Below are 60,948 nucleotides of genomic sequence, written 5' to 3'. Positions count from 1 at the left end.
AGTTTTATGTAAGGATTAAAAAGTAATGGGGATAGGGAACAAACACCCTTGTTGGACTCCCTTTTTTTATACAGCTTCTTTCTTATGTTCAATTATTATTGTTGCTGTTTGGTTCCTGTAAATGTTAGCAATTGTTCTTCTATCTCTGCATTTGAACCCTTTTTTTTTTTTTACTATATATAGATATTTATGTACAGAGGAAGAAAAAAATAAATAAAAAATGGACTACAAAAAGTTTAACCTAAATAAATTTATATATTATTAATTGAAACTATCACTACCAATATTAGTCCCAATGTTTATTTCGCAAAATTGTACAATTTAATACAAAACAAACATGATTTTCAAGTACATATGATATATTAAAAGAAAATTAAATTTGTAATTTTTCTCTAAATTGAACAATATCTTCCATGACAGAGTGATGGCTTCTCACAGCCTTCTATCCATACGATCCTAGTCAGGAACAGCATTTTTTCACACTCTCCAAAATCTTTATCTAGTTTTCCCATAAATTTCATGCTTACATTCATTAATCATGTAAAAAATTTGCTTCAAATAAAATGTTTTGGGTTTTGTTTCGATGATGCCATAAGCATTTGGATAGATAGATAAATAGAAATTTAAGATCTTTTTCGGTCCACCCGGCTTTCTGTTTCAACCTTTTATAGTAATCTACATCAATCAACCTACAACCCTTAGCATCACTAATAAAAATTTTTATCTGATAGATGTAAAATAATTTTAAGTCCATTTTTATACAAACATTAAGTAATTATTAATCCTGTCTATTGGAAACAAATCAACTGGTTCATCTTTAGAATCAATTTAACATGCTTACTGCAACATGATGCACAAAAAAAAACTAGTCAATGGAAATTATATTCCGCTATGATCGACAAAGTTCAATACATGTTGAAACAAGTCCCTTACCAGTGATTAATAAAATTATAGCCAACACCACACATAGACGTAAACAACATTGAAACAAGATAAGAAAGCAATCTTGTGCAACTTTGCATTTGTATCATAGTGACATTAACATTGTAATATATTATAAATAATAAATTATGGTTATTACAAAAAAATAAATTATAAATTGATCGTAATTTAATATAATTGATAATTTGTAACCAACGAATTATTTCAATTGATTAACTGTGACAAAATATTAACTGCATTTTCCAATTAAATCAAAACAGAAATAACATTTTTTTTTTATTTTCAAAATTTCAAATTTTGAAGTCGCATAACTTTGGCTAGCTAGTCTACATAGATTTCTATTTTATTTTCATTATGAATTTTAACTTTTAATTTAATTTTTTTATTAATGACTTCATATTTTGTATATATGCAATTTTTAATGTTAATCTACAATTTAAAATTTTGAATACAAAAAAAAATTAGTTTTTTTCCTGTTTTGATTTAAATGGAAAATTATCTTTTAACAATTTTAATTTTAATGTGCAATTTGCAACGTATGATTTTAATTTTAATGTGTAATTTGCAAAGAAAGATTTGAAAAATTATAGAGCAACTGATGATGCCAGGTACTCGCGATAGTGCTCTTGCTTGGATTATGGAATAAGGTACGGGTCATCCTATGTTATTTTATTAACTTTTTACTTCGGTTGATCAGATTAATATAATTTGTATAGTGCACAAAAATATGATTCCCTAAAGGATCGACTTTAGGATGGACTGCATATAAAAGGATCAACTACATATATATACAGGATGGCAGACAAAATGTTCCAACATTTGGTTTTGTTAAGAAATAATTATTTGAATCGCTATACCGAAAAGTAAAATACACGTTTACTACATACCTGAAGATTATGTTCTGCTTATCACATGTTCAATATAACCACAATCACATCTAGCAACTTCTCCAACACGAACTCCTATGTTGTTAATAATTCAACAACACATATCCTCGGTTATCACATTGCACACCTCAATGAACAGCACTCGCTGTTCCATCACTGTACGAGGATGTTTAGAGAAAATATTTCCTTTAAAAATCCCCAAAGAAAATAATCACATGGATTCAAATAATGACTGTTTGGGGGCCAGTTCTGTCACATGCAAAACAATTAGGAAATTAGTTTGAAATGACATTTGCGTTAAAATTTTCATGCAGAAAGTCTAAAACAATATTAGCTGTACACAATCTGGCTTTATCCTGCATGAACCACTCATTTTCTAACTGAAACCTTTTTGCAAGAAGCTAAGAAACAAAATTATTACGCAGCATGTTTAGAAAACGTTCACTGTTCACCGTCTGTTAAAAAAAAAAATGACCCAATTACCCCATGACTTGAGACAACAACCCAAACAGTAATTCTTGAAGCGTGATACACCTTTTCATGAAGTGCATGTGGATTTTCAGAAGCCTAAAGACGCACATTTTGTTTATTAACGACCCCATCTAACTGAAAATGTGCCTCATCTGAAAACCAAACATTGTAAAACAATATGTCTTGATTCACAGCCTGTTCAGAGAATGCCATTCTTTGATGTTTGTTTTCAACCGTTAATTTAGGCGACACTGTTATTTTGTATGGATAAAAATCAGTTTTTAAAATTTGCTGCACAGATTGCCTAGAAATCCCAAGTTGTGCTGCTGCTTTTCTTGCTGATTTGCCCAGGCACCTCAGCAACACTGCTCTGACAGCTTCAACATTCTGTAGAGAACGAACTTCGGCAGATCGTTCCCACTTACTCTCAAATACTGAACCATCACTATTAAATTTTTCATAAAGTCTACGTATTGTTTTAAATGAGGGTAAATACAGAGCTTGAAAATATGCAGAAAACAGTCTTTGTGTAAGCACTACACTTTTCATTTCATTAAAAAACAACAATCTTTACACGTTGCTCAACAGTCAGCAATCTTGGAATGATACACAAACAGCACACTCAGAAAGAGAAGAAGCTAATATTCATGAACTGTTCTCACCTCTGCAAACATAAAACACATTAAAAATTATGTGTATGTGTACATATACATATACTCCCTGTACACATATATATATATATATGTGTGTGTGTGTGATATAAACACAATATAAAGTTTGTTTATGTTATTGCCTGGTTACAACGGCTAGATGTCAATGTGTTAAATGTATGTTGTTTTAATTTGTGTTATGATGTTTAGTTTCAATTATAAAGTGCTAAGATTACAATGGCAACAAATTGTTGGTAAATTAACAGTTCATTTACTTGTGATACGTTCACTATTATTAAGATCTAGTGCAATATTATTACATTTTTCTAAATCTTGTTACCCTTATTTCAAAACTTTAGTGATCGACACAAAACAAAAAAAGAACATCGTCATCGGTTGTTATTATAAAGGTAATGGTCCACTGTAACAGTAAAGTCTCATAGACTGAATAGTACTCAACAATGAAATTTTGTACAGATGAAATGAATATGAATTACAGACTGGAAAACGTTTTTTTTTATGAGAAGTCTATACCAAATTGCCTTCTAAGAAACTTTTGGAAAAATCTGAGGAAATTCAAAGTGATTAGTTGTCTTTGGCCAACCTACACCAACAGTGGATTTTTAGGGAAATTGAAGTGAGCACAAAGAATGCTTTATGTATACATACAAAGCCCAAATCACTCCATAAAGAATTTCTAACTAACAATAGGTTAGGTTAGGTTATGTTAAGCTCTTTTTTTTGGCTTGTTGCTGAACTACTGTTTTCAGAGTACAAAGAAAATTAGATTTATGAATGTACTCTTCATGGCGTAAGAATAGTGCTGCTTTCATTACTATAATAAGAAAGTAAAAAAATAATTATAATGTATGGCAGACTGTGAAAGAATTGCAGTAAAAAAATAATAGATATATTTTTAGGTTTACTCACTGTTTGAAATACACCACTGACTGCTCTAAAGCTTTACATTTATTTTTAGCTTTAAAAAATTCATCATTCAAAAATTTATTAAAAAACAAATCAACAAATTTAAATGGACTGTGATATAATTACAAAATTTGAAGATTTAATAAAGCGCAGACAGTACAAATCAAATGTGTTTATTAATCAGAATATGATATTAATGAGTTTTAGCTTGAAATAGTCCAACAACAATCAAATGGTTCTTTGTTTATGTTACAAGAATGTTAGGCTAAAATCAGTGAAATTTACTTAAATAATAATATAGACTTAAGTAGGCACCTTTCACTGCTTATTGTAATCTTTTAAACCTATTTTAGTTAAGTAATAATTCAGGTGGATATGATAAAATTTTATATGATTGATAGCTGTTTATTTATAAAAAATGTAATAATATTAAAAAACATTTATGTGGCGATAAAATGTTATTTTATTACCAATTGTTTGTTCATAGTCTTATTAATATTAAGCTTAGCATTCATATATAAGATATTACACTAAAAGCTTCCATAAAATTTAAGCGATTAAAACTTATATTGTTGGTTCTGTAAAAGTATATCAATGTCCGACTCAAATTTCTACAAAGTAAAAACCTAGAAAATTATGTGCAACCATCAGTTTCACTATCATTATCATTCTGAAGTAAGTCCCAACTTTTCCAAGTAATGTCCCAACTAAATTCATAAGTACACCAAAATAAGTGATGGGAAAATATATTTATAACTAATTAGAGAATTGGATAACATGCAAAGGTTTAAAATTTATACGAGAATTGGATTCCACTTTTTTTTATAGAATAACAAATATAACAGAATTTAATAAATGCAGCAGTAGGCAGGCAAGTAGTGAGCATTCCAGTCTCATATCAAGATACCTCGGGTTTGAGTCTCTGAGTTAAATAAAATTGTATCACTATTCCTGGGGCCCAGGTCATAGTGATACACATCCAGTGTATCACTATGGATGTGCCGGCCTCTGTGGTGCAAGTAGTAGCGTCTCGGCCTTTTACCTGGAGGTTCCAGGTTCGAATCCCGGTCAAGCATGTATTTTCATATGCTACAAATCATGCATCTCATCCTCTGAAGCAATATTTAACTGCAGACCCAGAGAGGTTAAAAAAAAGAAAAGATCATAGACTGGAGGAAGGATAGATAACTGGACATAGATAATTAGTCCACAATTCAACAGGTTGACTCAAAATCTTTTAAAACTATCATTAAGCTAGTTAAATAGTGTAGTTATTGGAATGATAATTTTTAACTTGCTTCAGATATAATTCTATCCCAATAAAGGTACAGAATTTTTTCAGCAGAAACTTCAGTCAAATTGTTAAAATACTTTTATGTTAGATACAAAGAATGAATTGATTGATACAGGCAATATGAAATAAAATGCAGAAGTATAAATTATTCAGTGCCAGGCTTACTAAGTAAAGTGGAAAGTGATGACTAAAGGTCATATAATCTATGTCAGTATGAAAGCCCATAGAAATAAAAGTGATTCCAAGCATCAGTCTAACTTTTTACATATAAACACAAATTGCATACTATATAATTACAATAAAAAAAAGTAAAACTGAGTGAAACTTCTAGCATTTCAGAAGGTGCACATAATCAGTCAAAATTCATAGGACAAACAACAAAAAACAAATTAATGTACATCAGTAAAGAAAAAATTAATTATGTGCTCAATCTCTACTCAGTAAGGGGAACTGTTAAAATACTGAAGTAAAAGCTACATCTGATGTCACAGAAAAATTTTTTAAATTTTCTTAAAGGGTAACAATTAAAATAATTGAATTTTGTATCCTGAATAATTAATAAAACTGTAAACAACTTTTTAAAAAGAAACAAGATACTATTCATTTATTATTCTCCAACAAACCAAGAATAATACAAATAAATTTTATTCTGAACTCAAGACTGAAAGCAATGCATGAATCACGGTTTCATATAAAAAACATAAAATATTTTTAATTGATTGATTCGCAAGACATTCCAGATGTTTTTCTGGATATCTACAAATATTCAAGAATATAAATATACACAAATATTTATGTAGATAATACAATTTTCTTGATTCAGGACTCATAAGCAGTTTCATTCCATGTTTTTTTATTAATGTTTACTTGTAGCTCGTTTCATCTCCGGATCTACCAAACCAAGATGCTGCATCTTGGTTTGGTAGATCGACGACTAAACCCATAGAAAACTGGTTTCTAAACTAGAACCCAGGAATAAAATAGTGTTCATAAAAAAATATGCTCTATTAAATACTTAATAATTTAATCTTTTTTAATTACTCTGACTCAGTTTACGCTTCTTTGAATCAACTAATTTCCAATTATCAGTCGTATTTTTTTCAAATAATAGTTACTTTTGATTAGCTTAAAACGATAGTTTGATTAGATTGAATAAGCTTCCTAGTCACAGTCTTTAGCAAAAATATTCTACACTAAAAATCTTTTATAATTTTCCCACTGCATTAATTATTACATTAAAATATACATAATTAAATATGTAAATAAATATTAGCCCTTCATGGGTGGCATTGTTTTATGGATGTAGACAGAAAAGCTTTTTTCAAAAAAAAAAAAGTTCATGCAAACACTATTTAAAGTAATTTAAATTATGCATTCATGCATAAACACAGCATATACATTGTGTTTTTGCTGAATTCTGCCACCAATCTGGTTAAGGAACAAATGTTTAATTATCTAAGAAAAAGCTTGCGCGAAAACAGTACAAGTCTCACTGAGCACACTAGAATTAACAAACTATAGATGATTTTGATTATATTTTACATAGAGTTCTTTTCATGTTAAAGACACTAAATAATAACCGTAACAGTAGTAACGTTGATGATAATATAAAAACAGCAATTCTGAACAAATAGTGCACCTAGACAGGGAATAGTATAGTATGGTTTTATAATAATAATAATATAACTACTTTTATTAATTTCCTTCTGAACTGTCTAAAAAATTTTGTTTGAATTCAAACAAAGCAAGCCAAAAATGAAGTTTTGGAAAGAATAGTATGTAAACAAATAACTTAAAAATGAGCGAAAAACACAAAAAAATAATGTATGCGTCTTGTTACATATGCACATTCTTTGAACTCATCTGATAACTTAAGTAAAATGGTTCCCATAAACCATAAAACATCTTTTAAATTACTGTACTGAAACAAATGTGCACACGCGGGCGCGCGTGTGCGCTCACCCAAAAAATAAATCTTATACCTGTAGTTTCTACCCCAACTTAAGCAGTTATATTTTCTTTTTTAACCAGCAATGTTTTTTTTTTACAATATGTAAAACGTAATCAGTACACTTTCTTCTAACTCTACTATGAATCTTATGATAGCTTTTATTTTCTTTCCCTACTCTTTTTTAAACAGAAACAAAAGTAAAACTTACCATATATGATGCGACTGAATAATGCACTTGTCAAAAATTTTGATAATTCCTTTTCAATTCTATCATATTCTATAAAACAATATCATTTCTATTTCATGAATTAGGAATTAAAAAACTGCTATGGTACACAGATGCCTTGAAGTTTGAAGTCTGCTGTGAAAGTGCAAACTTTCATAGTAATCTCATTAGCAAAACCTGAAAATAATAAAATTTATAAATTTTTCAAATTTTATTCATTTTAAGTGAACCAAATATGTTCGTAAATACTAATAATCTATCTTAAAAATCTAACTCATAACATAGTATTTACTACTAGCATACCACATATTGAAAATTGAATTATTATAAGAATTCAACTGATTTTTAAAACATCAATACATTAAGTTAAAAACAACAATAATACATTAATTAAAAAATGCATCAAAAACTTAAGTCAAACAAGTTATATCTTATTTCAATTTTTTAAGTTTTTCTCTAACTGTTAATGGTTTATTCATTTTCTCATACTTGATGACACTGTTTTACTACAAAATCAAATCGTCGTAATTTTTTAACAAGTTTTATGAAATAAATAATGATCTTTTATGAATAAAAGCCACTCTGTAGCAAAGTGGTAGCATCTCAGTCTTTCATCTGGAAATCCGGGTTCAAATCCTGGTCAGGCACAGCATTTTTCATATGCTAAAAATTTCCATTTTCACATTTCCATGTAAAAGCTTCTTCATAAGCTTCTGAGGTAAATTATCATCAGTCAAAAATATGTGGCTCTAAAATTTTTTCAAATTATTTATAAACAGTTACTATAAAATGCAATGTAAAAGGTTGTAAATTAATGTACTTAATATCTACAATTTATATATTATCGATTCAATTTCTATCAAAATTTTATACTTAAAACTGTACATTAAATAATAGATTATACTAGTAGCAGAATAACAAAGTAACCACTATAAAAGTTATCCAAAGATGAAAGAAAATAAGATAAAGATTTTATAACGTACATTAACCTACATCATTAGAATGCATTCTGGAAAAAATTATCACGCAAAATATCTGTTTTTATATTTGTATATTTATTTACTAGCATAACTACAGACATCAAACCCGGCTATCCTATGATGACTGGAGATAATTAAGCATCCAAGGAAGGTTACATACAAGTATGCACGTGTTAAAGACAGGTTCCAATCTGCAGTGTAGTTACTCTAGTCACTTTATCAGTGTCATTTGCTTTTTAGCAGTGTTAGTGAAAAAATACAGTGATGTCATGTGGTCAAAAACTGATTATCGGGCAATTTTCCGCAATGATTTTGTGCAGAAGTGTTGATCAGTGTTTAGAGGGAAGATTTCTGTGCTTGGAGAGGATTTTCCTCATTGTACAATATTTAGGTGGTACAGAGAGTTGAAAGAGGAAATTTTGGCCTTACGTACAGTCCAAAGTCAAGTCGATTATCTTCATCTATAACAGAGGTAAACATTGCAGCAGTACTAAAAATGCTTGAAAGAGAGAGAGAGACGGTGAGAGAGAGAGACCTACTACCAAACAGAGGTGTTCTTGGGCATTAATGCTATTCTGCAAGATCACCTTCACATTAGAAAGCTTTGTACCCTTTGGGTGCCGCATAACTTTACCACGATCAGACACCGCGAAATGCTGAAAAATATTGAAAATGGAAATTCTCCTTATGTGAATAGTATTGTGGCATATAAAGAAACTTGGCTGTACAAAAATACACCCAAGTTTCATCGTCTGAGCCTTGGTCAGGAGATAATAATAATAATAATAATAATAATAATAATAATAATAATAATAATAATAATAATAATAATAATAATAATAATAATAATGTCCAGACTAAGGCTCACAATAAAGTGTGGGTGTTTGAAGATGAGAAGACCCCCATAACTGTTTGAAAATCCAGATTAGTGAAGAAGAGAATGGTGGCCGTATTTTTTATTGAGAGAAGAGTTTTAGAGAGAGTTTCCCTGGAAACTCAGAAGACAGTTACAAGAAAGTGGTATACTGAGGAATGCCTGCCTGAAGTTGTCAAAGCCCTCAAGAAACTGCACCCAAACTCAAGGATGGACACATGGTTTCTTCACCAAGAAAACATTCCAGTCCACTGCTCCAAAGTTTGCTTTAGGCAGCACTGGAATAAAACTGTTAGAGCATCCTCTCTACAGTCCTGAACTCACTCCATGTAACTTCACACTGTTCCCCCAGATGAAGAACAAACTGAAAGGGAGGGATTTTACGAGCAACGATTATCTCCTAAGGATTTGGAATGATGAGTGTGCCCAGATCTCCAGTGAAACATGATAGGGTTTCTTTAAAAGACTGGTTTTGAAGGATGAAGAAGTATATAACAAGTGGTGGAAATTATTTTGAAAAAGAATAAAGTCGTATTGCAAAACTTTCCTAGAGTCCTTTGTACTTTGTACAGGAGCATTAGCTCCTGTACAAATTTTCACTTTTTTGACGTTTGGAAAACCTTTAATTCCTTGCTTTTACAGATATCAAGATTAAACAAAACCCACATTAATTTGCAAAAAATATATAATGTCTTATGTTCATAACATACTTCGGTCTACAGAAAAGGAAATAGTTCAAAAAACCAACTGAAAATTTAATACATCTCAATTTCGTAACCAAATATTTTTGGAAATGACACACCTTCAAGTTTATTTTTGGTTGGTAGAGCTTTATATGAGAATACTTCTTGAGAAATTGTGAGAGCTGATAGTCATGTCCTTTCTTTTCTAGAAACCTCTAAATATTGTAATCTGCATAAAATCAGCTACATTTAAACGGAAATAACTCATAAGGGTAAAATCACAAAAATAAGACAGTTTCACAAAACCAACTTTACATTGATAACAATAATATGTCATCAAAATTTGATCACTGAGGCTTAGCTAAAACAAGAACAAACTGATAAGAATGAAACCATTTTTACATTACACTGCTAAACTTTTATTATTTAACTGTACCAAACAGATAAAAGATCAAAAAATTATTCTTTAAATTGTATTTTGTTTAAAAAATAAATATAAAAACTAACTATGATGTTAATCAAAATTGTATTATTTTCTTAAAAACTGTATAAAATCAACTTTGTAAATTAACATAATATTTTCAAGATTTTTTTTCATTTTTTTAATATAAAAAATTCCTTACCATGTATTAAAAGGTTTAATAACAAAAATAAAATAAAAATTTTTACATCAGCAATGTCTGAAATAGTATAGTTCAAATCAAATAAACAAATTTCAACATATATTAATTATCTTACCAATAGGCTTGATAAAAATAAATTAAAACATAATTAAAAAAATATTTTGCATAGATATGAACAAATTATTGTTCTGAACAATTGTGAAACTTTATGTAGCTTCCCATGTTGGTACTTCCGTTCCTTGCCTCAAAGATCAGTAACTCTGATATTCTCAAAGTGAATAATTATGCTATACAGTAGTTTTAGTGCAGTAACAGTGTTTTCTTTAAAATGGAGTATTTTTTGGGGTTATTCACAAGTAAACTTTGTCATAAACTTGAATATCAGTCTTATTTCAAGGAAGTGTTTGAAGTAAGTAATTAGGTGAATGGGAACAATTATTTTTAGAACTAAAAGAAATTGAAACAATTTGTTAACATCATAAAAATAAAATATCTCACAAAATACAGTAATTTTCAAAACGATGAAAGAGAACTGTAGTAACCGATTACAGATTTTTAAAAAAACTATTAAAATGGTTTAAGAGAATTTTTTTTATCGTAAACCTAAAAATATTCCTGTTAATTTGATCCTGGGTAAATCGTGTGCCCTATACGTAATAAAAATAGTTTTTATTGAGGAAGGGACATGTGAAATTGATTACTAGGAACTAAACAAATAGCCCAAAAAAGAGAATTTAACTATTACAGATACTCTTTCTTGGTCTTTGTATTAATATCCATTTTCTGAAATAGTAAAATCATTTTACTAAATAGTAAAAATTATATTTTCAAAAATAGTGAAATAGTAAAATCACTCATTGTTTGAAATAGTAAAACATCATTCGGCCTTAAAAAAGGAAACAAAAATTGCTACTGTAATAAAAAGAATCATTCTTTAATAAAAATGTAGATCTAGATAAAATTAGAATGAAACCTTTCATAAACATTTTCAATTATATATGAAAATTCTAAAAATAAGTGTGCAACAGCTAGCTGAAAAGTTTGACATTAGTCTTTTACCTAGTTCTTGGTCTAAACAAAAATTTGTGAAGCATTTAATGAAACCCCTTAGGTTGAGTAAAAATTAACTTTAGATTAAGATTAAGTAGGGCTTAATGCAAATATAATTTCCAGACCTTTCTAGGTCTGGAAGCCAAAATTAAAGGTATTAAAATGAAACACTTGTAAATGACAGATTGAATTTCATCAGGATGACAAAACAGTACATTACAACTGCATAAAAAAAGATTGTGTATCAGTGGATGGAACAGTACAAGCAAAAAGAATGATTACAAGATTTGATAAAAAATAATACACAGGGATTTTTAATTTCCTGGGCTGTGTAGGTCCAATTGTTACAATCTTTTTTTGTTGTGTTTATACACTTGTCCCTAATGTATATTTACACTGGTAGCCATATTGGATGCTTAATTTATTGTTGGCTATCAAAAAGAAAATACAAATTTTGGTTAGTTAGTGATTTTTAATTTGTGGAAAAATGGAACAAAGAATATGCATTAAATTTTGCTTTAAGAATGGAATAAAGTGCAACGCCGCATTGAAAATGTTGAATGTCGCTTTTGGCGATTCTTCTATGAATAAAATAAACATTTAAAAGTGGTAGAAATGTTTCCATGCGGGCCGTGAAGATGTTGAAGTTAACGAGTGTTATGAACGTCCCAGCATATCAAAAACCAATGACAATATCAAAAAAGTGAAGAAAATAATTATGGTCAATTGCCGAAACACTATCAGAGGTTGCTGATGATGTTGGCATATCATTTGGCTCATGCCAACCCATTTTTTCAGATGTTTTGTCCATTTAACATGTGGCAGCAAAATTTGTTCCAAAATTGTTGAATTTTGACCAAAAGCAGTGCCGAATGAATATCATTCAAGAGTTGCTGAATGAAGTGAACAACAATCCAGAACTGCTGAATGGGTAATAACTGGTGATGAAACATGAATATAATTTCGAAAGTAAGGTCCATTCGTCTCAATGGAAGATTCCTGAAAAGCAAAGACCGAAAAAAGTTTGTCAAGTTCAATCAAATGTAAAAGGTTCTGATCACTGTGTTCTTCGATTTCAACAGCTTAGTGTAAAGTGAGTTCTTGCCATCAGCTTATTTGGTCAATAAGGAATACTAACGGGAGATTCTATTTTTGCATAAAGCAATCCGAAGAAAACACCTAGATTTGTGATGAAACAATTAATGGCAATTGCAACATGGTAGTGCACCTACTGATACTTCACTGCTTGTTCGTGAATTTTTGGCCAAAAATAACATTGTTATGATGCTTCAGCCTCCATGTTTGCCAGAGATGAACCCCTATGACTCCTTCCCCACGAGGGAGAGGTTCTTCCTCTTCCCCAAGCTGAAAAGAACCATGAAAGAACAATGTTTTGCAAACATTGAAGAGATATAAGACAGAATCGCTAGAGTTAAACGCCATACTAAAAATTGCATTTCAGACATGCTTCGAAGATTAGAAAAAGTACTGACATAAATGTCTTATATCTGAAGAGGAGTACTTTGAAGATCAGAAAATCAATATTGATGAATACATACAGATTTTTTGAGAAAAACTAAAATTTCATGTATTTTTTGATCAAATGTTGTTTGTTCACTTTAAATGAACTATATAATTTTAAACAAAAATATTCATCATAAAATCGGTAAGTATGGTTTATTTTCTTTATAATCTGAAGTGAGGTGATCTTCCAGATTCATATGGAACAGGGTATAAGTAAATACCTTCAAAATGTGAAAATAATGATTGACAGATCAAAACTCAATGCTAATTATAAGGACTTACTGGATTTACTTCATTGCGACTTGGAAAATAAAAATTTATACTTGGTGAATGTCAGCCCTGTGCAAGAAAATATTTCCTTTACACAATGAAACTGATGATGCCAATTCATATATATTCATATACTCAATATAGTGATGATAATAAGTGGTGAACTTTTTCAGGGTTTGGTTGTAAAAAAGCAATCTAATTCAGTAAGCTCAATCAAAACATCTAAAAGAAAATTTAATAAAAGATGAACCAATCATTAGAAAGGGCAACTTTTTTGAAAATTTTGTTTGTGGCCCGAATTCAAACTTTCCATTGGTCATACCCAGAAGCCCAACTAACATCATTATATACAAGAAGACAACCTCACCACACCTGTTGCAGGCCAAGTCTTTGTATTATAAGAAATGATTTAGATCACGTACTGCTACAGCATGTACTTTTCAAAAATAGCAAGTTGAAATCTGGAAATGGTAGTCTCCTCATATAAAGAAGATAAATTTATTTCGGTGATGGTGCAAGAAACCTGTACAATAAAAAAGCATTGTCAATGTTTGGACAAATTTCAATGACTTCCATAATGAAGCTGAAAGGCATTTTTTTGCTTCTTCCTTTGGAAAAAATGCCTGCAATGGAATTGATGGTACAACACAGAGGGTTGTGACTGACAAGATAGCAAACAGCAAAATTCTAACAGTATAAGACATGTACAATTGTTGTGATAATTCTCAGATAACTCTTTTTATGTCTCAACAGAAGAAATATAAGCAAACAGTTTGAAAGTGGAAAAAATATTTGATACTTGTACAAAAATTACAATAAACAAATAACAAAAATTAAGTATTATCACAGATTTGCATCTCCAACTGAAATTAGGTGTAATATCTATTCAAATTCTGCATGGTTGTGATTACAGCACTTATTTATTTATTCCCAATAATTTTGATAAATTTTTGTTTTAAAAGAATGAAATCATAACCTATATTATAATCATAAATCGTATATTAGTAATTGATTTCGGGGGATAAAAATTATGAAAATAATGACTTTCTTATACAGTTCTTTCGTCTACATGGTCCAAGAACTTCATTCCAAATATCAAAAGATGACAGATTATAAACACCAATAAATGTTATAAGAAAATTAATGATGTAATTTACTGCTGATACTACAAGGAGCAAATATTCATGTGTTAGACACAATTAATAATGTTAATGCTTTTTGTAAAAAATTGGAATTGTGAAACAGAAATTTAAAGCAAAAAACCTAGAAATGTTTGCAAATGTGGATCAATGTTAAAACTTAGAAAACTGAAGAATAATATGTGAGACTCGTTTTTGTAATCATTGAAAATCATTTAGTCATACTGGCAAAGAATTTAAAAAGTAATTTCTTGCTGACAACTTGGTAGCAAGTTACCATTTCAAAATACTCCTGAAGAGCTCTCAACTGCCAAAGAAAAAAATCTTCATAGACTTCACAGCATGTGGCGAAATCAAAAGAGAATTTAGTAATAAAATCGCTCTTTGAATTTTGGGCATGGGTGGATGATTAGTTTTCTGCACTGAAAACAAGAGCATTTCATACACTATTACAATTTTCAACATCCTACCTTTGCGAAACCAGATTTTCTATAGCGACTGCTTTGAAGACAAAATATAGATCTCGGCTAAATATAGAAAAAGATCTCAAGAGTGTCTGTTTCTAATATTAGACCTTCCTTCGAAAAACTTTACTCTGCAAGACAGGCCCGAGGAAGTCACTAATTAATATACTTGTTTTTAATTTAGTATTGATAAGTTAATTTTTAAATATGTTGTGCAGTACTCATACAATCTTATTTATAAGTATATTATTTATACCAGTGTAAACGAGTATTTTATTACTTATTATGTCAGAATCTATTTTGTTTTGCTTTCCTTTCAGTAAATTAATATATTTATGTTTGATACATTCATGCCCCCCATTTATGTTATCACAGAACCCCCGCCCACCCCTAAGGAGGCGCACCTCACAGATTGAGAAAAACTTTGATAACACTAAATTACTGTGTACGCATCTTTTGTTTTCTATTACTTCCCCACCAATTTTAAATATTTGCCATTGATAAGGGATCATTTTCATTTATTGCACGTTTTGATGTGTAAATCAGTGTAAATGTGTACATTTGAAGTTACTGCTGTTTGCATCTGTAAATTTATCTGTAAACATTGTAAAATAAAATTAAAGAAAAAATTCCTTAGTTGCATTTTTCCATTCCATAGGAATACTGCCTTCAACCGTTTAGAGCCACCCAAACAGAGCATGAAATGACTTTATAATATGGTAACAAAGACAACTGGAGATGCAATCACCATTCTTGCTGTTCAGAGAAACCACTTCATATGGAAATTTATTTAACAGGTAACAGGCTTCTTTGTAGTACTATTATTGGCCTTTTCATTTATTTATGAGAAATTAAATTTACAGTTGTATAATTCTGTAACAAGAGTTTTTGTCTGGCTGATGACTGGTCAATTTACATGTCCCAAGTAAATGCTAGAACATTATTGAAGTGTGAAAATGTTATTTTTTCATAGACAGTCCAAAGACTGAAACCAAAAACGATGAAGCATTGTTTATCCGGGCAAATAATAAAAAAAAAAAATTATTCAATGGGTATTCAATTTGCAGCCTGCTAATCTTTGTTATACATTGTAGATAAACTGCTCCTCACAACAATTTTTTCCAATATATGGAAAGATTATAGTGATTTAAAACACGACTCAAAATATTCGCACTAACACGTACAGTAAATTAGTATTCATCAAAAGCAAAACTGAAGCTCATACAAAAAGTATAGAGAAATTTGTCAAAAAAGGCCAAATCTTGGGACAAAAAAATATGTTGTGAAAATTCATGTAGGGGGAAAAGGTTTAAGCTAGAAACTGACCATTTTGATCAGATTCTACGTGATATTTTTACTGGCCTTCTAACAAACAGCCTGAATAAATTGTTTTGGTGTAGGCATCATAAACTTTCATTCAACTGGCAAAATAAAAATATAACCATGTAAAATAGACAACCCTATTTTGGTAACACTTCGTTTCTTACAATTTCACATATTCAATATGTTAATTATGCAAGGCATGAAAAGTATCAAGAAATTTGTCAGAAAAGGCCAAATCTACGGGCAAAAAAATATGTTGGGAAAATTCATGTAGGGGGAAAAGGTTTAAGCTAGAAACTGACCATTTTGATCAGATTCTAGGTGATATTTTTACTGGCCTTCTAACACCCTGAATAAATTGTTTAGTGTACGCGTTATAAACTTTCATTCAACTGCCAAAATAAAAATATAACCACGTAAAATACACTACCCTACTTTGGTAACACTTCGTTTCTTACAATTTCATGTATTCAATATGTTAATTATGCAAGGCATGAAACCAACAAAAAATATTATTCAACGCAAACGTTAATCATCTTCATTACCTTAACTCATCGTACAGAAAAACCAGTTGAAATTTAATTATACTGAAATTGGTCACACATTTCAACACCCTTTACGTTTAATTGGAAATTCAAATACGTAAAACATTACGTAATTTCAGTAGGTCACAGACTCCCTAATACCCCATTACGAAGAATATTTGTACACTTACCATGAAAGATGTTTTTGGAATAAATACATTAAGTAAAATTAAACATTCTCTCACTAAACGTTTCCAACAGGCGATTTACAAACGGGCTGCAAATTAATAATTATTTAAGCTTTTCATATCTAAGTAATGGTAATCACCTGATTTCTCTTTCTTTTAAAATGACAGAAACCAATATAAAAAAAAAAATAGTGAAAATATTAATAACCACACTTAAATTTACGACTTACGGTCACAGACAACTTTTTCCAAATAAACCGGACATCATTCTAAAAATTATAAGTAACCAAATTCTTGGCTCGTTCAGCAGTTGGTTACATACGTGCCCTACGTGCTATTTTTCTTGTAATGTAGAAACCGCCTAAGAAGGTTGCCAACTGAAAAAAATTTTTTTTTAAATCAATATAACATGATACATATTTTTAGCGAGATGCCAGATCTAAGCAGAATAATAACTATTCAAAATTTTATTTACCAAAACTACGGTATAATGTACTTAGTAATATAATATAAACTATAGTGAATAGAATATTTTGAAAAGTAATGATTATAATTTGCATTTGTATTTGTAGTCGAGGACTGATATGAACTACGCTAGTAACTGTAAAAATTCTCTAAACTAATTTAATTTTATTTAAAATATATTAGTTTCTTAAAAAGATTAATTTAAATTTAGCGAAGCAAATAAGAACTAAGTGCAATTTAGAATAATGTAATAGCCAATAGTAATTGGCAAAAGATAACGTTACTAGTAACTCAAATTTAATCTCATAAGTTTTGTTTAAGAAGTATATATCCAATTTACTTCAAAACTTATCTCAGATTATAGAAAACTAAATTCTTATAATTGTATTTCTGATTATATATATATGCCCTTATTTAGTCCAACAGGCAGTTGCAGCAACAATCAACAATCACATCATTTACAAATTAGAAGTTTTTAATATAGAGCAGCCACAAATTCCCTTTCCATATAAAGAAATAAACATGAATTGTTTGTCATTAGTTTATATTTTTACATATAAGATTTACTTTAAATTACACCTTCATATGCCCCTCCCTCCATTATCCACAAACAGTTTTAAAAGCTGCCAATTCCATTTAGACAGTTTCTTCTATTTTGAAGGATCAAAGTCATAAAAACAGTCTCTGACAGCAGTTTTCAGCTCATCAACATTCCTTAGTTAGAAGTGAGAGATTTTACTTTGATTATGCTCTAAAGAGAGTTGTCACCGATTGTTAAGTTTGGACCTCTATGTGGCATTGAATTTCGAAGCCCCTACCAATCCACTCCATATTTTTTGTCCCAAGATTTGGCCTTTCTTGACAAATTTCTCAATACTTTTTGTATGAGCTCCAGTTTTGCTTTTGATGAATACTAATTTATTAACTGTTAGTGCGAATAATTTTTTTTTTTTTTTGAGGGTGAAAAACACCTAGGCGTTACCATCGCCTGGAATTTTATTTATAAAAGGGTAAAATAAAGGTGGATTATTAATAAAAATAAATAAAGGTGGTAGTGTGTAGTGCTAATATTTTGGGTCATGTTTTAAATCACTATAATCTTTCCATATATTGGAAAAAATTGTTGTGAGTTTATCTACAATGTATAACAAAGATTAGCAGGCTGCAAATGACTGAATACCCATTGGATAAATCTTTTTTTTGTATATTTTGCTGGGATAAACAATGCTTCATCATTTTTGGTTTCAGTCTTTGGACTGTCTGTGAAAAAATAACATTTTCACACTTCAATAATGCACTAGCATTATTGCACATGTAAATTGACCAGTCATCAGCCAGACAAAAACTCTTGTCACAGAATTATACAACTGTAAATTCAATTTCTCATAAATTGTTATTTTAAATGATACTTAACGACTGAGCATAATAGGCTGGAGCTTCAGCTTGCTGTAACATCTCAGCTATTTCCATCCTAATCAATCAAAGCAGATGAATAAAATAATTTTCAAGGATGAAATGCTTTAAACACTTCCTTCAAAAAAGTATGGTCCTGTCATCAAAAGTATGCATTTCATTTCTGCCCCTATCATTGCCCCCCTCTTTGGGGGGAGAGGGGATCTGTGATTTGCTCATAAAAGTGGGACTTTTATGAGGGGAAAAAATACATAAAAATACACATTTTGAGATCTTTTATTCAAGTAAGTAACTCAAGTGTGCCACTTATCTAAAAAAAAGAGAAGAAAACTGGTTTCCATGATTGAACACTGGGAAAACACTTTAGAAAAGCTTTGTAAAATGTTTCCATCAAACCATGTCCCAGACAGAAAGCTCATTGACATGAGTAGGTTTAAAAGATTTAAATTCAAGATCTTTTTTCATTATTTTCTGAAGTGCTGATCAGGGAATACGTAGTTCTGTAGACCTATACCTGGTTGACTTAGGAGGAAAACATAAACAGGATTCTTCAACAACATTATAGCTGTTCAATCTACTGGAAGCTTATCCAGACTGTTTCAAATTGAGGTCTGACTGTAGAAAAGACTTTTTTCTTATCTCAGGGTGTTTTTATTGATAAAGTTTCCTTACCAAAACGCTAAATGAATCTTATATTATCATAGTTTTTATTTGCATTTATACACTCATACACCCAAACACTAACAAGTCTTTCTTCAATTGAATAAATGCTTGTGACTCCCATTTTAATTTAATTCTGCACACATCTACATTCTCTCTGAACATATGAAAATTGTTAGATCCATGTCATAATAAAATATCTAACTATTTTCAGTATATTTTATTAACTGAGAGAAGAATATTTTAAACTTCTAATAATGACAACATACAACAGTAGAGCATCCACCTGAATAAATCATATGTAAATTACTATGTGATAGTTGACAGTTTTTAATGGCATTTAATATGAATATTTACACAAATATCTATAACAAAAATAAAATCAATTTCTAGCAAACCTAGCACTAAGTTGACTAAATTAAAGCAGCTAATTAACCTTTACAATCACCTGCTGACATACAGTATTACTAAGATTTATGTTACACAGTGTCCATAAAATAACTCTTGTTTCAAGTATTATTTAAACAGGATTATATTTAAAGTATTACTTATATATGAGTATATATTCTGAAAAGGTAAATTTTGAATTTTTTGTGTTAATACACTTCTATATATGCACCATTCGTTGCTCTGCACATGTCCAAACGGTAATCCAGCTCTTCCCACGTACTTGCCAGTATGTCAGGTGTAATGGATACGACTACTGCAACAATCCTCTCCTGTAGGTGATTTAGATATAGATTTTCTCTGAATAAAAAATGTTTTTCACAATCCCCCACAAAAAGAAATCCAGTGGGATCTTGTCTAGGCTCCTTGGTGGCCATGCAATCGACCCTCCTCTTCCAAATCACCTGTTTTGAAACCTGTTTAATACACCATGAACGTGGTTGCTGTGTGCAGTGGAGCACAATCTAGCTGAAAGAAAAAAATCCCTTTTCTACTTCAATATCGCCAATCTATGGAAAGACATAAAATTTGATCATATCACGATAAATATCCCCATTAAATGTGCTTTCTACAAAAATGAACAGTCCCACAATAGACATTCATCACTCTGCACCAAACATTAACTTTGGGAGAGTCCGGCTGATGTTTAATAATTTCATGTGGTGGCTATGATCCCCAAATCCTTTAATTGTGTTGACTGACCTTTTCTTTTTCCTGTTTAGCCTCCGGTAACTACCGTTTAGATAATTCTTCAGAGGATGAATGAGGATGATATGTATGAGTGTAAATGAAGTGTAGTCTTGTACATTCTCAGTTCGACCATTCCTGAGATGTGTGGTTAATTGAAACCCAACCACCAAAGAACACCAGTATCCACGATCTAGTATTCAAATCCATGTAAAAATATCTGGCTTTACTAGGACTTGAACGCTGTAACTCTCGACTTCCAAATCAGCTGATTTGGGAAGACGCGTTAACCACTAGACCAACCCGGTGGGTATGTGTTGACTGACCTACTAATGTGGAATGTCACCTCATCTGAAAACATGACATTTTTCAGGTAGTGCTCATTTTCATAAATGTTGTTCAGCACTAAAGCTGCAAACTTCAATATTTTCACTTTTTCAATGGATTTGATTTCATGTAAAACTTGTATTTTTTATGTATGTAGTCTAAGCCTTTTATGCATCCCCCTCCTGGACTTTGTACACTATAGATTAAGGTATTCCAACCTCTACACTATAGATTAAAGTATTCCAACCTCTACACTATAGATTTAGGTATTTCAAACACTAGAGATGGATCTCGGAGTACTGGTTCTCACAAAATGGTTGCAATGATGCTCCAGGATCTGAGAAGCTGGGAGAGTGTGGTCTGATTTTTCAAGAGAATTTCCAGGGCCAAGAAAAGCAACCTAGATAGTCCTGAGCCAGGTGAAAACTAGGTAGTGGCCTTCTCTTCTAGGTAGTGGCTAGGATAGGAGGATTCGGCCTGAAGTAGTGTGTAAACAAGTTCTGGGCCAAGTTCTGGTAGAAGGGGGATTGGTTTTAGCCAGTAGTCTGCTACTAAGATAAGATCACCAGTGGGAGCCCAGCACTCCGTGCATAAATACATTTCCACCTCCGACTCCAAAAAAAAAATTATTTTTTTTAAATAAGTGATATAAAGAAAAAAATTTTTTATCGTTTAAACATTATAATAGAACTAGTGTTTATAATTTATAAAGTAGTATTCATCTGATTAAATTTCAAAAAATATTTAAAGAAGCCTCAACCTAATGAAATTCATAGATAAATCGTATCCAAGACAACCTATTTTACACTAATAAATAAATTTTGTTTAAAATTTAGAAGTTAAGACAATAAATATATGAAAATAGAAAATAAATTCAGTATAATAAATTAAAATGACAATCTGTTAACTAATATTTTTAATTCCTTCTGATGTCACACATCATGAAAATGCTGCTGCTGGAATTTTGACTGTCTACCTAAAGCAATAGGAAAGTACCAACAGACCAGATAGTATTGGTACATTACTCAAAAATATTAAACTTATATAAAATTGTTTAACAAATTATCTTAAACATAAGTATTCTGTGAAAAATTGTTATTATAAAGCCACACACATATATAAAAAAGCCTTCAGATGTATAAATGGAAGAAAGTATGTTACACAAAAAAAAAATTAAAATAATAGTAATTATGAGGCACTACTTTAGAATTTTTTTTTTTTTTAATTTACATTAATCTCCCCCAGAAAGCTTCCAAGAATAAAAAAGCTAAAAATAAAATTTATTAAAAATTAAGAAACAATTTTTAATAGACTTCTAGGTTACAGAGCTTTACCATGCTTTCATATGTATATATAAAATTTTAAATAACCAGATAAATTAAATTAGACTTTCTAACAGTTTCATATTTAATTATTTATCTCTTACTTATATTATTAAAAAAAAATTAGAGAAATGTTATTGTATAGTTAAAACAATGTAATGAATGATTTTCAAAATTTAGAAGAAAAAATGTTAAAATTTAAAAAATGAAAGAATCAAAAATTGTAGTGTGTATATTGTCTTCAGTCTGTGAAGTGATAAAAAATGCAACCTCTTAAGCTGGAAAAGAAATGGAGGTAGCTAAATCAAAATCAAAGTGAGAGATGGTAGTTTATTCTACAGTAAGGATGAATTCTATGGTAGGAAACCATGCATTAATATAAAAAGCTGCTACACTATGAACAAAAACATTAAACTTTTAATAATATAAACACTGCAGAAATTTATTTTGCATAAAGTGTATGGTGTCAGGGTAAATGAATCTATATTCTACTTTTTAAGACTCAACTGTAGCAAGACCAAGTCTCAAGCATAATGTTACCTTGGTAAGCCATTAATTATTTCTAATGTAAAACCATTGATTTTTTGGACGAACCAAATCTCTTCAACATAATATTTTTAATTTTTTTTTCATAATGCTATAGGCCACTTTTGCAGTCATTTTTAATACTGGTATTGCTAATCTTCATTCTTATTTCAGCTGATGTCAACATTGCTGATAGTTTTCTTGAATTGGGAAGAAATGTACTTAGGATATGAATGAAAATTAATTTGTGTCAGTTCATTTAGTAGTACATCATTGCTGAATGTTTGTATTTTTATGTTTCATAATTTTGATTTGATTAAGATCTAATTTTTTTTTTGTGTGTTTATAAAATATCAAAGTTGTCGTAAATGAAGGTAAATTAGTGATTTGTATCTACGTATATAAATTGGTTCACAAACACAGTTTAGAACATTATGAAATAAATGAACACATTAAGATGCAAATCAAATGACACAATTTGTCAACTACATTCTAAACGCAATTCTTAGTAATTCCAGAAAAAATACCAGAAATAATAACAGCTGCTGCTAGAATGAAAAACAGCAACATCAGTTACTGAAGATGGTTCAAAAGCATTAAGATGAAAGTTTTTACATCACGCTAAAAAAAAGCAGTTTTACATCATTTTCATTATTAACTATCATGTACAAAAATATTATTTATGATAAAACCAATTTACTTCAATTAGCAAATCTACAAGTAAAGATTTCTATTGTAATTTACAAGTGCAGAGACTTTAGAAAAATCTTTTTCTTCTTCTTTTTTTAAATTGATGCTATATGTTAAGAAGACTTCTTGATTTGAGTCATTTCCTTTTAATTACACCTATTTTTGCTCAAAAATAGACTCTGAAAGGACGAGATATTTGTTTGTTTTATATAAAAATAAAAAAAATTTAAAATATATGTAAATTTTACCACTAAAATTAGGTTTAATATATGTGTCTGGTGTCTTTTGCTTTTTGAATGGTTAAACTTTAGACAAGCCATTATTTATTTATCACTATCTAAATGGCAATGAGCCAATTTGTTCTTATTGACCTTTATTTTCTTTTTTTTAATTTCATTTCATCCAACTGTAGATAAAACCTTTTTTAGCATCTTTTTCCTTCCTTTCCTGCCAGTACTTCTTAAATCTCTCATTGATATTTTTCCTGAATTCTTCTGTTACAAATGTTTATTTTATTTTTTGGAGCTTCTTCTTTAAGATCCTCCTTTCTGAAATTTCTTTTAATTTTTTCTTGATTAATTCCTGATTTTTAATTGGCTAAGTGCAGAATTTCTCTTTTTAGTTTATTTAAGTCTTTCTTAACTTTAAAAAATGTATGATTTTAGTCTATTTTTCTAGATAAAAGAGCAGAATTTTCTTGCAAACTATTATCATTTATCCATAAATCAAATGTTGATTAGTATAAACAACCAACTGGGAAAAATAATAACAGTTATTATTATTACATCAATAATAAATATGTTATTGAAATAGTGTTTATATGTATATTTATTACATCATTTATTTATTAATGAAATTGATGGCACAAATTGTATTTACTAATTATAATTTTTTTTATCATGTAGGTTTATTTTTAGAAAAAGGGGGGTATAAAAAATAAATAGAACTGATTAATGAAGGATATCATGAGAATTCTACAAAGGGGGTCTCTTGATAACATAATAACATTACAATTACTTATCAGTTTTATTTGGCTGTTTTACGTAGATTATGATGTAGTTGTATTGCAATTTGTGTGTCATATTTTTGCAATATTACCATTACTGATCGTGGTGGGGGCTATTATATAAGTATATATAAAATAAACACCTCACATACATTTATTTCATCATTAATCTATTGTTTAGTGTTGTAATTTTTGTTCACTATTCCATCAGTTTCAATTTATTATCTGTTTCAGTGCATATAAAACAGTTTATTTACATAATTATTTCAATCTGAAATCATGTCATTTGAGGTAGGATTTATTGTTATTATTGTAAAAAAAAAATCTAGAATAGTTTGCTGACAGTTATTTATTGATATTTACTATTTAATACTTTTTAATAGTCAGTTTATTAATATTTTACTTGTTTAAATTTATTATTTTCTGAATTTCTTTTTTTAATCTAAATAGTTATTCAAAAATGCTTTTAATATTGTAATTGTTTTGTTTTTTCATTAATTGTAGTCTTTTTCATTGATTGTAGCAAACAATTCATAAATATCTTTTTACATATCATCAAAGAAATATTTGAATAATTCTTTTGCTTTGAAATTCTGTTTTGCTAGTAGTTTATTTGAATTTTCCTGCTTCTTGATTATCATAAAATAATTGTGTTTATCATTGACTGATATACTGGTGAGACATATTGTTACATACCCTTCTATTTCAATGCTACCTGTTTAATTTTAATCTATTTTTTAATTCGCTAAATGTTTGAGTATATCCATTTTGAATTGGATATTTTCTTGACCCTCAACATAAGACATTAGCTGGACCAAAGGGAGATTTATTTGGAGAAAGGTTCAGAGCTGATGGGCAGCTGGCTTTCAGTTTCTGCATGGGCTTTAGTTAATTTAAAAAGTAGCAAACCTTGATACATTAAGAAAACTGTTTTGGAGATATGATTTCATAACTGCATGCTTAAAATATTACCTTGAAAATATTACAATTATTTCCTTGAAAATATTACAATTATAAAATCAATTGTTAAGAAATGTGTATTCTGTTTAGTCTTTAGTAGACAAAGAAGCAGATGCTTCTGCAGCATTCACTGGACTTAACCTTGGTTGTACATTCTCTAAAAGCAGTTGAATAAAAAAACTTAGAAATATTTTGCTCTTTTATAACTAGAAAAAATATATACATATTCTAATAATACTTTTATTTTCAATATTTTTAATCTCTAACTCTTTTATAATTACCTTCATTGTCATATAACTTGACCATGAAAGGATCTGTGTATGTCCTTGTGATGTTATAATGATTTTGTTTAATTTTTAGAAAATTAAGTTTTACTTTCTTCATCATTATATACTAATGCATCATATTGTCAGAATCTGACATCATCATAATACTCAAAGTATTTATATGAGAGAATTCAAGAATGTTTTAAAACTTACAGTAACAAAATAATGTTTCAAAATTTCATAAAACATTAGCTCATAGTTAGTTTATCTTTCACTTTTTACATTTTAATCTTTCTCTTTTAATCAAAATCCAGGTTTCTTGCATTTGTACTTTTCATACAGTTTTTTTGTAGAGGATACATTTTTTATAGACTGATTCATTCATTAAATAAAAAAAAAAAAAAAAACCAAATATAAAAAGCCATAATGAAAATTAAAAATAAAAAAATAATTTTTCAGTTCTTTAAACTTAACATTTTTGAAGTTGGAGTATAAAGTAATGTTACTTATCCTTAATTTTGTGGTTATTTCAATCATCTAAATATTAAGAATAACTGAAAGAGTATCACAAAAAATTTTGGTTATCACATTTCAATAGAAATATCCATTTTGACCATTCCTGAATCCAATTTGACTAGTTTTGGCATGACATCTGTACATACATATGTATCTTGCATAACTCAAAAACGATTACCCATAGGATGTTGAAATTTTGAATTTAGGACTATTATAAAGTCTAGTTGTCCACCTCCCCTTTTGATTGCAATTGACTGAACCAAGAGTGTCCAAAATACAAAAAAATTAAGTTTTTTCTTAACTGCAGTAATAAGCCATCATTTAGAGCTTTTCAATAATATATCATAAGTGTTACTTATTTTCATTGGTTTCAGAGTTATAGCCAAATAAAATTTTAATTAATGAGATATTTGGATCTTACAAGGGGAAGCCACATCGGTTTAAATCAGACTTCATCTCCTTTTTTTTAACTTTCTTTTTAAATTTAAATATATTGATTTATTAACAATTATTAACCTCTCAAAGTAAAATTTTTTTATGATAAATAATAACTTAATAATAACAAAAAAAAAAGAAAAAATATCAGAAGTTTTTAATGAAATAAAATTTTTTGCACTTTCCATTTGTAATATAATACACGGAAGTCATGTGTTTTCCACATCAGATTTTTTACTTTTTTCCATTTTTTTTTTTTAAATTCAACTCTATAATTACTTTTTCATATCTATTACATCTTTTATATCCCAGAAATCAGTGGGGAATTGTCTAGTCAGTGAAAATAATGTGAAATCAGTGACCTCACTGATTTTCAATTTTATAGAAATTTTAAATCCGTGAATCATAATGGTTGCACACTGTTAATAGTAAATGTCCTTTAAAGGTTAGAAATCTCTTTTATTTTGTATCTAATAAGTGAATATTAATATTTGTATTAAATAATTAATCGTCTTTGTTTTTATGTTCTTATTTTACTTGAATAAACAAATAACTTGCTCCCGTTCATGACAGAGTGACAATGTCTCACTTTACATTCAGAATATTCTGGATTCAAATCCTGGTCAGGCATGGTTCATTTCATACATTAAAATTTCCATATAGATTTTCACATACTGACTGCTATCAAGAAAGAAATTCATCTGGCTATAAAAATTCCATCAAAACCTAAAAGATTGAGAAATATAATTGTAAAAAGGCAAAAAAAAAAATTAATAAGTAAAATAATAAACAGCATGTTATTTCAATAAGTAAATAATAATTTACATTTACATCAAATGAATTGTGAATATAATGAAACATAATTCAAAACTGATCTTTCCTTTTTTCAAATAATTGTAAATATTTTTTATCTACTGGTAACTTTCCTCTGATTAACCTGATACTTTTTTACTGTTATCTATATTTAAAATTAGTGATTAATTTGAATAATTTTTTAATATAATAAAAATACCAATTATAAAAATAATTATTAAACTGTTTTTAATCTGCAGATAACCTTTGCATTATTACAATTATTTTATTTAACAGACATACTCGTGTTAAGTTTTCCTTGTATCACAAACAAAATGTCAAAGATTATTAAAGGTCAGTAAGATAACATTCACTGCTGGAGGTCTACAAGTCAATTTTTATATATATTATTTTTTTAATTTTATTAAACATTATTTCTTTGATTTGAATTTTATGGGCATTAAAGCAAATACTGAATTATTCCTTAATTATTTTTCTCTTTATTTCTGACACTATTTCTCACCTTGCTTACCAGTCTCTATTGCATTTTTACCAGTTTTTCTGGATGAATTCTTATAGAACTAAACGTCACCTGCATTTCATTGGACTTGGCATGTAGATGTGTAACTGATGGTCTGTTTCAGGGAAGAAGGCAATGGGAAATCACTTTTCGTTTTATTTTCCCTATTAAGCCTAGCATAGGATGCTTGTTGCGGTTCAAATGTGATCTAAGACTCATTTCAGGCTGTGTAAAACCACTATGGTTGTCACTTTCTTCATTTTTTTATATTCATGACCATAGGGTCATGCAGTTGCACATATTTTAATGAGGAAAATGGTGAATGAAATTATAGGTGAAAAATTGGCAGATCCTTGGTAGGAATTGACACCTAGACTAAATGACAAAGAAGCCAGCATGCTAACTACCACACTATTCAGTGAGCTTAACATATATTAATCATTCTTATGATTACATAAAAATACAGTTACTTCCCCCTATTACAGTTGGGGAGTAATTGACTCAGCTTATTGGAGAATTAAGATATAAATTAACATGAATGACATGACATTAATTGTTTCTAATCTTTCAAAACATAGTCCCTCTATGGGCTTATCACCTCTTTTCCCCATTTTTTTATTATCCAGAAAACTTTTCCTCTGAATAAGTAATAAAGGAAATGTAACAGTTGTCACATTTGTTCAATAATTATGTTATGAGGATGAGGCAGTTCTTTCCTATGGTTTAGTGGGATTGACAATTCTACCGGTAGAACTGTCTAAGAACTCTTATCTGTTGTACAGAGGAAGCTCCACATGAACTCAAATCAATGACTAACTCAAATTAGAACTAAGGCACTACCTAGTTCTTGCCAAACATATTTATTAAACTTGTCATACTTGAATAATAGGTATTCAGTATAACATCTATTACTAGTATAGTTTTTTTGTAGTAAACATTTTTTTAATCCAGTAATATTTTTAAAGTTTAGTGGGATACCAAAATCAAACTTACTAGGATTATTAACCCTGTGGACACGTTTTTGAATCTTATGATGATTGTCATTAAATAACTGCTAACTATGATTTTTATCATTCATCTAACAACTGTTTTTGTATTTCTTTATTTTCTAAAATAATATTTGTATAAAGAACAAAAAATTGAAGTTTTTTAATTTTTATAAAAGACTATTTCAAAGATTGCATTTATTTCAATGTGATATAATTTTGAGATCAATTGAATTTCATGATTTTGAGTGTGGTAAAAAATCAACACAAGAATCATTAAAACATAAATGTAATAAATTGAAAGCTAATTTTTATCTAGCTCAAGTACTTGGTGAGGAAAATGGTGCTGTAATAGGGATAACAATGAACTAACATTGTTGACCGTCAAAAATAATAGTACATTATTCATTTATGATCATACATTTGAAAGAGAATGCACCATATAATTTATACTCATACAAACAATATATAAACTACAAAAACACAGAATACATGAACACAAGTTAAACAAGGTAAATAAAATAATTGCATTACAGATTAAGAACAGTACACATAAGACCACAAATAGTTCCATTATACATAAAGCAATCATTTCAGCTGCCAAGAACTCACTCACTTCATAAAAAAGGTATGCAGAAATCAGGTTTTTAAAAACATCATCAAGATACTCTAAAAACGTCTCCAGGCAGTTTGTTAAAATACACAGTGCTTTTAACAAACCATGAGATCATGGTATTTTCCCAATTTTTCTTTTTTATAAAAAAATAATATTATGCATGGATAGATGCTTTAGTTGGGTTATAAGTTTTACAATGCAAATTGAGGGCTATGTGTAGAACAAATTTTAATTTTTCATGAAATTTGTTTTTTGTGTTCACAGAAGACAATTAAAAAGCTGGCTATATAAATTTTTAAGACAATAAAATTAGTTACAAGCTGTCATTTTTTTTTACAATGATAAGATGCCTAAAGTTTAATTTATATAATAAAATATTTGTTATAAATGTGAACATTGGGGGTATAAATGTTATCGTTTATTTTAAGTTCAAAGGGTATTATGCTTTGCTGGGGGCATTTACGTCTTGATAACAGTTTTGTTTAGTATTTATGTGGCTTTAACCCATGACAGAAGAGAGTGATTTTGTACTTTGTACCTCTATCAGTAATTATATTTAAATTACACGTGATCTACAGAATACTAATAATTATTTTATTTGTACAATGAATATACTGTGATAATTTAGAATGCAATAAATTGTTAAGCTATTGAAAAAAAAAACTATTATTCAACAATCTTTAAGTAATTCTTTTTAGCAAATATCTTTTTAAAGTCTTGACAAACATATTTGCCATGACTTTAATTATTATTATTTGTCCTAGTTCTAATATTTTTCTTAAAAGAAATCTCATCACTAGGTGTGCTTTTCCCCCTGCCATGAAGTCATGGTATATTCCATTTTTCTATTTATATAAAAAATAATATTGAACGAAAAAAATTGTTTCTCTCAAAAATTAATTCATAGCTATCTTCATTTTCAGATGCCAACTTATAGTTTGACAATTTCTCACTCAGTATTCTTTAAATTTTATGTATTTTCTTCTTATTCTGTGAATTAAATATAAACTGAAAGGGATATACATTTCATTTCAAGATGTAGAACAGGGCTGCAGAGAATTATCCTCAGTCCCCTACACTTCTTATTATTATTATTATTATTAATGGTCTGCCTCAAATTCTTGACCATCTATTGTTATCCTCTTGTACTTGTATTTATATCCAAAGATAATTATTTAAACATACTTGAATATTCTATGTTAGTAGTTAAAAAAATAATTCTTAGGATGGATTGAAACAATTAACTTAAAATAACATAATATAACTTTAAATATTGATAAAAACAGTTGCATTGTCCTTTTCAGGCAGATGTAACAATACAAATCATGTGAACAGAATTCCCATTAATGATAACAATATCATTTCTGTTCCCCATAGTTGAAAGAGTTTGTATGTTGTTTGGCAACAAATTCTTAATTCTTACGATGATGAAAACGATTTCATTTGCAAGCAAATCAGGTTGTACTGTTTTTGTTTGAAATTTCTTAATAAAATATGAAGCTTTTCATCATTATTAGGTATTTATTATCCCAATGTAAATTCCCATATGATATATATCTCTTGGGGCTCCCCTCAGAAATTCAGAATGAGTTCTTAAGATACAAATATCGGCTACTTTACTTTATATTACTTTGATGCCGAAAACATGAATTATTTAGATTGATATTTAGTAAGTAAAAAATGTTAACTTATTCGTCTGTTTGTATTTATGAATGTGTAACCTTTGTGAAAAAAGTCACTTATTCTTAAAAAAATAATACTGTACTGTCCACCTCTATCAAACTATTCACCAGAATTGTATTCATGTAACAAAACACAAGAGTTCAGATTATGACGAAGGGCCTTATTATGCTTCCGTTGCCATTTTTAATAAGTTATCAAAGCATCAAAAATTCCTCTCACTAATTTATTTCAAGCAAAATTAGATCTTCTTTTATAGATACATTTTCTGCTGAATTTTAACATATTATTAATTAAAAGATTAAAAAACTTCATTTTTTTCCTCTGTTTAATGTATAAATAAATACATTCTCATTTACAGACCTTCTGAGTTGATATTTATTTTGTAATTATATATTTAGTATCTTCACATATTTACCTTACTACTATATTATATAATTATATTTTTAATTATTAATATGAACCTTAACAACTTCTTTTTTTTTACTTTATAATATTAATTTTGTATTTTGTGATGATGATGTAAAATAATTCTTCATTTGATCCTTCCAGGCAAATGTTGTAGCAGTTATTTTGTTTAGCTGTGAAGTACATCTATCCATTCTTGACTTGATATGTGTATAATATATGAATATTATTATTTATTAAAAACACATCATCTTATGGTCTTGGCAAAATCAGAACACAAAGTTACACCTCAATCTTAAAATCTGCAAGAATTTTCTTTACCTATTCTCTGGGTAAATAGAAAAAAAATAATTTAAAAAATTATAAATGCAATATATGATTTAGTTAATTTGTCTTAACCAACAGACAACGTCAAAAATAATAACACCAAATATTTTTTAGTTGTGTTTTCAGATTTTTCAATATTTAATAAATTACACAATTAAATTAATAGTACTTTGTTTATTCTGGAAAAAACAGCTTAACAAAGAGTTACAAACTGTTATTATATGACTATTTTTAAAATATAATGTTTCATAGAATCTAGGAATGACAAATATCCTGAAGATGTTACAACTTCATGAATACCCCTTTAAAAATTTGATGTATTCATTACGCTTACATAAAAAAACATGATCACAAAACATTTGAACAATATTAAAATTTCAGATGCTAGAGTTGACAGAAATGACATACTAAATTAGGATAAGGTTGTCAGGCGTCGGGATTGTCACCGGTTTTAAGCCTCGTGTCTCCGACCAACTTTCGGGACGCCAAAAGGCCCAGTTTCACAATTTTGCTATTAAGCATTTTTGTCCTTTGTGCAGATGTGAACAAATTCAAATAGGCTTGAGTGTATACGTGAGACTGACAGTAGCCGAAAGCGGTAGCGCAGCACAGGCAACACTGGTTTTTACCACCCCTTTCAATCTTCACACGTTTGTCGTGGTCTGGGATGTTTTTTTGTGTCAAAATATATCAATATTTTGTTTCAGAAGAAAACTATAACAGTAACTGAAAGCCAAAGAGTCATCTGTGAGCTTTCTTCGATGCAACGTATACAACTAACTGCTACAATTTACTACCCGTGACAATGTAAACAGTTTTATTTAATAATACGTTAGTGAGTTTTGCTAATATTATATTGGCATTTTTAATATTCTAATGGTCGTTAATGTTTAAAATATATAAAATATTTATTATTTTTTAGTTTTGTCGTAAAAATGCCATAAGAAAGTGAGAATTTATTGAAAACTAAGACAGATCCGTTCATTAAAAAAGGCAGAACTGAATACGAAGCCTTTTGTAAACACTGTAATACGTATTTAAGTATTAACCACGGAGGAATTGCCAATATTAATGATCAAGATCTCGGGGAGAGGAAAAAACTAAGTGGTCTAATATTTTTTATTGTTTCGTGGTAAAGGGGTCCCGGTTTGATTTGGAAGAAATCTGGCAACCCTATACTAAATGAATGATAGCAATGCAATCACATGATTATATAAATGATAAAAAGTTAAATGATGGAAATATAAAACAAAAGAAAATAAATAAATTTGTATTTGATTATGATAAAATTATTTTTAAAAATCTAAATTTAATTCATATGGTATATGGATAAAGTCTCCCAATTTGAAAAACAGTACCAAAGTTGTCTCGTCCGGTTAAAGGATTTAATAATAAAAAAAATAATATATAATTATATTCTATAACTATAAACTTTTAACGCGATAAACCGAACCAGATATTATAAATAAAACTTTTTTATTAAAACTATTTCGAGACTTTTCACTTGCCCATTCTTTGCGATTCTTTCGAAATAAATTATTTAAAGTTATATTTATATATAAAAATTGGTTAGGTTTGTAGTTTCAAAAGCTTACGGTTTCAAATAATTTTCATTGCTAGTAATCAATTGCAAAAGTAGTAATATTTTTCTTTATCGTGGGTTCAAATAAAATATATACATATAAATGTACCGTATTTCTCATAAAAGAAAACGTGCGTCAAACGGTAACGTTACATCTCGAAGTGTGAAACACCTTACGGAATAATTATTAATATATTAAACTATAAATATTGTATTGATAAATTCTCTAACAAAATAGTCATCGACTTCTACAATACTGGTCACCACAGATTAAATTTGATCGCAGGTAATGTTATCAAAATTATGTTGGCAATTATTACTTGGGACTGCAGTGTTCATCATATGACTTGCATCAGTTAATTTTAGGTACGTTTGCCGGTGTAGTGAGAGAATTTGGAAATGTTTTTTCTTTTTAGATTAATTTTTGTGTTATTCCATAACTCGCTTTTTTTTTATCTTAGGTGACGATGCACTTCGATATTGGATTTTATTCTTAGTGATCGCAATTGCTTTTAATAATAATTATGAACTTAGTTGTTATTTACCTGATAATCTATTTACGCGGTTAAAGTATTGTATTTAATACGCATTAATTTAGGGGGCAAGGCCGGTACAGATTTATTTACAATTAATAAAATTGTATTTAAAATTTACAAGTTCAGTATGTGACCTTCGTTGATAAATGTAGTAGAAGACGCAGTTGTTGATAATGTACGTTTTAGTTTAATGTAATTATATTTTACTGACTACTGTGTTATGAGTTAAATTTGTAGGTCTCTTATAAATAACCTTTACCATTTATGTTTCGTTCGCCTGCTGAAACTGATTACTATTTTGATTTTATTATCCCAGCTAATTGTCTGTTTATGATTTCCTCCCTAACATCTTTATTACATCTCGAATTAATTATTTTGACTTTACGTAATTCTTGTGAAGTAAAACTTATCTTTAAATGTATTTTTCAATGCTTGAATTTATTGTTTCCATTGATATTAGTAAAATAATGTCATTTTGTTTTATTTCAAACATCTTTGACCGTCTTCATCCAATATATTATTCAGATTATTCTGATACAGAATAATTGATATTAGATATTAACTTTTGATTTTCCGTTATACATCTTTATACCTAACACCAATTAAAAAATGTTACTAGATGGTATTGAAAATACTAAAATATTTGAATATTTGGATACAAACAATTTGGTGAGTAAAAAAGAAAAATTAAATAGAAATTATTGATTTTGTTAATATTTTATTTCATTGGGGGTAATCAATATTTCATGTTACAATTATTTCTAAGGAAAGTATATTCCTTAAGTGAAGAATATCAGTACCATTGAAGGAATGCAATTCATCTCATTTTTCTTGAGTATCTCTCACATTATTGTATAAATACATTATTTTATTGTTATAATGAAAATGTTTTAATGTTGTTTATACTCTTTGGTTGGAGATGTGTTTGCAAGAATTGAACTTAGGTTTTTTGTTTAATATATGAGGTTAAGTTGTGAATTTTTGCTTTTGTTATGTATTGTGGATCTGTCTTTTCTTAGGTTGTAAAAAAATACTAAGATTTTCTTATACATTTGTTCCTCTCTTGAACTTTTTTATGTATGATTTAAAAGGTGACCATGGCAGAATTTCCTAAATATTGCTTGCAAGTAGCTATTGTGTATGATCTCCCATGTACCATAGTGTGTGAAAACACTACAGAGCATGCAGCTTACTTTATTAGAGTTATAGCTCACATTAGTTGATGCCATATATAAAAACAAACGTTTTTTACTTAGGCCAGTTTACTTAAGAATTGGGTGAAAAAATATTCTATTCTGTGTTATTTTTCTATAAATGATTGCGTGCACTCGTATTCATGATTGGTTTTAATTCATATTAACATTAGTGTGCAATGGTAGGAACACAGAATTTCATTACTCAGTTGGGGTTTTATTCTTAAATAATGTATCTCCATTAAATTTATATTTATACGTCATAAAATATTTGAGATATATTTTAAGAATTCCTCTACCAAATAAAATGGTACAGTTTTTGTGTGCACTATATAATAACTTTTGTAATGTTATCTTGTTTATTTCAGTCACCAGTTGTAAAATCATTTATTGCCGGTTCATTTTCTGGAACAGTTTCCGCAGTACTTTTTCAACCACTGGATTTGCTGAAAACTCGTATTCAAAGTGGACAAACAAATACACTTTATGGGTATGTAATGATTTAGCCAAACTTTTATTCAACTTAATTATATTTTTGTAATTACAACACGAAATAAAATATAATAAAAAATGATGTATTGTATTGATTTTGTATTAAATGATTTTGTTGTATTGAAATCTCATGAAATACAAGCCAATTTTTTTTAAATTCAGTTATAAAATTGATACTGAAACAAGAAAAGAATTTGATTATTTAATTGTGTGAATTAATGTATAATTTCAATTTTCAAATCTATACTACTTTGAAAATAAACAAAATCAATTTTTTTTTACTTAAGTAATACTAAACTTATTTTAAATTCCATATAGAAGTACTGAAATGGTGCATTTTGTAATTAGCAGATGGTGAGGAGGGAATAACATGCATAAATGTCTCAAAAATCCTACCGTCATGCACTACCTATGTCTCCAATTATGTTTCTTTCTACCAGTCTTTACATCATCTATTTCAACTCATCTCCCTGGCCCACCTAACTTTACCGTTGTGTTACTAACAACATGTTCACACACTTCTCTCAAAAATGTAGACTAATTACAGTTTGAGCTGATACATTATTTATTTTGCCCATCAGAAGTTGCTTCTTCAGATAACTGCTTCTGATAATGAAATCATTACTCAGAAAGCAACTGATCTATAAATATTTCTCCATGCAGATTATTGTTTTTAAACCAAGTACTCCTATTCTGGGAAAAAAATATCATAGAAATAAGATTCTTTTTACTGTATTTAACTGTCTGGATACTTCCATAATTATGAAATACACATATGGCTTTGACTAGGTCATCTCCTTCCTGCAATTTTCATGAATAATTAATCTAATAATCCTGTGATCATAAAGAAACTGTGTTTTAGTTGATTATTGGAATTGAAATCTTTCTTATGAAATTAGCAAGTGAAAACTCAACCAATTCATAAACCAGACGATTGAATAAACAGTCACAATAAACAGCCAAATACAAAACAAATGAAAAAATGGATTGAATTCATAGTACACTGTCAACAATAATCCTTTTCCCTGATAAAAAGACTTAAATAACAACAAGCATTATCGCATTAGATAACTAACCAAATATTAGATAACAAAACCTATACCATAACCCCATAAAACAAGACAGAAATAAACTCGTGTCATAAGAAAAGATTACATGAAAGGCTATAAAATTTTATTCCGACCTTAATTATTGCCCATATCCACAAAGTAACAATGCAAACAATTAATTAAAATATTTCTATTTATACAGGTGTATAGTAATAGCGAATAATTACCCATATAGTTATATTATTCCCATATGTTTGTTTTGTTGATGGCTTTTTGAATAAAATTATTTATATTTTAAAAGATACCGATCAAACTTATTATCAATGACAAACTTATCCAAACTTATCAAACTTATTGTCGACCATGACAAACTTATTATCAATCAAGAAAAATACAGCAGAGGGGGCATAAAAAATATTCTGTAACTTGTTACTTGTACTTATAATTATATTAACTTCGTTATTATTATCAAAAAATAAGTAACAGTTGTGAAATAATTTATTAGTTATATTATTTGATTTTAGATCCTTTGAAAGTATGTATTTTTTTTAGTTATTCATATACGTATTCATATTTCATATACAAAGAATATTTGTTCTTTCTGAGTTGTTTTTATAAATGTTAATATATTCATGATTAATTTGATGGCATACTATTGCTTTATCGAACGCTACATTTTTCTTATGAGACGTTACAAAAAAAGATTCACAATCCATTCACATCCACTGCTTGGAGCCAACTGCGGTTAATTGCAATGTGTTGCTAAGACACCTCACTACAAGTTTTACCATCCACCTTGCCTGTGCAATGCACCATAGACATAAAATGTCTGTGACATAAAATGACAACTAATTTAATGTTGGTTATTATTAAATAGTTATTTGCTCTGTCAGGTTCTTTAACTACACCATTTTATTTTATTTATAGCTAATCTCAGTATAGTATTAAAATATATGTAATTAAACTCCCTCTATGAATCATGTGACCTTGCCATTGGTGAGGAGGCTTGAGTGCTCAGTGATACAGAATAGCTGGACCGAAGGTACAACCATATCGTAGAGGTATCTCTTGAGAGCCAGACTAAGGAATGATTCCTGAAAGAGGGCAGCAGCTCTTTCAGTAGTTGTTAAGGGTGTAGGTCAAGCATTGGAAAAGGCAAAGAAGGAAATATAGTAGGTGAATACGGGCTGGGCAAAAGGAATGAAAGAGGGGGGCCAACTTATAGTTTTGCACGAAGTATAATTTAGTAATTTCCATCACCTAGTTTAAAAATCATAATAGACGAATATACACATGGAAAAAGCCAGGTTATACTGCAAGGTATCAGATAGATTATATCATGGTTAAGCAAATATTTAGAAATCAACTCGTCGACTGCAAAACTTACTCTGGAGCAGACATTGATAGCAACCATAATTTAGCGTTAATGAAATATAGATTGGGGTTCAAAAATCTGAAGAAAAGGTGTCAGATGAATCAGAATTTAGAGAAGCTTGAGGAAAAGAAGGTAAAGAAGATTTTTGAGGAGGACATCGCAACAAGTCTGAGTAAAAAAGCAAATGTAGTAGAAGAAGAATGGGAGAATGTCAAAAAGGAAATTCTTAAATCAGCAGAAGCGAACTTAGGCGGAACAAAGAGAACTGGTAGAAAACCTTGGATTTCAGATATATTGCAGCTGATGAATAAACGTAGAAAATATAATGCTAGTGATGAAGAAAGTAAAAGGAACTATCAACAGTTAAGAAATACTATAAACAGGAAGTGCAAACTAGCGAAAGAAGAGTGGATTAAAGAAAAGTGTTCAGAAGTGGAAAGAGAAATGAACATTGGTAAAATAGACGGAGCATACAGGAAAATTTTGGGGTACATAAATTAAAATTTAATAATGTGTTAAACAAAGATAGTACACCGATATATAATATGAAAGGCAAAGTCGATAGGTGAGTAGAATATATTGAACAGTTATACGGAGGAACTGAATTAGAAAATGGTGTTATAGAGGAAGAAGAGGATGAAAGGGGAGAAACAATACTTAGATCTGAATTTAAGAAAGCATTAAAAGATTTGGATGCCAGAAAGGCTCCTGGAATAGACAGAATACCTGTAGAATTACTGCATAGTGCATGTGAGGAAGCGATTGATAGATTATACGAACTGGTGTGTAGTATAAAAAAGGGGAAGTTCCGTCAAACTTCAAAAAGAGTGTTATAGTCATGATACCAAAGAAAGCAGGAGCAGATAAATGTGAAGAATACAGAACAATTAGCTTAACTAGCCATGCATCAAAAATCTTAATTAGAATCCTGTACAAAAGAATTGAGAGGAAAGTGGAAGAAGTGTTAGAAGACTAATTTGGTTTCAGGAAAAGTATAGGGACAATGGAAGCAATTTTAGCGCTCAGATTAATAGTAGAAGGAAGATTAAAGAAAAACAAACCAACATACTTGGCATTTATAGATCTAGAAAAGGCATTCGATAACATAGACTGGAATAAAATTAGGGTTCAAATACAGAGAAAGAAGAACATTTAAGGATTTAGATGGAACAATGAATGGCATGGATGAAGTCCTACGCAAGAACTACTGCATGAAAATAAACAAAAGTAATGAAATTTAGTAGAAATAATGAAGATGTATTACTAAATGTAAAAATAGTAAGAGAAAATATTAGGGAGTAATTCTTCTACTAAAGGTAGAAGAATTTTGTTATTTGGGAAGTAGAATTACTAAAGATGGGCGAAGCAGGAGCGATATAAAATGCCAAAAAGCACAGGCGAAACGAGCCTTCAGTCAGAAATATAATTTGTTTACATCAAAAATTAATTTAAACGTCAGGAAATGATTTTTGAAAGTATATTTAAAATGTGGTGCTATAGAAGAATGTTAAAAATCAGATGGGTGGATAATGTGATAAATGAAGAGGTGTTACAGCAAATAGATTAAGAAAGAAGCATTTGGAAAAATATAGTTAAAAGAAGAGACAGACTTATAGGCCACATATTAAGGCATCCTGGAATAGTCGCTTTAATATTGGAGGGACATATAGAAGGAAAAAATTGTGCAGGCAGGTAACATTTGGAGTATATAAAACAAATTGTTAGGGATGTAGGATGTAAGGGGTATACTGAAATGAAACTACTAGCACTAGATAGGGAACCTTGGAGAGCTGCATCAAACCAGTCAAATGACTGGACAAAAAAAAAAAAATTAAAATGATTTGTTTGATTTTTTACATAATACTTAATTATTTTTATAATAGATGATGCAATATGTGTATTTTATTTATATTTTGATATTTTTTTTCAGGACATCCCATTGTAATCTAACCTCATTAAATTTAATATCTAAAATATTGCAAAATGAAAATTTGTTTGCATTATGGAAAGGCATTACTCCTGTGAGTATACTATTATCGTTATTAATTTATTATTTCTTTTCTGTGTGACAATCATGTAACAAAAAATTTATTCATAATATTTGGTCCATGTAATTTTAAGCCTTCCAGTTTTTAATATTTATTAGTATTAATCCAGCATAATAAGAATGTGATTGATATTTGTGAATGAATGTATTAAAAGTGGAAAGAGAACTGTTTCTCTGTTAGTTACAACTACCTACATGTATCAACCCTTGCATTTATATTAAAGATTCATTAACTTATTAATTTTCACTCAAATTCTCTGAGTCCATCTTTTTCAATTTCATTACTATGTGAAATGGCAATTATATATAGTTATTAGATGGTAATTACCTTTTTTTACTATGTTTTTATTACAAAGTATTGTTTAGAAAAAATAGTTTATAAAGAAGCAAGAGTAGATTATATATATAGTATAGCATTTGTAACACATTGGAGCATACAATTAGTGACACCTCCTCTACCATTCATTTCTTGGCAATTTTAGTAATAGTTGAAAATATGTTTTTAGAAAATTATATAATTTATCCAAAATTTAATCATGTCAAATTGTAGAACAAGTCTTGTTTAATATGAATTAAATTTAAAAAAAAGAAGAAATTTCATTAAATTTTTTTTTAAATGTACAGGTACATAACCTACATCTTTAAGCATCTGTTTCTACTATTTGCTGTTGTTTTATTATTTATTTTGTTGTAAGATGTAATTAAAAATATGAATTTTTATAAAATATTGACTTTCTTGATTTTTTTTAGTCAGTAGCACGTTGTGTGCCAGGCGTTGGAATATATTTTTCTTCATTACACTGGTTGAAGAATTACATAGAAATTGATACAGAACCCACTGCTGCACAAGCTATTCTTCTTGGAATGGGTGCTCGTTCAATCAGTGCTGTCTGCCTTATACCAATGACTGTAGTCAAAACTAGAATTGAGGTAATTTCTTTTCTTTATTATAACTTATGTTGTATCTTTTAGCGTCTTCTCACTATTATTTAGTGTAATTATTTAATATTATCAGTGACCTTAACCATGTTAAATGTAGTATTTACTATATTGATGCTTTACAGAATATCAGATGAAAATAAGTCATATATTAGTAAGAGCATATATTAAATTTGTAGTTAAAATATATAAATTAATAACTTCAGTTAGGCATCATCTATTAATTTATTTTATCATAAAAAGTGATGGGGGGGTGGTCTTATAATATTTTACTTAAGTTTATTTTTGGTGTAATAGACTAAATTTTTCTTGTGCAAGATTTATTATGCTGGGAAAAATTAGATTCTTATATACGATGCTATTTTTAAAAAAATACAGCACATAGACAGACAGCTTCTATTGTATTTTATACTATTATACTTTATTATTTTTTATACTATTTCAGTATGCTGAATTTTAATTATTTTGTGTTGGATTTCAGAAGTCAATAGCTTTATTAAAAACAAAATAGGTCTGTCCATCATATTTATTATTATGTAAATAATAAAGTTATATGATTACCTAAATAGCTTATAAAAGTTAATATTTTCTATAATTAATTTATAGTAAATATTTACAGCTAAAATTATTAACATATATGAAATATTTGATATTATGAACTAAACGTCTATTGTAACAAATAAACAGATAATAATTGTAAAGTAACAAATTTATCGTACTAAATGTTTAAACGCATGGAAAGAACTGTGTTTATTGAAATGATTTGGAAAATAAGCGGAAAATTGATTTCCAAAAATGTTGATTTAAAATTTAAAACTAGGTAGTCATTTTGATTGTTAAATAATCATAAACAATAGGTACTGACAAAATAGTATGTACTTTGTTTTTTAATGAACCATTTTGTAATTTTCCATTATCAAACAAATAAAGAAGTTTACAGAAAAATAAATAAAGTGATGAATAAAATACTATTAAAAAAGCAATACTTATGAAATAGTACAAAATGAATGTTTTTAATAGTATTTAAAGAAAAAAAAAAATAGAACATATAAAAATTATATCTTCATTTTAAGCAATGTTAATAGAAATCATTAAGTTATCTCAAAAAATGTAAACCCACTGAAACCTCATACTCAGATTACCCACCACATCCTAATTCAATGTTTATAATAATATTTATTTACTTTCTACTATAAATACATAAACTAAGTATGAAATTACAATTGTTATCTTTAAGAATTTTGATGGAATCTTTGTAAAATCCTTAGATAAATTTTCAGTTGATCTCTTCCATTATAGGTTGAAAGCTGCAAGTATACAATTTTGATGTAAAAAGAGTATTATTGATTACTGTTTATGTTAAAAGTATTAGTGGTGTATATTTCCTATTTTTAGGAATTTCTGTACATGTTAACTAATTTTTTTTTTTGTTTTAGAGCGGACAGTTTTCATACAGCAGTATGAGTGCTGCATTGGTACAAATACATAAACGTGAAGGATTACGAGGTTTAACATGTGGATTATTACCTACATTATTTAGAGATGCACCATTCTCTGGATTATATTTAATGTTTTATACGCAGTTGAAGAAATGTGTTTCAGAAGGTATGGTGTACTTTATTAATTATAATTGTTTTTTTAATAAATTTATTCGTGTAATTTAATTTGATTGTATTTCTGGAATAGAATGTTAACTATTGATAAAAATCATGTTCAAAATGTCTTAAATTGTCTTAAAAAATAAATTGCCTGGTTATAATTTTCTATTACCTGGAAATAATAGTTGTTAATTTCAAATGAACTTCTCATTTTATTATTATAAGTTCACATTATTTTTGTTTTTAAATTGATTAAAGCCTGCTGTTTGGAAAGTATTTTTACAATTATATATTAAAAATATTAAAACAATAAGAGAAATGAAAATATCAGAATTTTTATACAGGCTATGATGATTCTATCAAAATAATTATTGATTTTGATAAAAAAGATTTTGATTGTAAAAGATATTAACCTAATGTTTTTTTTTTTTTTTTTTTCAGATTTAAAAAATTCTGATTATGTCAGTCTAACTAACTTTACTTGCGGTACTCTAGCTGGCTTATCAGCATCTGTTGTTACACAACCAGCTGATGTGTTAAAAACAAAAATGCAGTTATATCCAAAAAAATTTGATACAGTTTTTCATGTTGCAGTTTATGTACATAAGGTAAGACTATTTTTACAATAAATTTAATTTTATTCTGATGCTGATGACTGTTCAGGGTTACTTACGAATACTTATTCTGGCATGTATTTTTTCTATAAGCTGCTGCATAAATACAGTACGTTCAGAAAGTTGCTGTGCAATATGCTTTAGAATTATGTGGTGCATTCTGTTCTTTCGACATTAGGTTGCTTACCCTGTGGGTTCGTTGGGCATTGCCCAGTAATAAACCAAGACGCCAGTTGTTGAGTTGTGATTGAACATGATTGGTTTCGTTTCATGTTGTTTTGTTTATCAGAATCAGTAGTTGCAAGAAAGGAAGACATTTTTCTCATTGAACACATTTTTCTTGAAGGTAACAAGTATTCTGATTTAGTGGAGCACAAGTTTTCTGAAAAGTTTCCAAATACTCCTGTTTCTCATTGCAATGCAGTTCAAACTCTTATTGAGAAATTTCAGGTAACGGGCTCTGTTGAAGACGCTGATTGAAGTAGAAGAAGACCACCTAAACTAAATGAACAGCAGCAGCTTAATATTTCAAATGTTATGGCTGAAAGTCCATCAAAATCAATGCATAAGTTAGCACAACAGCAAAGTATCAGACTGCACATAAAGCTCTAAGAAAAGAACTGAAACTTTTATTAGCATTCATAGTATGTATGTTCAAGAACTGAAACCTACAGATATCATGCCAAAAAATTAAATTATTCTCAATGGTTTAAATGTTTTTTGACTAAAATTCCATAGGTATCTTCAATACTGCATTTTTTACAGATGAAGTGTGGTTTCATCTGGGAGGGTATATTAATTCACAAGATACATGAGTGTGGTCGACAACTAATCCTTACATGAATTGCAGAAACAATCTTTACATGAAATAAAAATTGAATAAAATTACATGAAATTGTTGGTGTGAGTAGAATGCGCATAGTGGGTCCAATCTTTTTTGAAAATACAGTTAATAGTGATCGTTGTGTTGTTTTAACAAACTTCAGTTGTCAGTTAACAGAAGTGGAAATCAATCACAGTTGGTTCCAACAAGATGGTGCCACAGCACACACATCCAGGTCCATGTGTGATTGACAAACTAAAAACTGCAATAATGGTATATGTACGAGACATTCCAGTACATCAGCTGGTTAATTGAAAACAAATTGAAACATGTGCAGCATTGTACTGATGTTGGAGGAGGTCATTTTCATCACCTTTTATACAAACTATTCCAGTTAACATATCTGTTTCTATAAAATAATGAAATAAAAATACCAAGTAATAATAAGAAAGTTGTGTCATTGCACTTCTGTAATTCCAGTGCACAGCAACTTTCCAAACGCACTGAATTGTTAATACAGATGACTAGGAATATTTGTTCCCAATCTTTACTTAACATACAACATTTTTGTTTTGTGCAACATTTGGCCATCATATTTTGTTACATCATGTAAAATTAAAAATTCAGAAGCTTTTAAGTTATTCAGAATAATTTAATATGTATATGATATTATTTAGTATTTATTATGTGGTATGTATGTATGTTTTGTCCAGTTGAAATTGATTATATGCAACTTTATTAAATATATATATATATTTTTTTTTTTTAGAAGCACGGATTGCAGGGATATTTTAAAGGCTTGGGTCCACGATTAATGCGTAGAACATTAATGGCAGCCATGGCTTGGACTATTTATGAAAAGGTATTTAATAAAAAACTGTTTACATTGTTGGTTTTTTATCTTATCTAAATTCTTTATGTGATTATAAATCAAATAATTTATATTTAGGTTCTGATGTTTGTATTCACAGTAGATTGTGTTAGGTATTTTGTAAAAAGCCTAGATTTCTTGACCTAAGTGGATACAAGCTTCATAAAAGAAGAGCTGTGCAGCAATGAATAATTTTATGGCATTAGCCTAAACAATCTGATTTTTTCAAAGTCTAAATATTTTAGACACTGTGAATTCAAACTCTATAAATATGAATAGTATTCATGAATTTACGTTATGCACATTATGTATTCTTGCCGCTTAAAATATAAGAGAATAATTTTTTTACTCATGTGTTCAAAATTTAATTGTTTTTTAATTCAGTTTTTAGTTTTCTTTGGTAAATGCATAAGGTTAAAATGCTGTAACTATCAGGTTTAGTTCTGATATAAACAGGTCACTCTTAAATGTCACAGCTGTCTAAAATGTCAGTCAAGAATTAGTACAACAACAGGTTTACTAGGGGAGTGGAGAAGTGATGTGGTTTCCCAGAGTTTGTTCACTGAACATATTGTAAATTTTTCTATATATAGTCCTGTAGGTAACTTTAGTAACTTCGTCACTAAAATCATTACACTGAGTTCAAGCAACTTATAACTCTTGTACCCTAACTCTTTTACATGCTGCCATAACTGGTACAGTTTCTCCTAGGGTATTTAAATGAATAGTTAATTATAAAATAATTTATTTTAATATTTCTGTTAACTAAAAGTAATTTGTTTAAAATTAAAAAGTAGTAATTTTTTTATGTATACTTTTCTGTTTTAGCTTATTATAAGTCTCGGATTAAAGTGAAATACTGTTGAAGATATGAAGAGAACAATGATTGAGGTCAGGGATGTTCAAACATGGGCATCCCTTATTTGCATCAATGATGTTAGTTATCACTGTATTTTACAGATGACCAAAATGGAAGATATGTTTTAGATTTGAAATATTGAAGATTCTACTAAACTGCTCATAGTGAACATATAAGCAGTCATCTGTTTATTTCAGTACAGTAATGAAGATCAATGTGCTAATAACAGCATAAAAATAGAGAATATATACTAGTCATCAAGTTATAGTATAGAGGCAATTGTAGGAAAAAAATTGAATAATACTATATAAATAGATATTAACAATATTAGCTGATAATCTATTAATCAATTAATTATTTGCATAATACCTACTGCACAAGAAATTAGGTTTTCTGTATTAATTTATATTTATTATGATTTTGTTCATAAGCTCTTTTTATAATTAATAAAATGATTTGTAAATATACTTTCAAAGTTTTTTATTGTTGCTAGTATATAAAAAATTTTAAATCAAATTTTTTTATAAATTTTTATGCCCATTTGAATTAAATTATGCCCATTTGAGTGGTGAGTTCTAAAAGATAATAGTGGCTTAGGTGAATTGATTTCACCTATTATGAGAGTAAAGACTTAGGTTGTTGATAATTTTAATTTGAAAAATTTGCTTTGTAACATTATATGTATCGCTTTATTTATTATTTACTGATAAAAGTTATTTTTTTTTTATATTTAGTTAAAAACTTTCATAAAAATACAGGAGATGTTCAAAAGGAAAAATCTTTAGATTGCTACCACAAATATTGTTCAAGTCTACTCAATCAGTGGTGGTTTTTCACTCCAGACAGAACACATTAAAATGAGTCATTAGTTTAGGTTTACAAGAAGAGGTGCACTCTGAATTGTTTTTTGCAGGTTAAAAAAAGAAAAATTCATAAATATTAGTACATAAACATATGAACCAGCTTGTTTTGTTATCAAGAATGTATGTCATTGTGTGAAATTCCATTAATGGCCAACCAAATTATGAGTTACATGTTAAAAGACAGTGAAGCTTTGAACCTTTATGAACAAAGCTTAAATGTTTTCTGTGGAATCGTTCATGTTTTGTGTAGATGTCCACCACTGTCTTTCTTATAAAAATCACATTTGGAAAAGCATATCTCATACACTATACAACACTAAATACACCCACCTCTGATTTTCATCCACTTATTTTAAAAGTTAGAGGAATATTCATATGGAAGTTAGATGGGAATATTTACAGACATACATTCAATAACCTTTTTACTGCTAGTATAAATGCATGTCTAATTTTAGTTGAGTAATAAGAATAGATTTAATTTTTTCCTTCAATTTTGCATATCATTTAAGATAAATATTGTAAATTGAAAACTGATGCTACTTTTTTGAACATCTCTTATATTTTTAAAAGTTGGCAGTAATTTGTCAATGTTAACATATATTGTATTGTAATGCACAACTTAAGGTATTATATTTAACAAATTTTAATATCTGTGTAAGGGTATATATTATACATACAGCTAATTTAAGAAGTACAGGGACTGTACATTAACATAAAAGATAAGAATATTTTTTAATAGTCATTTTGTTTTATAGAATTAAATATATGTGTAGGCCATTTCACCAATATTTAAGCTTCCTGTCAGAAGGCTATTATGGTATATATTATCCAAACCAAAAACATTTGCTCATGTTTATTTCAAATTCAAGTTGGTGCTTGGCATAATATAACTTTCAAGATTTCATTTTCATTTTAAATACATTTTCACATATTATAATAAATTATGAGTACAAATGTAATATAAACATAAAAAGTGTTTTATTACGAATTATTTTAAATATTTTGTACATTACTTTATAATATACTGTTTTTGTTTTAAGTATAAATAAATCAAATTAATGTAATGATAAAATTATTTTCATTATTAAAAATTAATAAGCATGTTTATGAATGCTTTTCAAAATTAACTTGTGACAATGTATGATCTAGTGTATATTTCAAAAGAAGGTATAATGAAGTGAATATTATATCAAAAATAAAATCACGTTATATAAAAAGGCCATAAAAAATAAAATGATTTATGGAAACATAAATGTAAGAAATAAGAAAACATCTTCAAAATACAATCTGACAAACATCAAAATCTATGAAAAATATTGTAAAATCAGTTGTGCATGTACTTGTTTCTGTTCATTTCAGTTTTTCTTTGCAGTACTAAATGTCTTTTGTTTATATGAGCTTGTTTTAATAAAATAAGTGAAATTAAATATATTTAAAAAACCACAAATGAAATAAGTCAGAAAGGTAATTACAATGTATAAAAAGTCGATTCAGTTCTGAAAATAGAAAAGGTTGTCCAACAAATTTTTTCAACAAAAAAAAATTAAAATTTAAAAAGTTAAAAAAAATGTTATATTTTAGAAAAACATACCAGTAAAATTTTAGAACATTATATTTTAGCAAACATTATATTTTATTAAACATTATATTTTAGAAAAACATACAAAATATAGTTTTGGAGTACTGCATCCATTTTAAAATGGACTGATTACATTATAAATTGTTTTGGCATTATTCCTTTTATATACATAGCATTCTGGTTCTTAACAAAGTTGGATTTATAGTTCTAGGTAAATGCCACTTTTTTAATTGTTTCAATGTAATTTTTTATGAAGTAAAAAGGTATACAAAAATAGGTGTGAATAAATGAAATCAGTTTTATTGATTGTAATTGTAATTTTTTTTCTCGATAGAACTAGTAATTTTATTGAAGCACAATAAAAGTGTTTTTGTTCATGAAAGCACAATAAAAGTTTTTCTTAGCTTCAGTAAATATTAATTTCAAAACTTTGAAATTACTTTGTAACATGTGTGATATCTTTTTCCCTTTTGAATCATTTAAGCAGATAGTTAAGGAAAATTGGTTAAAGGATAATTATTGCACACTTTATTAGTTAAGGAAAATTGGTTAAAGGCTAATTATTGCACACTTTATTTTTGTATGAGGTCTATGGTACATCAGTTGGTCTTTCATCCTTGGTACACATTTAATGGTCTTAAATCAGTGCACCCTCAGTTATTAATTGTATTATTTGTCATATTGTATTTAGCTTGTGTTTCGCCAAATAAAGTTTTCATATGTTTCTAGAACAATAAAATTTAATTATAAAAACAAGCTTACTGCTCTGCATTTTTGCTTAAAAAATGCCCTTTATAATTTTAAGGGTTTTTTTGTATTTACTTTAGATTACCAAGTTAAAAAAATGTAGCAACTAATATATTTTCCCCTTTTGGAATTAATGGGGAGATTGTTAAAATATTCACAAATTGGTTGTACAGTTTTCTTTTTTAAGCAAAGAAAAAATATTTACTATTTCTGAATGTTACTGATTTATTAACATGAAAATGTTGTACACGTGTAAAACATAATTATTACTAATTATTATTGATTTAATAGTAATATTGATATTTATTTTTTTATGGTATTATTATCGTATACATTAATCTGTATGTATGTATTATGTCAGTATTAGTAGTTATTATTGTTTATATTTGCAATATCGTTTTATTAATAAGTAAATTTTATCAGTGTAAGTGTGATTAGATTAACTCTTTTTAAAGTGCCACAACTAGTTAGAATGTATTTGGTTTTTTAGTACAACAAATAATATTGCAGGTGTTTTACCCATTGTTTAAAAGATAGTATTTTTTTCTTCGACTTCAAATATTATTGTTCTATCAAAAGAAAGTTTTATTTATTTACAGATCTTAATATTTATGAAGCTGAAAATTTTTGAGAGTCTGCTTTTTCTACTGGTTAATTATCTGGAAATCCTTTAGAAGTATAATTCACCCTTAAAGTTAACATTGAATATTCTTAGTTATCTACTTTTCCAGTAAGAGTTTGTATTTTTCATACCTTACAAATAATATGTTTACATACACAGACCTAGAGTTTATGAGGTGGTCATGTTTGCTCTTTTTTTAACAGTGTTTTATTGGCACTACAATTTAGTGGATTAAATTTGTAGAAAAATTGTAGAAAATATTTGTTTTTATTGAAGCTAGTAAACAAACTAAGCTAGTTGAAAAAATGGTTTATTTTTGTCTTTTAAACGGTTTTTTTTATAATTAGATGTGGCTATGCAGGAAAGTATGTTGGTTTCATCACAGAATTATATTAGTTTTTTAAAGAATTTTATCTGTCCTCTTTTGTAATACATAAAAATTATTTTTTTACTGTTCATAGGAGTTAGTTTACTCTCACTTGCATAAAATCTTAATAGGTTTGTTACCATATTACATAAAACGGTGTTTACTTTATATTTTTATTTCTCCACTGTATTATCAAATAGAATCTGTTATAAAGTTTTAAATGTATTGATGTACTTTAATATTTATTTATTGTTTTATTATTATTTATTTATTTTGATTTATTTATTACATTGTTTATTTTTTGTTGCCTAAATACATATATTTTTGATATTAAAATTTCTTTCATTTATTTAATGTACCCATAACTTATGTCAATATTTTTCAAAAAGGAAGATGAAATGATTAACATATGAACATACAGAATGAACAAATGAGCAGTAAAGTATATCAGTAATATTGTTACACTAAACTAACACCAATCATGACTGTGGTATACATGCCACTAGAGGTATGCAAACGCACACAAAAAAAAAACTATTTAAAACAAAAATTATTAGTACTACAAATATTTACCATTATTAGTATTTATTTAATATTATTAATACAGTGGATCAACAGTTCTCACACCTCTTATGATTATTGTATCTTATCACTATTATAATGCAAAAGTATTTTAACAAGTTGTCAACTCTTAGTTCAATGGTTAAATAAACAAGTATTTAACAAGTTATGATCATAAAGTATTTTAATATTTTATCACTTAAGTAATTGGAGGAAATGATTAAACATCACTTATTTGGCTAGCAAGAACAAACACCTACAATTTCTTACCTGCCACAATGCACTTGCAGTGACTTGTCTGTCCCATGCATGCACAGCAATCTCATATATGAACAAGTTCTTAATGGCCAACTATAAAGTAAGGATTGTCGTATTTTACTGTAGCAGTTAAGCGAGTTGGTTATCTTATATATGGAATACAATTGCTTCTGTGATAATGTAATTTCAAAAATATTGTGTTACTTTTTCATTTGATAAAATTAAATTACTACTGTTATACGGAATTAAAAAAGGGACTGATTTTCTTATATACATGCTTATTTATATCACTATAACTGAATTATTTACTGGACTTATTTTTTCATATACTTTAAAATTTTATTAGAATTTGAATCAGTCTTCCAGATGAAAGGTGGCATTTCCCACCTTAGAGTATGGCATTTAGAATCATTTGCATTTGGTTTTTTTTAGTCTGAAATGATGACTTCAAGTATTACTTACGTTCTAATTACAGAGCAATAGTGTTTGACTGTTTCTGATTTTTTTTAAAGCAATACCTTAATTAATGATTGACTGTTACAATGAGATTGATTCATAATGCTGTATTTGCTATAACAGACGTGGGTCATTCAGAAAGTTTTTGGCCTGACAAACAAAACAAAACATTACATTTTTCAGAATTTTTATTTTTCAACATAGTTACTTTGCAATTTAAATCAATGACCTTCCAGCTTTTTAATACCCTCAGTAAAATGCGATTTGTATAATTCTACAAATTAAGCCATTTTTTCAGGTTTGGAAAGAAGACGTATTCACTGGAAGCACTTTGAAGTGATGAATCATAGTTTAATATTAACAACAAGACAAGTGTGCAGGAGTATTATTGTGGTAACGGCACTTTTTTTTGGCCATTGTGGATATTTATCTTGAATAGCACCCTTCAGTTGGTACAATAATGAAGCGTAATACTCCCCAGAGATGGACCTGCTTTTTTCCAGGTAGTCTATGAGCTCCATATCATGAGAATTCCCCCAAAAAATGCATAGCCATGACTTTTTCTGCAGATGGAACTTTTTTCTCTTTCTTTGGTGCAATTTCACCTGCTCTCGCTCACTATTTGGACTCTGGCATATAATGGTGAATACATGTTTCATCTACTGTTATAAAATATCAAAGAAACTCAGTAGAACATGTATAAGAGGGTGTAAAGATCCGTAAGACGTATTCTGTTAAATGATGTGTTTTTTGTAGACTGTTAACAAACGCAGCAGTCATTGAGCAGAAAGCATTTTCATACCTAAAGCATCCGTAAAATGTAGTGGACAAGGTTTATAAGATGTTTGCAATATCAGCAAGCTTGCCTATCTCTTTAATGGCAATCATTTAATACGGCACAGTGGATTTTTGTGATAATTTTGTGGCCATAGCAGTTTTTGAGCGTCTCAAAGGTTTATCATCTTGAGTGGATATACGACCACGTTTAAATTTAGCAGGCCACTATGTTACCATCAAAAACAAAGGAAAGATTTTTTTTTAAATATAATTAATTTTTCTGTACATCCATTGGAGTTAAACCTTTTAAAAAGTACTTTTTAATAGTTGGAATTCATTTTCCAGAAAATGTCAAAACTGGTTTGTTTTACTGTATCACCATAAACAAGCAACTAAATTCACGCTTGTAAAACTTCACAACACACCATCTAGAGTATCATACTTTACAATTATCACAGTCATTTGGTCAATTTTGCGTCATCTCTGCATCAGGACGAGAACTTCTTAAATTCCCCTGGTGCATACTATCATGGTTATCAAATTGTAATTCTACAAATGGTATAATACAATGGAGTGTGACTTAATAAGTTATGTAATTACTCATTATAATAGTATATGAGACATATGTGGAACCCAGGGCTCCACAAAAATCAAATATAAGTAAAAAACACATTTAAGATACAATGGAAAATGTAGGAGCAGATAACAATTTTGTTTTAGCAAAATAAATAATTTCTTACATAAATACTACTTTAAATAGGCCAAGTCAAAGTAAAAAGTTATCTTAAATATAGTTAACTAAAATTAGTTAAGGTGGAAAGATGCTAACTGTTGTTGGTAGGTGTGAAGGTTATTACCATGGAGATATCCAAGCTTATCATTGTCCACAAAACACATAAATATAGCACTCTTTCATTTTTTATGAAGTGTACAGCACTTACCTACGACATGTTATTAATATATCAAAATAAAATGCAGGACTGTAGGTTAATCAGCTTATTCACTTTCACTCATGAGAGTTAATTTCATGTTAATACATTGTATGAGCTAGCAACTCCATTACCAGTGTCTTGAATGGTCTTTTTTGAATTGTATGAACTATAAATACATTGTTGCATAGAAAGCAACATAGAACCCTCAGTTTGGTTACACATGCAACTAAAATTTTGACATCCATCATCTTGAGAATAATTAAGGCTCTATTTACAGAATACCAATTCAGGTTCAGATTAGGTAGGGACATGCAAGGTGCAATATTAGGATTAGACCTTATATAATTTAAAGAAAAAAACGTAATAAAACCAACACACATTCATTACTTCTGTTGAGATAGAGTGAACTAGAAATTACTTTTGTGTATGAGAAGCTATAATGCTGTATATTGCACCTATCTGGGCTCATCAAATGAGGTACAAACGTTATAGGAATATTTTGTTGAGCCCTGCATCTCCTATTGTTATCTGTGATTGGTGGCTACAAGACTCCTTGTGAGATGGTCCTTGTTATTTCTAAAATTAAGCCCACTGATATCCTTGCGACTGAGCACCAATTACGTTATCATACTAAGAAGGTAGGCCAACTTACCTCTGGGCTCGTAAAAGAAAGACAATCGGGGTTTCCATTAATGGCAGGTCTGGTGGATTGAATCGCCTGATGACCATTACATGCATGAAATTTTTCCTGATGTGAGAATTATACAGGTAGTTCAGTGGATTTCTCCCAATGGGCATATTACACAGTTTTTTTTGGTTGTGGTGCTTTTTGAGATAGGTTAGCCAGATTTGGTTAGATTAATTCAGGCTTGTGTCCAAACTGTAGGGTCATTGATGATTTGCACCATGCCCTATATGTCTGCCCCAGGTACGAAGCTAAATGTACTAAAATAGCTAGAAAGCTTGTGAGGATCATTTGTGGTTTTGATTTGCAAGTTAATTGAAAAACCAAAAGGGAATGGAAAATAGTTATTGGTTTCCTTAGATTCTTAGCCCTACGGAGGTTGGCTGAGGGGTACGATGCTGTTATAGATATAATGACAGCATAACAACCCAGGGGCCTGCCTGGATGCTTACTTCACCAAGATCAACACTTGTTGATTGCGACAATATACGGTATGCGAATAGTATTTTTGGTGTTTAAATACACAATCAAGTAATGATGATCTAAGTGCACAGTCTAACTGATGTTAGATATAGAGAGAATCTTAGTATGAAACCTTCAATGTTAGGGATGGTGTAGGAATGTAGGAATCACGCTTCTACAAATCTGTTAATTTGACAGTTGAGTTGTAAGTTATGGTAGGTGGTTGTGGTTGGAAGAGGCCATACAAAGGCAGTAGTAGGTTGTGTAAATACAGTAATGGAAATGTCTGCCAAGTCATTCGCAGCATCGGTGGCATCCTGACAATCAGCATTATGTTATCAAGGGTCTAAAAGACAACCTCCAGTAAAGCCCATCCAGACTAAGAACAGAGTGGGTGGTGTAGCAACTGGGATCATCATAAGGCGGGCATCTTCCCCTACAGGGGTCAAGATGAAAATTATTATTCAGGTTATTCAAAGAGACAGGAATAAAATTCAAAGGTAGAAGGGTAATTCATAATTTTTAGATAGATGAGCTGATGACGGTAAGGTGTGGTGAACATCAAGCAGAGCCAAGAATCAGACAAGAATGCACGCTCTCACCAGTTTTATACAATGTGTACATCAAGAGAGGCTTTGAAGAAGTGAGGGAAACGATAAGAAATATTGGAGATCTATGTACACATGGAATAAAGATCGATATGGTACAATCTGCAGATGACATATCTATATTCACAGAGAACAAGTATTATTTAATAGCTATACTGGAGGAGTTAGAATAAACAACTTGAAAAATAATTTTAAAACAAATAAAGGAAGGATCAAAATCATGGTACTAAGCAGACATAGAACTTACACAGATTGTGTCTTGGGTGATTTACAACCTCAGACTGTAGACTGCTTTACCTACATGGGCAGTAAATTACTAAGAAGGTAGGCCAACTTACCTCTGGGCTCGTAAAAGAAATACAATCGGGGTTTCCATTAATGGCAGGTCTGGTGGATTGAATCGGCTGATGACCATTACATGAATGGAATTTTTCCTGATGTGAGAATTATACAGGTAGTTCAGTGGAAGTCTTCAGTAACTGAAGATGGAAGTTGTGAGCCACATCAACCAAGCAAAGGCAGCATTCAACAAAAAGTGCAAACTTTTCATGGCAAGGAATATCAATATGATACTAAGGAGAAAACTCATCTTTCAACAACATCCTAATTATTCGAGGGTTATTTTATTCAAGGTTCGATCGGTTGCGAAATAAAAACCCGCGCAAAAATCGGATGAACTTTTGCTCATATGTGTTGCGCAGCGTCTCTAGTATGGCCTTCAATCACGCCGTGTCACTTCGTTTAGTTCTGAACACGCAGCTAGCACGTAAACATATCTACAACAATAGCATCTCCTGCCAACTGTGAAGTGCGTGTGGTAATTCAATTTCTTGAGGCTGAATGTAGTACGATCATCATCATCAACTGCGTGACTCTTCAACCTCTACGAAGGGCAATTCAGAATAAGCGAAGAGGAATGTTGTCATCAGGCATTGTCTTTCTCCATGACAATGCTCGGCTGCACACAGCAGCTGTATGAAACGCTGGCTAGGAGGACAACATTTTGGCACAGATATCGACCTGTAGACTAGTGTAGAAACATGGCTGAAAACACAGGCGGCTCCGTTCTATAACAAGGGTATTGGAAAGCTGATACCACGCTACAACAAATGTCTAAATCGGAGTGGCGACTATGTAGAGAAATAGCGTAACTATGTAAGTACGTGTTACAAATAAAAAATTCTTTATTTTGACTCGTTTTAATTTTGTGAATGATCGGACCTTGAGAAACAAATAACCCTTGTACATCTTTCTGCCTCAATAAAATTATCAGCAATAACATAATCAAATTCAGAGTGAAAAGCCACACCACAAATCATTTAAGATAATAGTAAAGGTAACTGAAACCACTATGGAATGAGTGTTTAAAATGTAATGTTACGTAAATTCCTTTTTTTCATTACAAAAATGAACAGTTTTACAGCATTTTAAGACATCATAAGAAAACAACTTGTTAACTGTTTTAAATCAAGAACAAACATTTTTATTTCAATTTCTTTTTTTTTACTATTATTTTATCCTAAATGATAATGTTTAAATGAATTTGCTCTTTCATTTATTTAACAGAAATAACATTAATGTATAGATGTTAGGAGTGGTTTGACTTGCAAGTTATATGAAAAAAAAATCTGGGAAAAGACAATTATTTCAGTTGAATGGTAGATGACCTATTCATGTTGTTATTTTCATAAATTAAAAAGCTATGAAAATGCTACTAAAGAATACTGGTAGATGTATTCTGCATGTTCATAAGAAACTATAAAAATTACTCCTCACATGAAATAAGATGATGTTAAATAAGAGAGTTGTGCTTAGATTTAAGTGAAGTTCTATTGCAAAGAAAATTACTGTAACAAGATTTCCATTCCATTGGTTAAAATAATATCATGAAATCTGTGTGCTGAAGATAACAAGATGGTACAGACTTCTGAATGGAACAGTAAGTTATGAAGTAGCATTGATAAAAATAAGTTCTGCTTATGGAGAGTTTTCTATTATAAAACAATGTTAATGTTGCCTTAAAATGGAAAAAAAAAATTTATTATTAATTTATTTTAAATTTCTTAGTAATGATAATTTTAATATATAATATTGTAATTATTTTTTATGAAGATCTGAGTGGCCTATTAGTCCGTGATAAAAAGCTTAGTGAAATCATGAGATGGGGTTGAGCTGAAGCTGGGTACCCATCCTGATATGTATACAAGAGTAGAAAAGTAAAAAGTATGTGAAACGGCATAAACATAGTGTAAATATCAACTATTACACTGAAGAAGAAGAAAATCATGATGATGACTGTGAACTCAATAATTTTTTGCAAGAATACAAAAAGAAAAAGGAAAATGATCACATAATGAATAAGATAAAAAAGAAGGAAAAATAAAGATGATAATGTGAAGCGTGATACGTATTAAACATGTTTTTTTTCTGTATTGTCATTTAACTGGTTTGGTGCAACTCTCCAAGATTCCCTATCTAGTGCCAGTGATTTCATTTTGGTACATCCCTAACATCCTACATTCATAACAATTTGTTTTACATATTCCAAACAGTGCCTGCCTGCAGAATTTTTCCCATTTACCTGTCCTTCCAATATCAAAAAGACTATTCCAGGATGTCATAATATGTGGTCTACAAGTCTCTTCTTTTAACTATATTTATCCACTTATTTTTTCATTGATTTGCCGCAATACCTCTTCATTTGTCACTTTATTCACCCATCTGAATTTTAACGTTCTCTTATAGCACCACATTTCTAAAGCTTCTAATCTTTTTTCTCAGGTCTGATCGTCCAAGTTTCACTTCCATATAAAGCTAGCTATGCTCCCCAAACATATACTTTCAAAAAATGTTTTTGTGACGTTTAAATTAATTTTTGATGGAAGTAAATTATATTTCTGACTGAAGGCTCGTTTTGCCTGTGCTATTCGGCATTTTATATCACTCCTGCTTCATCTATCTTTAGCAATTCTACTTCCCAAATAACAAAACTCTTCTACCTCCATAATCTTTTCTCTTCATACTTTTATATTCAGTGGTCCATCTACATTATTCCTACTATATTTTATCAATTATGTTTTGTTCTTTTTTATTTCCATGTGGTAGTTCTTTGCACAGGACTTCATCCATGTCATTCATTGTTCCTTCTAAATCTTTTTTATTCTCAGCTAGAATTACTACACCATCAGCAAATCGTAGCATCTTTATTTTTTCAACTTGTACTGTTACTCTGGATCTAAATTGTTCTTTAACATCATTAACTGCTAGTTCAATATAAATATTAAAAAGTAACGGCTATAGGAAGCATCCTTGTCGAACTCCCTTTCTTATTACGGCTTCTTTCTTATGTTCTTCAATTATTACTGTTGCTGTTTGGTTCCTGTAAATGTTAGGAATTGTTCTATCTCTGTATTTGATTCCTAATTTTTTTAAATGCTTAATGTTTTATTCCAGTCTATGTTATCAGATGCCTTTTCTAGGTCTATAAATGTCAAGTATGTTGGTTTGTTTTTCTTTTGCTTCCCTTGTCCCTACACTTTTCCTGAAACCAAATTGGTCTTCTAACACTTCCTTCACTCTCCTCTCAATTCTTCTGTACAGGATTCTAGTTAAGACTTTCTATGCATGGCTAGTTAAGCTAATTGTTCTGTATTCTTCACATTTATCTGCTCCTGCTTTCTTTGGTATCATGACTATAACACTCTTTTTGAAGTCTGACGGAACTTCCCCTTTTTCATAAATATTACACACCACTTTGTATAATCTACCTATCGCTTCCTCACCTACACTGCACAGTAATTCTGGAAGTATCTTGTCTATCCCAAGAGCCTTTCTGGCATTCAAATCATTTAATGCTTTATTAAATTCAGATCTCAGTATTGTATCTCCCTTTTCATCCTCTTCTTCCTCTATAACACCAGTTTCTAATTCATTTCCTCTGTATAAATCTTCAATATCCACCCACCTATTGACCTTTTCTTTTGTATTATAAATCAGTGTACCATCTTCATTTAACACATAGATTTTAATTTATGTACCACAAAATTCTCCTTACTATTCCTGTATACTCTATCTATTTTACCAATGATCATTTCTCTTTCCACTTCTGAACACTTTTCTTTAATCCACTCTTCTTTCGTTAATTTGCACTTCCTGTTTATAGTACTTCTTAACTGTCAATAGTTCCTTTTACCTTCTTCATCACTAGCATTGTTATACTTTCTATGTTCATCCTTCAGCTGCAATTTATCCTCAGGTATCCAAGGTTTTCTACCAGTTCTCTTTGTTCCACCTAAGTTCACTTCTGTTAATTTAAGAATTTCCTTTTTAACATTCTCCCATTCTTCTTCTATATTTTTTACCTTATCATTTTTACTCAGACCTCTTGTGATGTCCTCCTCGAAATTCTTCTTTACCTTCTCTTTCTTAAGTTTCTCTAAATTCCACCAATTCATTTGAAAAATTCAGGTTTTTAAACCCCAATCTACGTTTCATTATCACTAAGTTATGGTCACTATCAACGTCTGCTCCAAGATATGCTTTGCAATCAACGAGTTGATTTCTAAATCTTTATTTAACCATGGTATAATCTATCTGATACCTTGCAGTATCATCAGGCTTTTTCCATATGTATATTCTTCTATGATTTATAACTGGATGTTGGCAACTACTAAATTATACTTTGTGCAAAACTCAGGAACTCAGTCCCCTCTTTAATTCCTTTTACCCAGCCCATATTCCCCACAATATTTCCTTCCTTGCCTTTTCAGATGCTTGCATTCCAACCTCAAACTATTTATAAATTTTCATCCTTTTCTATGTGTTTAACTGCTTTGCCAACTTCTTCATATACACACTCTACCTCATCATCATGGGCACTTGTAGGCATACAGACATTAAGTCTGACTTAATTTCAACTTAGGTTTTGATTTTATACTTATTACAATGATTCTATCACTAAGCTTTTTCAAATACTCTTTTTCTATTTTCTTGTTCATTATGAAACCTACTCCTGCCTGCCCTTTATTAGATGCTGAGTTAAATTATTCTAAAATCACCTGATCAAAAGTCATTTTCTCCTCTTCCCACCAAATCTCATTAATTCATACTACATTTACATTTAACCTTACCATTTCCCTCTTTAAATTTTCTAACCTACCGATCTTTTTTAGGCTTCTAACATTCCCCGCTCTGACTAGTAGAATGTTATTTTCTTAATTTTTGATCACCTCTCCTTAGTAGTCCCTATCTGGAGATCTAAATGAGGGACTAGTTTACATCCAGATATTTTACCAAGGAAGGTGCTTCCATTTTGCTACATGATAATGCGGTGAGCTACATTTTCTTGGAAAAAAAACAGCTGTAGTTTTACATTGCTTTCAGCTGTACACTACTCAGAAGATTGAGTGATGTTGATATGACTGTTTAAGTCCTCCTAACCTACACCCTTAACAATTACCTTGCTGCTGCCCTCTTTCAGGAATCATTCCTTAGTCTGACTCAGATATGCTCAACAACAGATACCTCTCTGATATGCTTACACCTTCAGTCTAACTACTCTGTATTACTGAGCACTCAAGCCCCCTCGCCATCAGTAAAATCTCATGATTCATACAGTGAAATATTAAAAATAATAAGTAATTTTTTTTCTAATGAAAAAGAGAATAAATATAATTCTAATTATCAGATTTAATTATTTTAAGATGAAAATGATTTATTTTATTTTATTAAGATGAAAAGGTTAGTTCCATATTTCTTTCTTGAATTTTCATGACACTCACTGATTTGGTGATAAAAATTATTTAACCAAAAATAATGTTACTTCATTTTTAGAAATGTTAGGGATTTATGAGATAAATTTGAACTCTCTTCAGGTTCAATTTTCACTTTTCTGGTATTTATGGGACCAACATTTAATAACATTTTTAAATTTTATATAACTTTATTAAAGATTTTTTGTGTTTTCTTTTATAAGAATATTAATAAAGATTATCTGCTCCTTTAAATCACATTCAT

At 29.2% G+C, this 60,948-nt stretch overlaps 1 protein-coding gene and 1 long non-coding RNA gene across 3 annotated transcripts; one reads left to right on the top strand and one right to left on the bottom strand.

Moving 5' to 3' along the window:
- Nucleotides 1–1,405: 1,405 nt before the first annotated feature.
- LOC142329915 (uncharacterized) lies at nt 1,406–17,332 on the bottom strand. Its single transcript, XR_012757622.1, has 3 exons — nt 17,221–17,332; nt 7,331–7,525; nt 1,406–2,964 (listed from the first exon to the last, which is right to left on the bottom strand). It is a non-coding gene; the product is annotated as an uncharacterized LOC142329915 (long non-coding RNA).
- A 7,363-nt stretch (nt 17,333–24,695) lies between these two features.
- LOC142330603 (mitochondrial glycine transporter-like) lies at nt 24,696–50,815 on the top strand. Of its 2 annotated transcripts, none has more exons than XM_075376004.1 (8): nt 24,696–24,823; nt 35,718–35,839; nt 40,196–40,286; nt 41,063–41,242; nt 42,688–42,856; nt 43,291–43,457; nt 45,056–45,148; nt 45,986–50,815. In XM_075376004.1, exons 1-8 carry the CDS (start codon nt 24,812–24,814, stop codon nt 46,010–46,012), a joined length of 861 nt encoding a protein of 286 aa, XP_075232119.1. In that variant the 5' UTR covers nt 24,696–24,811; the 3' UTR covers nt 46,013–50,815. The 2 variants fall into 2 exon arrangements, with proteins under 2 accessions (XP_075232119.1, XP_075232118.1); XM_075376003.1 differs by lacking the exon at nt 24,696–24,823 and adding an exon at nt 33,993–34,825.
- Nucleotides 50,816–60,948: the final 10,133 nt, after the last annotated feature.

This window comes from Lycorma delicatula, chromosome 9 (genome assembly GCF_047948215.1).
Source record: "Lycorma delicatula isolate Av1 chromosome 9, ASM4794821v1, whole genome shotgun sequence".
In the NCBI taxonomy this organism is placed as follows: domain Eukaryota; kingdom Metazoa; phylum Arthropoda; class Insecta; order Hemiptera; family Fulgoridae; genus Lycorma; species Lycorma delicatula.
The sequence above is the reverse complement of the archived record's forward strand: the minus strand, read 5'-3'. Positions and strand labels throughout refer to the sequence as shown.

Excerpts from the sequence above, each read along its gene's own strand:
- LOC142330603 (XM_075376003.1), top strand. The coding sequence starts at position 34,766 with ATGTTACTAGATGGTATTGAAAATACTAAAATATTTGAATATTTGGAT. Across the intron at positions 34,826-35,717 it reads ATTTGGATACAAACAATTTG|TCACCAGTTGTAAAATCATT; the intron begins GTGAGTAAAAAA and ends TGTTTATTTCAG. Across the intron at positions 45,149-45,985 it reads CTTGGACTATTTATGAAAAG|CTTATTATAAGTCTCGGATT; the intron begins GTATTTAATAAA and ends TTTCTGTTTTAG.